This window comes from Trichosurus vulpecula, chromosome 7, assembly GCF_011100635.1.
Source record: "Trichosurus vulpecula isolate mTriVul1 chromosome 7, mTriVul1.pri, whole genome shotgun sequence".
NCBI classification, from domain to species: domain Eukaryota; kingdom Metazoa; phylum Chordata; class Mammalia; order Diprotodontia; family Phalangeridae; genus Trichosurus; species Trichosurus vulpecula.
Window position 1 is genome coordinate 227,656,859 of NC_050579.1, and position 72,089 is coordinate 227,728,947.

The 72,089-nt window shown below is 40.8% G+C and overlaps 1 protein-coding gene across 1 annotated transcript; it reads left to right on the forward strand.

The window, feature by feature from the left end:
- Positions 1–27,685: 27,685 nt before the first annotated feature.
- Positions 27,686–49,538, forward strand: GCM1 (glial cells missing transcription factor 1). The gene is made up of 5 exons (XM_036768626.1): positions 27,686–27,789; positions 39,226–39,478; positions 43,070–43,182; positions 45,492–45,629; positions 48,217–49,538. Exons 1-5 carry the CDS (start codon positions 27,775–27,777, stop codon positions 48,958–48,960), a joined length of 1,263 nt encoding a protein of 420 aa, XP_036624521.1. The 5' UTR covers positions 27,686–27,774; the 3' UTR covers positions 48,961–49,538.
- Positions 49,539–72,089: the final 22,551 nt, after the last annotated feature.

A 72,089-nucleotide genomic window follows, 5' to 3' on the forward strand; every position in this document is an offset into this window, starting at 1 on the left:
CAGGTGGCAGTAGACCAGGAGCAGGCCTCAGGACTGTGAATCATTGAGCTGTGGCAGTTACCAGACTTCTCAAACCACAAACGCCAAAAACAATGGAGCAGGTCAGTGGGGAAACTGCTGAATCTGGGTGAGAGAAGTGTGCGGTCAGGCCCCAGCCCCAGGAGCAGTGGAGGTGGCTATGGTGGCAGCAGCAGGAAGCCCTGGCAGTTGCTTCCAGAGCTCCAGGCCCACAGACGGTGGGAGAAATCAAGCAGCTGATCAGAGTTGGAGTGCAGGGATCTCTTTGCTGGCACAGAGGCAAGGTTCTCTTGCTTCGCTCTGCTTGGATCTTGGTCATGGTCATGGTTGGAGGTTCTTGGAGGAAAAGGATCACTGGTGTGGCAGAGCTTGTGGTTGCTGTGTAGAGTGAGTCCTAGTAGTTACAGGGCAGAAAGGAGTGTCTGCACTCACAGACCAGAGCACAGGCCAGGAGAGGAGTATCATACCACCTCAGAATAGAAGTAATTCTGAAAACAGCAGCGCAAATCCCCTGAAGCTGGGGGGAAAGCACTCTTCACTCTGAAAGCAGTCATACCCTAACAAAAAGCTCAAAAGTCAAGTAACTGAGAAAACAGGAAAATGAGCAAGCAGCATAAAAGAACTCAGGTTATAGAATCTTTCTTGGGTGACAAAGAAGATCAAAACATACAGCCAGAAGAAATCAACAAAGTCAAAGATCCTACATCAAAAGCCTCCAAGGAAAATATGAATTGGTCTCAAGCCAAGGAAGAGCTCAAAAAGGATGTGGAAAAGCAAGTGAGAGAGGTAGAGGAAAAATTAGGAAGAGAAATGAGAATGATGCAAGAAAACCATGAAAAACAAGTCAATGATTTGCTAAAGGAGACCCAAAAAATACTGAAGAAAACAACACCTTAAAAAAATAGACTAACCCAAATGGCAAAAGAGCTCCAAAAAGTCAGTGAGAAGAATGCCTTGAAAAGCAGAATTAGCCAAATGGAAAAGGAGGTCCAAAAGCCACTGAAGAAAATACTACCTTAAAAATTAGATTGGAGCAAGTGGAAGCTAGTGACTTTATGAGAAATCAAGATATTATAAAACAGAACCAAAGGAATGAAAAAATGGAAGACAATGTGAAATATCTCATTGGAAAAACCACTGACCTGGAAAATAGATCCAGGAGAGATAATTTAAAAATTATTGGACTACCTGAAAGCCATGATCAAAAAAAGAGCCTAGACATCATCTTTCAAGAAATTATCAAGGAAAACTACCCCAATATTCTAGAGCCAGAGGGTAAAATAGAAATTGAAAGAATCCGCCAATCACCTCTTGAAAAAGATCCCCCCAAAAAACCTCCTAGGAATATTGTCACCAAATTCCAGAGTTTCCAGATCAAGGAGAAAATATTGCAAGCATTCAGAAAGAAATAATTTGAGTAGTGTGGAAACATAATCAGGATAATACAAGATCTAGCAGCTTCTACATTAAGGGATCGAAGGGCTTGGAATATGATATTCTGGAGGTCAAAGGAGCTAGGATTAAAACCAAGAATCACCTACCCAGCAAAACTGAGTATAATTCTCCAAGGCAAAATATGGATTTTCAATAAACTAGAGGACTTTCAAGTTTTCTCAGTGAAAAGACCAGAGCTGAATAGAACATTTGACTTTCAAACACAAGAATCAAGAGAAACATGAAAAGATAAACAAGAAAGAGAATTCATAAGGGATTTACTAAAGTTGAACTGTTTTGTTTACATTCCTACATGGAAAGATGATGTGTGTAATTCATGAGACCTTTCTCAGTATTAGGGGAGTTGAGGGGAATATACATTTATATAGACAGAGGGCACAGGATGAGTTGAATATGAAGGGATGATATCTAAAAAAATAAAATCAAATTAGAGGGTGAGGGGAGGAATATATTGAGAGAGGGAGAAAGGGAGAGATAGAATGGGGCAAATTATCTCACATAAAAGTGGCAAGAAAAAGCAGTTCTGTTGGAAGGGAAGAGGGGGCAGGTGAGGGGGAATGAATGAATCTTGCTCTTATCAGATTTGACCTAAAGAGGGAATAACATACACACTGAATTGGGTATCTTACCCTACAGGAAAGTAGAGGAGAAGGGGATAAGAGGGGGGAGATGATAGAAGGGAGGACAGATTGGAGGAGGAGGTAGTCAAAAGCAAACGCTTTTGGAAAGGGACAGAGTCAAGGGAGAAAATTGAATAAAGGAGGACAGGATAGGATGGAGGGAAATATAGTTAGTCTTTCACAACATGACTATTTTGGAAATGTTTTGCATAATACATGTGTGGCTTATATTGAATTGTTTGCCTTCCTAAGGAGGGTGAGTGGGGAGAGAAGAAGGGAGAGAATTTGGAACTCAAAGTTCTAAAAACAAATGTTCAAAAAAAAGTTGTTTTGCATGCAATTGGGAAATAAGATATACAGGCAATGAGGTATAGAAATCTATCTTGCCCTACAAGAAAGTAAGGAGAAAGGGGATAAGGGGAGGGGGAGTGGGGTGACACAAGGGAGGGTAGACTGGGGAAAGGAGCAATGGGAATATATGCCATCTTAGGGTGGGGGAGACAGAAATGGGGAGAAAGTTTGTAATTCAAAATCTTGTGGAAATCAATGTTGAAAACTAAAAATATTAAATAATAAAAAAAATTTAAAAAGAAGAAAAAAAAGAAAATCACTTTAGTAGCTGAATGGAGGATGGATTGGAGTAGGGAGAGATGGGAGGCTTGCAGACCCACCAGCAGGCTATTGTAATAATCCAGGCATGAGGTGATAGAGCCTTCACTAGAGCAGTAGCAGTGTCAGAAGAGAGAGGAGGGCATATTTAAGAGACACTGCAAGGTAAAATCGAAAGGCTTTGGCAACAGATTGGGCATGGCAGGTAAGAGATAGTGAGGAATCCAGGATGATGCCTAGATTCAGAGCCTGAGGGACTGGGAGATTGGTGGTGACCTCTGTAGTAATCAGGAGGCTAGAACTGGTTTAAATGTCACTGAGGTCTAAGGTAGCACTTGTCTGTGGGGGTGGAGTAGAAATGAAGGTTATGAGAGTTAAGGAGACTGATAATCTGGAAAACTAGGCTATTTAAGGAGAAGGGGAGGATTTGCAATGGAGAGGAAGACTGTAACTCAAGTTCTAAATGTGACTTGGCTGCTGGTAAATGAGAGCAACAAGGGTCCGGAACAGAATGGTGGCAGAAACAAACACAGCTAGGTCCTGATTAGTGTGAATAAGGAATTCCTGAGTATTTGAATTAGCACTATGTGATGTTAAACTTATGTAAAATAAGGTCATTGGTTCCTTCCCAATGGAAACATTACAGCATGTTGTTTCTGTTTTGGCCAGAAACCCTGAGATCCTTCCCCTCCCAAATTGATTTTTTTAACTAGGTAAAGAAGCTATTTTCTGCCTCATTTCTTACCTAGCCTTAATCACTGAATGGGCTTTGCCTCAGTCAAACTGAGACCAGCTAAAGATCTTAGCTTAAAAAGTCCTAGGTCTCCCATTGCATCAAGGGCCATCTCTAGTTGTCCTAATCTATATCTCACCACTGGATTCAGGTGGCTCTGGAGGAGAAAGTGAAGCTGGTGACTTTGCACAGCCCTCCCTCCCTTAAACCCAATTCACTTGCATGTCATGGCATCACCTCCCCGATGTTACAGTTCTTTTCAAGAACAAGGGACAAATAACAACCACAACAACATGACAGCATGAATTCAAATCATGCAACCACTTTGAAGGTTTCATTATGCACGCTAATGGGACCTAGGTGTACAAAGCTCTGTCCCTTCCTATGGAGTGTTAGTAATCAATCAACAAGCATATATTAAGTGTCTGTTATGTGCACTGTTCTAAGCATAAGGGGTTCAAATACAAAGATAAGATAAATTAAAGATAAATTCAAGGCAGTTAGGGAGAGAGGGCATTAGCTGTTTGGGGGTGGGGAAATCAGGAAAGGCTTTATGTATACAAGGCGATGTTTGAGCTTTATCTTGAAGGAAGAGAGAAGTGGAAGGGAGGGGAGGAAGAGGTAGAGTATTCCAAGCCGGGGAAAGAGCCAATGTAGAGGCACAAGACAATGGAGAAACATCTGTGACAATAGAAAAAGCCAGTTTGACTTCATGACAGTTTGAAAGGGAGGAAGATACACAATGAGAAAGATAGCTTGGGGATAGTTTATAAAGGGCTTTAGAAGTTAAATGGTGGCAGTTGTATTTTATCTCAGAAAGAAAGCCACTGGAAATGTGGAAGTAAGGCCAGACCTAAGCTTAGGAAGCTGTCTGAAGGACAAGCTGGAATGGAGGGAGATTTGAGAATTTAACTAATTCTTTATTAATTAATTTGTTATTATTAATTAATTAATTCCACTAATTAAGAGGCCTGTTGTAATAATCTAGATGAGAGGTGATGAGGGACTGGACTGAGTAGCGGTTATGTAAAAAGAGATAAGATGACAGAAGCCAAGGATATTATGGAAATAGAAAATGTCAAGAAATTAGCAACTGATTGAATGTGGGGTAAGGGAAAGTAAGGAGTCTAGGATGAAGCTCCACTGAGATTTAACTAAGCTTCAAGTCAGTTTTCACGGCCTTGGAGAGGAGTATGACAGGAGTCCAAAGGGCAAGTGAAAAGTGGTATGGGGTGGTGGGGGAGCAGCTAGGTGGCACAGTGAGTAGAGCACCGGCCCTGGAGATGAGAGGACCTGAGCTCAAATCCAGCCTCAGACACTTGACACACTAGCTGTGTGACCTTGGGCAAGTCACTTAATTTCAATTGCCCTGCCACGCCCCCTCAAAAAAAAAAAAAAGAAAAGTGGTACAGATATTTATTCCCAGCCACAGAATTACCAGAAGTTACAGACTGCTAGAGGCACACAGACAGTATTGTAGAATGCGGAAAAGATGAAAGAAATTTATTTGCTCTGATTTAAGTGAGGACCTTGCTCAATACTTGAGGGAGAAATCTTTGGTAAGAGAGCAGCATAAGTAGGTAAGTTCTTGACAACCACCTGAGACCCCTTTGAGTGTCAGTTAAATATGATGTATGTCTTTCTAACCAAAGAGATGAGCATGTGTTGATTGCCCCAGACGCACAAACCCAGGTCAGTCTCACAAAAGAGCAATAACATTCCCCTTTATGCCATCTTCCTCTCCCTCCCCTGCCAGAGCAGATGACAGTTCCAGCAGATGGCAGCATCAGCTCAGCAGAGAACTAGTATGGAAACTTCAGAGGCAGAGGGCAACAATCATAATGGACCATCAGTAGAGTTTCTGGACAACAGTGAGCTCCTCAATTAAGCAGTGTAAGGCGGCTCTTGCTGTCTCCTCAGCAGCCTTAGTCTTTATCATCCCAGGACTTGTGATGAAGCTTGATGGTAAAGTAGATAGAGCACTGGGCCTAAAATTAGGAAGATTTGAGTTCAAATCTGGCCTCAGTCACTATCTGGCTGTGTGATCCTGGGTGAGTCATTTAACCTCTGTCTGCCTCAGTTTCCTCATCTGTAAAATACAGATAATAATAGCACGTACTTTCCAGGGTTGTTGTGAGGACCAAATGAGATAGTTGTAAAGTGTATAGCACAGAGCCTGGCACACAGTAAGCCCTATGTAAATGGTAAAAATTAGGTATTATTATCACTTTGACGATATTAATGGTAGGCCAGGGGAGACATTTGATAATGATAGACCTCTAGCTTCATGCAGATTTCGGTACAGTAAGAGAGGAGTTGAGGAGAACCAATTTTAGGGGTTGCCAAATGCATCTTCCCTCTCTAGTGGCTGGTGGAAAGCTGGTGGAAAGGGTATTTCAATCAGTTGATGAGAGGTTCTGTTAAGATAAAGAATAAAGTGGTACTAATACCTCAAAGAAATCTCTATGGGTTTTTCATGGAGGCAAGAAGTCTCCCACTTCTGTACAACTTGCTTTTTACATGAATCCAAACGAACTCCACACTGACTTATTATGCATCCTAAGAATTCTCTCTCTTCCTTATCAAATTGGTATTTCTTTAACTTGGCAGATAGCTAACAGAGCCATTGGCTCTGGAGGATAACTTACATTAATTTAGTATGCTAGGTAGAATCCCAGGAATAGATGAGGAAGATTATGACTGAGGTTAACAATTGCCCCATGAACAAACAGGTCTTGGAACTTTGAATGCATAAACCTCTGAAACATTGACAAAAATTATAAGTAAAATATTATAGATTTTCATGCACACTTTACCAGGTCTTCTAGTCTTTGCTCCTTCATATCCAGACCGGGTAAAATATCTCCTACAGGTTCATTTTGGTGACTGTTGCCACCCTTGTCAACAGGCCCATCAGGCCTAGATATCAGGGTTGGGATGCTAGTCCTGGTAGATGATGGCACACAAGGTTTTATAATTGTGGCAGAGCTTTAGCTCCCCATTTTTCTTTAATAAATAGTACTGGATACAACAGATGAAGAAGAAATAGAAGACTTTATTAGAAACCATTTTGCCTAGTTATATGCCAATAAAATTGATTACCATGGACATACTTTGTTTTATTGAGCTTCCCCTTATGGCACTTTGCAGATACTGCTTTTTTTTTTAAACAAATTGAAGGTTTGTGGTATCTTGCATCAAGTAAGTATCTTGGGCCACTAATCCATAACAAAAGAAGGCATGAAGTGGATAGAGTGCCAGACTCTGGGTTCTAATCCCAATTTCGATACTATGTGTCCGTGGATAAGCCTCAGTTTTGTCAACTATAAAATGGAATGGAATGGAATCCCTATCTCACTGGGATGTTGGCTCAAATGAGATTATGTGTGTAAAATATTTTGTAAACTTCCATTTTTTTTTGGTCCAATTCTTTGATTTCATTGGCATAGGGAATTCCTCCACAATGAAACTTCCTTTACCAATACAAATTAGAATCTGATCTACAATTTAGTTTTAAGAGAGTTTGTCCAAGGGCACTGAGAGGTTTAAGACAACAGATATACCTCTGGTCATATTGTCAGTATAAGTCAGAAAAAGGATTCAAACCCAGGTCTTCCTTACTCTGAGATCTGGCTTTCCATTATACCACCTTCCAAGCTTCACAGAGCTATGTAAATGTCAATTATTATTAATATTTCAGCTACTACCAGAGCAATGGAGGATTTATAGGATATTTTCTCTATCTGGTCTAGACTCGTAAGTTCAGAGGAACATGGATTTCGAAAGAAAAGGGACTTTACAGATGTAGAAGCAAAGTTCCCTATGTGCTTGGCACATAGTAAACACTTAGTAAGTGCTTGTTGACTGACTGAAAAAGAAATCTTGTTTTTCTCTAATTATCAATTCTGAAACAACGCTCCACTTGGTCCCTTCTCTCCAAACAGCCCATTAAGGAGTTTGCGTGTGGTCTCCTTCATTAGAGTGAGGGTGATGACTGGACAAGGGCACAAGGCTCTTAATTCATCCACCTAATAGTAATAGCTTCTTTCCTCATACCTGAAGAGATTAGGGAAAAGATCCACCGAAGAGCAAGAAGAGTTGTCTTTGATTACTTCATTTAATGGAAATTAGGATTGTATTGACTAGCTGAAATAGAGAAAAAAGCAGTAATCAAAGACAGATCGAATGACTTTAGGAAAATGATTCTTTAAGGATGTGCAGAAAATTAAATGACTATTGTTCTGTTTGATGAAGAAAATTGTTAAACTTTCACCCTGAGTTCTGTAACTATTCTTTGTCATATTGTGAAACTTTGTCTGTTCTGTGGGAATGTCATAAGTGTAACTCCAAAGTGGATTGGGTAACGTCAAATCAACATTTATTAAGTACCTGCTGTGTTCCAGGTACCTCCACGTGGAGGCAGCTAGGTGACGAAGTGGATAGAGTGCTGCACCTGGAGTCAGGAATACCTGAATTCAAATCTGGCCTCAAACATTCACTAGCTCTGTGACCTGGGCAAGTCACTTAACCTCTCTGTTTGTCTCATTTCATTGGAGAAGGAACAGCAAGCCACTCCAGCATCTTTGCCAAGAAAACCCCAAACGGGGTCATGAAGAGTCAGACCTGACTGAATGACTGAGCAACATGTTCCAGGCACTATGTTAAGCACTGAGGATCCAAAGATAGTCAAAAACCAGTCACTATTCTCAAGGAGCTCCCAGTCTAATGGAAGATTGTTGCTGTTCATTCTTTTCAGTTGTGTCCAACTCTTCATGACCCCATTTGGGGTTTTCTTGGCAAAGATACTGGAGTTGTGTGCCATTTCCTTCTCCAGCTCATTTTACAGAAGAAGAAACTGAGGCAAACAGCATTTAGTGTTGCCAAGGGTCACATAGCTAGTGTCTGAGGCCATATTTGAACTCACAAAGATGAATCTTCCTGACTCCAGGCCCTGCACTCTATCCACTGCACCACCCAGATGCCCCTAATGGAAGTGACAACATGCAAACTACAAGCAAGACACGAATCACAAAAGGAAAACACTAGCATCAAGGGGATCGGGGAGGCTTCTTGTAGAAGGTGGGACATTAGCTGGGACTTGAGGGGAGCCGGGGGGCCCGGAGAAGGAGATGAGAAGGGAGGGGATTCCAGGCAGAGGAACAGCTAATGAAAACACAGAGCTGGGAGATGGAGTCTCTTGAGTGAAGAACAGTAAGGTCAGTGTTATGGGATAACAGAATACTAGAAGGCCTAAGGTATAAGAAGCCTGGAAAGGTAAGAAGGGGTCAGTTCATGAAGGGCCTTAAGAGCTAAACAGAAGATTTTATATTTGGTCCAGCAGTGATAGAGAATCACTTGAATTTATTGGATAAAGGGATGACATTGTCAGACCCACCCTTTAGGAAACTCAATTTGATAGCAGAGTAGAAACAGACTGAAATAGGGAGGGATTTGAGGTAGGAATACTTATTGCAGGCTTTTGTAAAGTCCAGAAATGACTTAGGAACGCTAGTTAACATAATGACCAACTATACTTCCAGAGGACTCAAGATCAAATATGCTACCTGCCTTTAGGCAGAAAGGTGATAGACTGAGAGTACAGATTGAGACTTTTTTTGGACCTGGTCAATGTGAGAATTTGTTTTGCTTCATAATACATGCTTATAAAAAGGGGTTTTGTTTTTCCTTGCTTTCTCAGAGAGTGAGGAGGAAGGGAGATAGGAGGGAGACAATATACATCTGATAACTGGGGAATGGGAAAGGTCCATTCTAGGTAAGTATGGGCCAGGGCTATTGACTCCAAGCATTGCCTTCAGTACTGAAAATGCATCTTACAAACATTGCTGGGTCCTAAAGGACCTAGCAGAGTCAAGTTACTATGGGTGTTCTGCAGTATATGGAGACCTCTGCTGGAGTTTTAGAGTAGAGCAAAAAATTCTGCTATTGTCAGCCCCAACCCAATTATTTAGGGCAGAGGTTCTTAACCTCGGGTTCATGAATCCCCAACAGGGCTGTGATCCCACAGATGAGAAAAATTATACCTTTATTTTTCACTAGCCTCTAACTAAACTTTAGCAATTCTTTTAGTTTTTTTAAAAACGTTCAGAGAGGTGGTCTGTAAGCTTCATCAGCCGGTAGAAAGGATCCAGGATAGCCCCCTCCCCCCAAAAAAGGTTAAGAAGCCTCTATCTTAAGAGTAGGGCTTTGTCATATAAAGTCTTAAATTGTTTTATTAAGCAGCAATCATCAAAACTACTTGGTGCTGACTAAGATATAGAGTGGTGGATCATTGGAATAGGTTAGGTTATACAAGATACAGTCAGTAGTCAATGACTATAGTAATCTACTGTTTGATAAACTCAAAGACCCCAGCTTCTGGGATAAGAACTCACTATTTAACAAAAAACTTCTGGGAAAACTGGGAAACAGTATGGCAGAAACTGGGCATAGACCAACATCTTATACTGTATACCAAAATGAAGTCAAAATGGGTACACGATTTAGATATAAAGGCTGATACTGTAAGCAAATTAGGAGAGCAAGGAATAGTTTACCTGTCAGGTTTATGGAAAATGGAGGAATTTATGATCAAACAAGAAATAGGGAACATTATGAAATGCAAAATGGATAATTTTGATTATATTAATTTGAAAAGTTTTTGCACAAAACCAATGCAATCGAGACTAGGAGGGAAGCAGAAATTTGAGAAAGAATTTTTACAACCAATGTCTCTGATAAAGGCCCCATTTCTAAAATATATAGAGAACTCAGTCAGATTTATAAGAACACAAGTCAATTCCCAACTGATAAATGGTCAAAGGATATGAACAGGCAGTTTTCCGAGGAAGAAATGGAAACTATCATAGTCAAATGAAAAAATGTTCTAAATCACTCTATTGATTAGAGAAACGCAAATCAAAACAGCTCTTAGGTCCCCACATCACACCTATCAGATTGGCTAACGTGACAGAACAGGAAAAAATGCTGGAGAAGATGTGGGAAAATTGGAACACTAATTCATTGTTGGTGGTGAACTGATCCAACCATTCTGGAGAGCAATTTGGAACTGTGCCCAAAGGACTATAAAGATGTGCATATCCTTTGACCCACCAATACCACTTCTAGGGCTGTACCTCAAAGAGATTATAGCAATGGGGAAAGGACCCACATGTACAAAAATATTTATAGAAGTTCTTTTTATGGTGGCCAAGAATTGAAATTGAAGGGATGCCCATCAGTTAGGGAATGGTTGAACAAGTTGTGGTATACGAATGTAATGGAATACTATTGTGCTATAAGAAATGGTGAGCAGGCAGACTTCAGAAAAACCTGGAAAGACCTATATGAACTGATGCTGAGTGAGGGGAGCAGAGCCAGGAGAACATTGTACACTGTAACAGCTGCATTATGAGATGACTGACTTTGATAGACTTAACTCTTCTCAGCAATGCAAGGACCGAAAATAACTCCAAATATGTTTAATATGAATGTATATGTAGAGCCTATATCAGATTGCGTGCCATCTTTTGGAGGGGGGTGAGGGAGTTGGAGAAAATTTAAAACTGATGGAAGTTAATGTTGAAAACTAAAAATAAATTAATTTTTAAAAAAAAGAGTACGGCTTTGTGTCTCATGTCCTGTTGATTAAGCAGTCAGGCCAGGTTAATATCAGGGAATATATAGAGCACCTAAATCTAAGGGGCTGAGGTGAATGGAACAACAGAGTAATTGATTGCCCAAGTAGTCAGTCTGAGAGGTCTGAGTTAGACCAAGGGAGAAAAATATCATGGAAATGACCATTCTTCTTTTATATGCCTCAGCATGTCTCCTCAGTCTTGTTTATGGTGGTAGCCAATATTTCCCATCCTTCATCTCCTCATCCAGAATTGGCAACCACACCCATCATGACTTGACTATGTACATTATACGGTAACTATCGCAGCCAGGTGGTACAGCGGACACTCTGTCAGGCCTGGAGCTGGGAAGACTCATCTTCCTGAGTTGAAATCTGGCCTCAAACACCTACTAACTGTGTGACTCTGGGCAAGTAACTTAACTCTGTTTGCCTCAGTTTCCTCATTTGTAAAGTGAGCTGGAGAAAGAAATGACAAACCACTCCAGTATCTTTGCCAAGAAAACCCCCAAATGAGGTTCAGACATGACTGAAAAATGACTGAAAAAAATCCACAGCAAACTTTGTTTGCTGCACTAGGAGCTCCTAACAAAATCTCATCTATAGTAAAATTTTCTTCTCTTTTTGAGTGGTAAGGAGGAAAGTGAGAATAACACTGTTTGCTTACTTGTTCAGTTCATTCTGGTGTCTGATTAACAGATTCCTGCTAAAGACAGAAGTTGTGGCTCAGCTGAGAAGTTCTAAAGTCTTTTGTAGAAATCCATCTCCAGCCACCTCTCACTTCTTCTTTCCCTTCCTCCTCTTTCTCCCTCTTCTCTTTTCACTGTCTCAACGTCTTCTCAGGAGACCTGGGTTGGAAGCTTGGTTCAGCCATGCACTAGCTGGGAAATCTTGGCCAAGTCATCCAATCTCTTTAAGCCTCGAGTTTCTTCACTTACAAAATGGAAATAACCATATTTCTACTGTCCACTTCACAAGATGGTGAACTTTAGACTTCTATATCAAGATGAGTTGCTGCTGCTGCTTTTACCCTGGCATAGCAAGATGAATGGAGTGACTCAAAAGGAGGGTTGGTGTGTGTGTGTGTGTGTGTGTGTGTGTGTGTGTGTGTGTGTGTTTGTGTGTGTGTGGAGGGGGCGGGCAATGTTGTGGGAATATAGTTGGGAAAATCAGACCAATTTTAGAGGGCCCTGGAAACTAATTAGAGGGATTCAATCGTGGACTAAAAACCTGAGAGAGAATTCCTGCTCAACATTGCTCTTGTCCTTTAAAAAGTTCCTAGACAGACTACCTTAGAAGGCTAAAAGTATTGTCAATGACAGAGGGCTTCTGAGGGGAAAAAAGTATTGTTTCTAAGGTTTTAAACATATAACACAGATGTAAGATCACTGTAGAGAGCAGAGGAGTAAGGACTTCGGTGTTCCCTGGTTCAGAGAGGGGAGAGATAAAGAAAGAGAGAGACATACAAAAGAGACAAAGAGACTGAGACAGGAAGAGAAACTGAGGCATGAATAGAGGCAGAGACATAGAAAGAGAAACACAGAGAAACATAGATGGAAAAAAGAGAGACCAAGAAAAGAGGGAGGAAGGGGCAGGAAGTAAAAGATAGGGTGAGAGATGTGAGGGAAAGAAGAAAGAAAATATTATGAAAGTTAGGCTATGCTTTGAACAGTCAGTCTACTATGTGTCTGACCTGTTAAATTTCAGAAACACTCATCAATCTATCCACACAAGACTACTTCATACCTTCACTTTCACTGAAACACACTCTGAACAGGAATCAGGCAAATATTGGGTGACGTATAATTCCCCTTGTTTTGCTGGCATTCTGGAAAGAACTTGAGGGCTCATACATTAGCTCACAAATTTTCCTTACCTATGCCTGCCTCAGAGCATCTAGATTTTGATTGGCTAGATTCCAGATCCTATTAGCATACTGTACCCTGACCTGGAATAGAGTACAGCCACTACTTAGAAAGTGGCCAAAGCTTGCTGTGACCTGAACTAGAAATGAATTTTTTGGATTGATAACATACTATTGTCTGTATCCGCCTAAGGAGTCGAAAAGGTAAGGCAGCCCAGACCAGTCAGAAATCCAAAGGAAAACAACATAAGGGACGCAAATAGTTACCTAATATGTGTGATATTTTATTTCAGCTTATTCTGCAGAAGTGATTTTCAAAAAATTGAGTAAACTCTTACAGCCCAGGTAATGTAAAATGAAACTTTTGAGAATCCAGGAATCCTAATCCCTGGAATCGCGTGCATTACGAGGCAGCTCACTTTTTATTCTCTCGCCTATGCTATGATATAATCCATTCTTCTTTAGTGTACTTATCCTTAGTTTCCGAGAAGTATTGGGAAGTTTTAGAATTAAAGCTGCTTCCCCTATCAGGAAAAGAATATTTGACTTTTCCAGAATAGGATGTTGTATTCTTTCCTCCCTCTCCTTAAAACACCTGTGTTTGTGCTGCTCTGCCGTCATCATTCTGAATTACAGAAGTGGTTTTTATTCTTCTTCAAGCAAAAGTTTTAGCCAGCTCAATGCCATTTGCCAACTGTTGCTCTTCGAATTCTAGGCTGCTCTCATCAATTGCAGATGTATTGGAGTTGAAGGGGTGAGTTTGTCAAAGGGACTACATCTCTGATATGCGTCTTCTACAATTGCTATTTATTTCAGTTCTCTATATTCAGATTGTTTCTTTACACACCATTCCCTGCCGCGCCCCCCCCCCCCCCCCCCCGTCCCGCCCACCATGGCTTGTTTCTTTCCGAAAGGTATTGATGGTTTCCTAAGCGATAGCTACCATTTTGCGGCAAGTAATGTGAGACAGGATACAATCCTTCTTTATTCCAGGACATTATTTCTGGCCTGACTAGGGCAGTTTGTTTGCTTTAAATAAGTTTTGCGTGTTGTCTAACTGCCCACAAGTCTTCATTTGTTTGTTAAAACAAACAGTCTTTTCTATATATGTGAAACAGGTTTTTAAACTTGGAGTCCAAGTCACCGCGGTATCTTTAATCAGTGGATCTCAGTGCATGTTTACATGTCTTCAGATCCCATTGAGAAGTATTTTAGGATTGTAGATTTAGAGCCAGAAGGGACTTTAGAAGTAATTTAGTCCAACACCCTTATTTTACAGGTGGGAAAAATGAAGCCTAGATTGATCAAGAAATTTGCCCAAGGTCACAAAGGTAGCAAATCACAAAGTAAACAGTTACAAATTGAATCCCAGACCTCCTGACACACATCAAGCGCTTAATAAATGCTTCCCCCTCCCTTTGTTCCAAATCCAGTGGTTTTTCTCACTGCCTAGCTGAGCCCATGATTGTTTCTGATAAGGGCCTAAAAGTTCCTCTACCCGAACCCTCTCATCTCAGAACTAAGGGAATTAGGAGTCAGTCTGGCAGAGTAGTCAGAATTCTGGACATGGTGTCAGGGGACCTAAGGTCTACTGCCGCTTCTACCTTTTGTGCACCTGTATGACTTAACAATGTAAAATGAGAGTCCAGCTGGCCTCTGAGGCCCCTTCTGACTCTTAATGAATCTATGATCCTGTACATAATTACATTTTATGCCTTGCCAGCTAGTATATTTTATTTTCGAAAGGCTTTGATTGTTCTCAGTGTAAAGCTTTCAAATGTCTTTTTAAAAAGTCCATCTGAAATCAGATTAGAAGGGTCTGATGCAGGGAAAGTCTGTCTTTATTTTTTGAGTAGCTTCTTTTGCCTTTTAGAAAATGATGATAAAAGAGATAAAGGAGAGAGAGAAAAATATGTATGCATGTATATATATATATGTGTGTATGTATATATATATACTTGTATATGTGTGTATATGTATATACATATGTATGTGTATGTATATACATATATATATATACACACATATAAAATCTGCATTTCTTGATGACTTAGTTTGGTCAGTTTCACCCTACCCATGGGATGGGAGGAAGGGAGGGAATAAGCATTTATATAGCACCTACTACACGCCAGGCAATGTGTAATATTTTACAAATATTATCTCATTTGATCCTTACAACAATCCAAGATTTGTTATTATTGTTCAACTATTTCAGTCATGTCTGACTCTTGTGATCCCATCTGGGGCAAAGATGCTGGAGTTAGGTGCTGCTATTAAACCTATCTTACATTTGTGGAAACTGAGGCAAACAGCGGTTAAGTGACTTGTCCTGGATCCTACAGTTAGTAAATTTCTATGGCCAAATTTGAACTCAGAACTTTCTGATTTTAAACCTGATGCTCTATCCACATCACCCCCCACCTGCTTAGCACAGTCTGTGTTCATTCAACAATCATTTATTAAGCACCTTCTGTAGAATGTTAGGTGTTGAGAATACAAAAAACAATAATAAAAGAAACAGGCATTACCTCCAAAGAGCTTATATTCTTCTTTATAAAGGAGGTCAACCTAGGAAACCTCCTTATGCGAAGTACAGAGTAAAAAATCTGGCCTGTAGCAAGCAGCAAGTGCCGGTGATTCCTACTGAGCTCCACTCTGTCTCCAGCCCTAGAATCAAGAATTCAATTGAAACCCAACAGAGTACTAGAATGGATGGCTAAGCTATTGGTAACGAAGTTGGTTTTTTTTCCCCTCTCCCTGTGAGATTACTTTCGGTCATTAAGTATTTTCCATTGCTTTGGCCATGAGTATGTTAGAGCTTTCAAAACTTTTGATGGAACAAGTTTTTCTGGCAGATGAACACTGATTTTTATCTTTAATGGTTAGCCTCACTATCTTTTTTTTTTCTTCAGTGTCAGGAAACAGCCTCTTGGTCCAAACTGCCTGAGAGTGGAGACAGCTAGCTTTTAACTGAAGCCTCTAGCAGAGAAATCATTGCAGTATTTCAGAAAATATCTGAGCAGACTGGAAGTTGTGGGGATCGATGACCATGGAGCCCGAAGACTTTGTTTCTCGGAATAGAGAAACAGTAAGTTGGGATATCAACGATATGAAACTGCCTCAGGTATGTACTGAGCCCGTATGCTAGGAAGCTGATTTCTAAGAATCTATTTGAAAATGATATCCTTTCAAGACCCTTGGGTGGAGGGACCTTTAAAGCTTAACTCTCTTATCTGGACCAGTCACTATCGTGGTAGGAACTGATAGAAAGCTGGAGAGATCCCAGTCTAGGCCTTTATCTCCAATACTTTAACTGACCTTAGACAGACCAGCTTAGAGGAGAAAATACCCAACCTACCCTATGGTTCTGGTCAGCCAGATTCCCAAATTAATCTTTGGCTGAAGGCAAAAGACAGCATTTCCTTTCTATAATATGGTCAATTAGGATTGTGCCTGCTGATAATGTGTCAGAGGGACAAATATTGTGTTTGCGCTTTCTCTCTTTTAATTGTTTCTTATTTATACTGTACACAGCTTGTTTGTATATGTTTGTATGTTTTTTGTCTCCCCGCCTTAGATTGTAAGCTTCTTGAGGGCAGGGACTATCTTTTGCCTCCTTTTGTATCCCCAGCCCTTGGCACAATGACTGGTACATTTTTGATATTCTTAACTCATTTTTTCAATCGTGTCAGACTCTCTTCGACTTCATTTGGGGTCTTCTCGGCAGAGACACTGGAGTGATTTGCCATTTCTTTCTCCAGCTCATTTTACAGATGAGGAAACTGAGGCAAATAGTGTTAAGTGACCAAGATCACACATGTATAAGTATCCGAGGCCAGATTTGAACTCAGGAAGATGAGGACTTCCTGACTCCAAACCCAGCACCCTATCCACTGAACCACCCAGCTCCCCCCTGGCACATAGAAGGCAGTTAATAAATGTTTAGACTGACTGTCTAGCGAAAGTCACTGTAGTATAGTGGAAAGACCATAGTACTTATGAGTCGGTAGAGATCTGGGTTTAAATCTCACCTTGAACACTAGGTGTGTGACCATGGGGAAGTCACTTTGTCTCAGTCGTTCTGAGCCTCCACTTTCTTCATCTGTAAAATTGGGCAATAATTGTATTCCCCAGTAACATATGCCTTAAAGGCTTATTTCCTGTCCGTACCCACCCCCATTTCCCTGGGACAAGCACTTCCCTGTGAGATGAGGGCACTTCTGTGATTTATAGCCTTAGAAAGTTGCCTGAGTCACTGAAAGAAATTAAGTGATTTGCTCAGGGCCACAGAGACTTAGCACGGTGACTTGTACATGGTAGGCACTCTGTAGATATTTATTTGTATATAGTTAGACATGACTGAAACAACTGAACCACAACAAAAATTTATTTACAATCTGCACTCAGTAGTTGCTTAATAAGCACTTGCTGAATTGAAATGAGTTGCGTATGTAAATGAAACACCGACTGCTATAATAATCATCCTAACTATGTAAAAAGGCAAATACCAATCACACAAGTATCGAGATTTTACTGTACTTGCTTGGAGAAAACTGAGCTGAGGATTTGTTGAACAGAATTCAACTAAATGAAATCGTCCCATGAAAAGAGGCGATCTCTTGTTCTCCGTGACTCCTAATGCGTCAATGAGAAGACACTGCTGTTTCATTGACTCTTTGTCAACTCTTTGTGACCCCATTTGGGATTTTCTTGGCAGAGATACTGGAGTGGCTTGCCATTTCTTTCTCCAGCTTGTTTTACAGTTGAGGAAACTGAGGCAAACAGGGTTAGGTTACTTGCTCAGGGTCAGACAGCTATAAGTGTCTGAGGCCAGATTTGAACTCATGAACATGAGTCTTTCTGATTCCAATCTCAATGTTTCATCCACTGTGCACATAAATATCTATATGTAAACACATACATACATATATATAGTACATAGATAGGCTTATCCATAAGATGTTTATGTATGTGTATTAAGTGTGTATGCAAAAGAAGCCCCACATCTCTGGAATTTTTACATATATACAGCACGTTACGTATTCTTAAAACTGTGGAGTAACTTTGACCTCCCTCTTACTTTAGAAGAATCATCTTTTTAGCTCTCGATTTGGCCCCAAATAAGGACCCAGTCATTTTGGTTCGTTTGGGTTAGGTGGTGACGTTTCCTCACGTGAGGTTTCAGTGTAGCCACATTCCTGGAGGGTTTCACAATTGGTGAAGGGCTTTCTTTCCTCACAAGAACCCTGTACAGTAGTTAGCAGAAGGGGTTACTTACTAGAGATTAAGAAACTGAGACTTAGGGAAATTAACATGACCCCACCATCTCAAGCTCACACCTAAGAGGAAGATTCTAACCCAAGTCTTTGAACTTGGGGTTCAGGGTCATTTCTACTACTCTGCAGTAGAGAACATACATAATTTTACTAATCTCCTTGACTAAGAAACTTTTTCTTTTCTTTTTCAATTATGAATTTAATGAACAACGTAAAAAGGTACACAAAGTAGAACAGGACAAGAGAATTACAAGTGAAACTGTGAATATGTTCGTCTTGCTGACTTTTTTTTTTGGACTCAATATAGTTTTAATGGGAACAAGTCTGTCCAGGAGGACAAGAATGAGAGTCTGGTGACATAGAATGTTATGGAAAAAAACATCAGAAGTCATATAGTCGATCTAGTGGCTGATAAGACTCAATCTAGGGAGAAGGTTCTTAACCTGGGGGCTATTAACCTTTTTAAAAAAATTTATAACTATATTTCAACATAGGGCAGCCAGGGGCCTGAAGTCAGGAAGACCTGAGTTAAATATGGCCTTAGACCCTAGCTATGTGACCCAGGGCAAGTCGCTTAACCCTGTTTGCCTCAGTTCCTCATCTGTAAAATGAGCTGGAGAAGAAAATGGCAAACCACTCCAGTATCTTTGCCAAGAAAATCCCAAATGGGGTAATGAAGAGTCAGACACGACTGAAACGAATGAACAACATTTCAACATAAACCAGTTATTTTGTGATTGTATGCGTTTTATTTTAGAAATTTAAAACTACTGAGTTTTGCATTTGAAATTATGCATTAAAAAGTAATGCATTAAAAATTCTGAGAAAGGGTCTACAGCCCTTACCAGATTGCAAATGGGTCCATAATGCAAAAAAAGGTTAAAAAGCCTTGCTCTGAGACTAGCCTGAGTAGAAGAATGGCTCTTAATTGAAGGAAGAAGATTTTGTGTGGTAGAGTATGAAGCACACTCATTCTAGAGTCCAAGCACCTGGGTTCAAATCCCACCTGTGACACCACCTGTGTGACGTTTAAGCAAGTCATCTCCCAAGGACCTCAGTTTCGTCATCTGTAAAATGGTGTCCGATGGTTCCTTCCAGCTTTAAGAACTATGATCCTCAACAATCCATTTCATTTTATCTGGGGAAGTCACATAACCTCACAGAGTCTCCCTTTCCTTATCTATAAAGTAGGGCTGGTGATCAACAGACTATACTATAGAAATGTAAATTATTACTGGATCATAAGATCATAGATTTAGATGCAGAAGGAACTATTTTGTTGTTCATTCATTTTTCAGTCATATCTGACTCTTCATGACCCCATTTGGGGTTTTCTTGGCAAAGATGCTAGCGTGGTTTGCCACTTTCTTCTCTGGCTCATTTTACAGATGAGAAAACTGAAGCGAACAGGGTTAAGTGACTTGCCCAGGGTCACACAGCTGCTAAGTGTCTGAGACCAGATTTGGATTCAGGAAGATGAGTCTTCCTGACTCTAGACCATGTGATTTATTCACTGCACCCCTTAGCCACCCAGAAGGAACTTTAAAGGTCAATAATAATGATACCATGAGTCACAATATAATTATCTTCTGCCATTTATTGGTCAGATATATGATTTCACTAGTAGAGGGAGTCATGTCAAACTCAAATAGAAACATATCCCTATGGGCTTAGAAAAGCACAAATTAACCTTATCTATGTTATATTATATTTTATTTATTTTATTAAATATTACCAAATACACTTTAATCTGATTAGGGCTATGGAGAAATTCCCATAGGGTTAAGGAGCTTTCCCAGGATCATATAGTCAGCATTTGTCAGAGACAGGACTCGAACCCAGGTCCTCCTAAATTGGGGAGCAGCTCTCTAGCCACTATTCTGTACTAGGCTGCCATTCTTTAACCTTCACATAGAATCTAAACCTCTTCAGCTCTCATTTAAAACAATGTCTCCTTATCGATGCATTAGGAGTAATGGAGAATAAGAGATCACCTCTTTTGACGTGACCGTTTCACAGAGTTGAAGTCAATTTAACAAAACGTCAGCTCAGTTTTCTCCCAGCAAATACAATGAACTCTATATATTTGTGAGATTTGCTGTTATCTTTTATATCATTGGCAGGGTGATTATTATAGCAGTTTCATTTATTCACAACCTAACACGATTCAATTCAACAAATGCTTATTAAGCAACCATTGTGTGTAGACTGTCGGACTGAATGCTGTCAGAAATCAGATGGTCCCTGGCTTCATATAATTGACTCAAGGACCCAAGTCCTTAACCTGTAATCTGGGTCAATTTATTGCCCCAAATTGCAGAGAGAGCAGTGAAAGAGACAGAGACAGAGAGATTTGAAGGATGAAATACATAGAATATGGCAGGAGTGATCAAATGTGAGATTTGCCCTATAGGATACCATTCAGTGTTTAAAAAAAAACACCTGAATTCATATTCCAACATGAGTATACAAAACCTGAAAGTTTTCTCAAATACACAAATTTGCGAAATTTTAAAGTTTCCTTCCGAAATAAAATCTGAGTTTTCCAAACAAATAGTTTGCTGTTTATAGGGAAATTCCAAGCAAGAGTTAAATCCTCTCTAATTTATCAGCGCAGCACAAGAGTACAGAGTACAAGTAAGAAATGAGACCTTCCAAAACAGAGAGAGATGATAACATCCCTCAAACACGTTTAGGTTGGCTGCTGCACTAGACCTATCAACAAGGCCAGGCACCAATGAGTAAGACATGACAAGTATCACAGCCCTGCAGGATTTTGATGTTTTATAAGCGTGTGTATTCTTCATCGTCCAGTTGTTTCAGTCATGTCCAACTCTTCCTGACCCCATTTGGGGTTTTCTTGGCAAAGATATTGGAGTGATTTGCCATTTCCTTCTCCAGCTCATTTTACAGATGAGGAACTGAGGCAAACAGGGTTAAATGGCTTGCCAGGGCCACACAGCTAGTAAGCGTCTGAGGCTGGATTTGAACTGAGTTCTTCCTGACTCTAGGTTGGGCACTCTCTCTACTGGGCCACCTAGCTACCATATGTATTTATTCCCCTAACTATTTTTTCCCATGAGTTTTGACATCCATCTTGAGAATTCTATGTTTCACTGTTCCTGGAAAAGAATCTCCAAGTACGGAGGGATTACTGTCCTCCCAACTGTAAACTCATCCATATGAATTTTATTTTCTAATCTTTTCACATGCTTAGTATTTCTCTTGAAATTCAAACTAGATCCAATAAATTAGTGTTTCTGACTAGTGCAAGGAGGGTATAAAAGAAATATTACTGCGGTTAGTGTCTCTTAGATGTTACTCATCTATTTAGAAGTCAGGGTTACTTTCTTGAAAATAGAGCATCTTTATCTTTTGCTGTTTGATTGTTTCATTTGTGTCAGACTCTTGGTGACCCCATTTGGAGTTTTCTTGGCAACGATATTAGAGTGGTTTGCCATTTTCTTCTCCAGCTCATTTTACAGATGAGGAAACTGAGGCAAACAGGGTTAAGTGACTTGCCCAGGGTAACACAGCTAGTAAGTGTCCAAGGCCAGATTTGAATTCATGAAAATGAGTCTTCTTTTCTCCAGGTCCAGCATTCTATCCACTGTACCACCTAGCTGCTTTCAACATCTTTATCTAATCATGTTAAATTTGTGGCCTTGATCTACCTCAGTGAGACACAATTAATGGTCTATCAATATAAGCGTTTATTAAGTGCCTGCTAGGTTCTGGAGGTACAAAAACGATGAGTTTGTTTTTAATATACATATATACACAAAATTTTCACCAGTTACATGTAAAAACAATTTTTAACATTCATTTTTAAAACTTTGAGTTCCAAATTCTCTCCCTTCCTCCCTCCCCACCCTATATCCATTGAGAAGGCAAGCAGCTTGATATAGGTTATACATGTGTAGTCATGCAAAACATAGCCATAATAGTCATGTTGTGAAAGAAACCACAGACCCCAAAAAACTCCAAAAAATAAGAAAATTTTCAAAATTGCTTCAATCTCTATTCAGACACCATCAGTTCTTTCTCTGGGGACGGATATAGCATTTTTTGTCATAAGTCCTTCCAGGGTGCCTTGGATCATTGTATTGCTGAGAATAGCTAAGTCATTCACAGCTGATCATCTTACAATATTGCTGTCACTTTGTACACAGTACATTTCACTTTGTATCAGCTCATGCAAGTCTTTCCAGGTTTTTCTGAGAGCATCCTGGGCATCATTTCTTATAGTTGAGTTCTATTTTTTTAATCATTTATTTTTTCCCCTGGGCAACTACATCATACACATTCCTATTAAATCCAGTAAGATTCAGTGAAAAGAGTGTTGGGTTTGGAGTCAGAGGACCTTGATTCCAAGGTTTGGCTGTGTTATAATTACTACCTGTGTGATCTTATAAGGCAAGTCACTTACTCTCTTGTGGCCTCACATTTCTCATCTGCAAAATGTGGGTGACCTTTGAACTTCTCCAGCCTAGTTGCTTCTGACCTAGTGTCTAGCATCTCAAGGTCTTTTGGAAGACTAGTTCTCTACTGCTTACCTCCAGAGAGCTGCCACAAAACCCCAGTCCCTTTACTTTTCCAAGTCTATTTTGTACAAAATGCCTCCTATTCCCTAAGCCAATTTAATGTGTCTATTTTGCTTTCCATTTCTAATCTCTTTAAAATACTTTTGCATGTACAAAGTTCAAATGCAATTGCTTCACCGTTTGCCCATCCTTAAGCAGCAAATCTCTATGTTTGGTTTTTCTCTTACCCAAATTACAAACAGGCCTCCAATTAGGCAGGTCATTGCACACTTTCAGATTCTATAACCTTTAAGTGTGGTACTTGGTGGAGTGACTTTGAAGCCCTGACCAACTTTCATTCTCCAAGGTGAAAAACTGGAAAGAAAAACCTTTCTTCTCCTCACCCTTCCCTCCTCCCTCTCTCTCAATCCTTCCCTCTCCCTCTTCCTCTCTCACTCTCTTTTTTCTCTCCCTCCCTCTTTCTCTTCTCTCTTTCTGCCTGTCTTAGTATCTCTGTATCTGTGTCTTTCTTTATCTTTGTCTTTCTCTATTTCGCTTTTTCTCTGTCTCTGTCTCTTCCCACCTCTCTGTATCTCTCTCTCTCTCTCTCTCTCTCTCTCTCTCTCTCTCTCTCTCTCTCTCTCTCTCTCTCCCCCTCTCCCTCTCTCTCTCTCTATCCTTCTCTCTGTCTCTTCTCTTTATGTTTCTATCTTCATCTCTCTCCCCCTCGCTTCTCTCCCTCTCTTTCAACTCTCTCTGCTTCTTTTTCCCTCTCCCCTACCCCTTCTCGCTCACTCTTCCTCTTTCTCTCTCTCTCCCTACCTCCCTCTTTCTCTCCTCTCTTTCTGCCTATCTATTTCAACATCTCTCTGTCTCTTTCCTTCTTTCTGTGTCTCTTTCTCTCTGTATCTCTCTGTCTCAATATCTCTCTCTTTTTCTCTCCCTCTCTCAGTCTCTATCTTCTGTTTCTTTGTCTCTGTGTGTGTGTTTCTAACTCTGTTTCTGTCTTTCTCCCTCCTTCTCTCTCCCCCTTTCCTTTTCCCTGTCTTTCTTTCTCCTTCCTTGTCTTTTTCAACAGAGGTTTAAAAAAAACTACTCCATCCACACCCACGGCCACCTGCTTTAAACAGAAAGGTGGTTGTTGCCATTATGCAGACTCTCAGGGACAAAGCAGGGAGCACATATTCATAAACCAACAGCCTGAAACATTTTGTTCCTAACCCCTAGCCAGTTTTCAAATTAAACACCGACCACAGAGACGCGGAGAACCATTAACTCACAGCATTCCAAGGTCCAAGCAGGTTCTTTGTAACATGATTGGCTAAGTTTGAATTCAGTGTCTACAGAGAGAGACCAAACTGAAACCTGAAAAGCGTGCAAAATAGGGAAAATAATACTCGTACGACCTATAAGAGGCAGTATTGTACAGAGGAGAGAGGCCTGGGCATGGATTGGGAAGACCTAGGTTCAAATCTTACCTCTGAGGTTTATTAGTTTTGTGATCCTGGGTGAGTTACATAGCCTCACGAGGTTTGGGCCTACTCCAGATGGCTTATTTATTAATTTATCGACTACATTGGTGGAGAGAGTTCTGTCACTCACAATCTGCCCCATCTTGCCCCGCCCCCACAGCCCCAGCCAGGAAGCTGATCAAAGGAATTCAGAATTAGGAGGGACCTCAGAGGCCATCTACTCTAATCAGTACCTACAACATTCCCAGTGGATAAAGTCCTAGTCATAATTTTGGCACTCATATTCCATATCTGAAGGGAATATTGCCAAAACGTAAAAGAAAGTGTTGAAATAGATTTTACTGAAATTAGCCCCTCTTAGTGAGAGAGGCCAGTAAGAAAAATGAGGCTTAATTAGCCCCTCCTGTGAAAACCATACTCTGGATATTCAGTGAGTGGTTATGTGACTTAGAGGCAAAGGCAAGTTGACATCCTGATGACTGAGACCCTGATGGCTCTTCACCCTTTGCCCATAACTGCCCTGGGAGTGAGAAGAGAGAGAGGGCTGCCCAGTGTCAACATCAGCATTTCTATTTAAAGCAGGTGGCTATGGATGAAGGTTTTTCTTTTTTTCACCATAGAAAGAGATGGAAAATTCCATGGAGGCCCCCTTAAGTCAAAGAATAACAAAAAAAATAATAATGACTCAAGAGGCAATGTGGTGAAATGGACAGCTAGCCAGCCTCAAAGTCAGGATAGATCTGAATTTGTCTTACCTCCAAAATACAGTATCTGTATGGCAAGGCACTTAACTTCTCAGTAACCCAGGCAACTTACTTATTTTGCAGAGAAAATACTGATCCATATTGGGAGAGGGAATTTTCTTACTGGGAGTACCCTACAATAGACTCATAAGTCAAGACCAAAAAAAAATCACATATAAAAAAACTCCTCAAAACCTAATAACTATTCATATTTGTACAGGCCTTTGCAAAACTTTTCTTACAGGAACTCTGTGAGGTAGGTAGTAAAGATATTATCCTCATTCTACAGACGAAGAAATAGGGTCACCATCATCTGGGGGCATTGTTGTGATTATATGTTTATGTAGGGTTTCCCAAAAGCAAGTCACTTGACCTCTCTGGGTCTTCTCATGATTATGTCTGCAATCAAAGGCCCTGTGACCTGCATGATGTGCACGTAGGGTTAGAGGAGTGAAGGAAGTTGTGCTACTATAAAAGCCCTTGGAACTTCTCCACTTCCTTCCCAAATTCCACTTAGGGTCCCTTGTCTCTCAGGGGTAGTGTGAAGGAGGTAATGAGGTAGGTGACAGGGAGAGGATAGAAGGTGGGCTGTCTTTCTTTGAACTGGTTTTAGCTAAGCAAAATCAGAGGCTTTTCCAGCCTCTTCTTCTTTTCTTACTTCTCCCCACCCCTCCGCTATGTACATACTACCCATGGGAGTGCCAGGCCCTGCATGGTTGGAGCAGTACCAGAATTCATCTACCACTGTCTCCACTAAATTGATATTGGGGAATCATGTGTTTGGAGCCACAGTCCTCCCAAAGATAGTTTGAGGGTGAAATTCCACTGTGTTCTTGGCGTTAGCCAAAAAAAAAAGCATGAAAATCATTTTTGTAGGCTAAAGGAAATTCTATCGTTTATTTTAAAAAAAATCTTTTTACAAGGTCCTGGAAAACAGTAGTGTTTCCAGGGCAAATTGCCTTATTTTTCTGGACCTCAGTTTTCTTATCTCTAAATTGAGGGAATCAGACTAGATGACCCTATGGTATAGGGTACTATGCATTAGTACAGTACCAATAAACCTTGCTTTATAGAACAGAAATGTTCCTGAAAATTCGTTGGGAATTTTAGTTAATTGAATATTTGAAATGCAATGTGAGAACTTTTAAATGATCCTACTGTAAATCAAGCAAATGTCTTGTTGCTATAATTATATTATTAAAATCTGGATTTTTATATATCAGATTTGCTTTAAATAGGACTTATATAGTTTACTTTGAAAGATTATTATCTCCCTCCTTCAAGACCATAAACTACAGAGCAAGTGAGTTTCCTCTCTGTAACTCTTTAGTTAGACTAATTATTAGACTGTGAACTCTTCGTTAGACTGAGTTCCTACAGGTCAAGAATGAGTTTTGGGGTGTTTTTTGCCTTCCTTTGTCTCCCCAGAATTTAGTTCAGTTCCTGGCATGTAACAGGTGCATAATAAATATAATAAATAAATAATAAAAAACATTTATTGATAAAATCACCGATCTGGTTAAAAAAAAAACTCTAAGACATCAGTTAAGAAAAAAAGAGAATACTCGTTCTCTTGCCTTGTCCTGTCAATCTCCACAAAAATAAGGTAATTTTTTAAAAAAGATTCTTTGTTTCTTTTAATTCCTAACTGGAGTTATAGGTAACTCTTTGTTTTTCTTCTCAGTTAAGAAGTTTATTGTTTAAAAGGGAAAATCTCAGGGTTTCCAAACTTCGAATCTGACTCACTTTCAACAATATATAATCAGATGAGTAAAGTCATCTGGGGGTTAATTATAGAGCTGTGACCTCAGTCTAATCTGATTCTCAAGTGATTTAAATCTTCAGTTTAACCCAATTGGCATTTTGGGGGTAATTCTACCAGGGGTGGGGAACCTGCAGCCTTGAGGTCACATATGGCCCTCTAGATCCTCAAGTGTAGCCCTTTGACAGAATACAAACTTTACAGAACAAATCCCTTTAATAAAACGATTTATTCTATAAACCTTGGACTCAGTCAAAAGGCCACACCCAAGGACCTAGAAGGCCACTTGTGGCCTTGAAGCCACAGGTTCCCCACCCCTGCTAGCCTATCTAGCCTAGAAATGAAAAATATCATTTCTTCTTTTCATGCTTCCTTTTGATTAACTTGGGCTACTTCAGTGGTGGGATTCAGCCAGTTCACACCAGTTTCGCAGAACCGATACTTAATTTTATGTTGAGTTCAGCAAACTGGTTGTTAAAATAGCGCTTGTAATCAGGGTTCTCTCTAAGGTGGGAGCCTGGGCAGCCACCCAATGTGGAAATCACAAACTTACATTCCTTACCCTTTTTTAACGTTCATCCGTGCAAAAGCGTCTTCTAAGCACCCATAGTAACGTTCATTCCATCCATAGGAGAAAAAAAAATTTAGGGAACTATGCTTGTAACATTTATTTATTCATTTCTTAAAACTCATTATACCTTTGATGAAATACTACATTTTAATTCCCTTATTTTTGTTACTTCAGTAAACAAACATATAATGTCAAGAGAAAAAGTGCCAAACAACCAGGGGTGACAAGCTGTCATTTGTTTCTGCCTTCTGTTATGCCCAAAATAACCCCCGAGATATTATGAGTGCACTGGTGTTCCCTGAACTATGAAACCAATAGGAAACTGGGACACAATGAACCAATAGAAATATAGATTTCAAGGGTTATCTTATCACCCATTTCGGAAGCCAAGGAAGTAGAAGAAAAAACAAGTTAGAATAGGTAGAATGAGTTTTGGTTCTGCATATTTTCCAACATTGGCTGTTGTGGTCACATGGCTGCTTTCGCTCCATAAGGATGCTTGTTTGTCAGGTATTATTTAATATATTTTCATTAATATTTTAAAACTCTTTCTTATAACATAATCTAGTTTTGTGTAATTCTTTTATTATTCTTATCTGAGTATTAAATGCATGAAATATTAAACTACTTTTTGGTATATCTTTTTGTATACTTAAAATGGTCATTAGGCCAGAGAACTGGTTGCTAATTTATTTGAATCCCACCCCTGCACTACTTAAAGTAGTATCACCCTTTATGTAGATAACTCAGAGAATTATTCATGGAAGAACTGAAGGGGAGAGACAGACAGACAGAGTTTGTCTTAGCAGATGGAGAGCTGGCCTCAGAGTCAGAGTGAGTTCAAGTCCCACTTCTGAGCTAGCTATGGGACCTTTGCCATATTACTTAACCTCCCCAGACAATTTTTTACGAATTGTTGCCCACTCCTTTTCTTTCCGTCTTTGATCACCACAAACTCACTCTCCCCAGAGTGTGCCTTTGTAACGAATAGTCAAAGAAAACTCATCAACACGTCGGCTGTGTCTGAAAATGTGTGTCGTATTCTGTACATCTGTTTATCTGTGGAGAAGGAAATGGCAAACCACTTCAGTATCTTTGCCAAGAAAACCCCAAACGGAGTCATGAAAAGTGGGACACTATTGAAATGACTCAAAAGCAATTCTGTGCCATGTGGGAGACACGCTTAGTCATCCAGTTTTTGAAGTAATGATTGCTCACTGAATTGACGAGAATTCTGTAGTCTTTCAGAGTTGTTTTCCTTTACATTATTATACCATTGCGTGAACCGTTTTCCTGCTTCTTCCCATTTCATTCTGTATCAGCTCATATAAAATTTTTCAAGTTTCTCTGAATTCTCCCTAGTGAAACACTCATAAGATCATAGCTCTCCAATTGAAGGAGACCTCAGAGCTCATCTAGTCCAACTCTCTTATTCTACAGTTGAGAAAACTGAGACCCAGGAAGAGTAAGTGCCTTGCCCAAGGTCACCCAGTAAGCATCAAAGGTCAGATTTGAACCCAGGTCTTCAGACTCCACAGCCAAGGCTTGCCATACCACACTGCTTCTTTCCTGTTATATTGATAAACCACAATTTGGTCAGCTATTCCTCCATTGATGGGTACCCACTTTGTTTGATCTCCAATATTGGGAAATATATCATCTCCTGATGCTAACCACTCAGTTTACGGACAGGTCTAATTATTAGGGAATAGTTCTTCACATTGAACTTAACTCTGCTTTCTGTAAATTCCACATATTAGTCCTATATAGTTTGTATCCTCCTTTGTGTCCTCATTATTTAACATAGTACCGAGCACACAGTAGGTCCTAAATAAATACTAGTTGATTGACTATGCTACTAGCTGCATATTAGCCTTTGGGGTCAAGTAGAACAAATCAAGTATGTCTTTTCAGTAATAATCCTTCAAATATTTGGTGGCAGGAGTTATTTCGCACTTGAGTTTTCTCTTATCTGGGCTGTATTCTTTCATCTCTTCCTCATATGACGTGGTCTTCAGGCCTCTCACTATCCTGGTTACCCTATTCTAGATATAACTCAACTTTTCAAAGATCTCCCCAAAATGCAGGGTCTAAAACCAGATATAATATTCTACGTGGCCCAACCCAGGTCAGAGTACAGTAAGCCTATTGTAGTCCTGCTGGACATTATGTTGGACATTAACATTCTATGAATGGAACACAAAAGAGGCAGCATAGTATTGGCTAAGGTATCTGGCCTGGAATCAGGAAGTTCAAATTTGACCTCAGACACTTACTGGCTGTGTGACCCTGGGCAAGTCACTTAACTTTGTTTGCCTCAGTTTCCTCATCTGTCAAATGAGCTAGAGAAGGAAATGGCAAATCACTTCAGTATGTTTGCCAAGAAAATCCCAAGTGGGGTCATGAAGAGTCAGACATGACTGAAACGACTGAACAAGAGGAAGAAGAAGTATTGACATCTTTGGAGCCTGGAAGACCTGAGTTCAGAGCCCACCCCTGACACGTACTGGCTGTGTGATCCTCTGCAAGTCACTTAACCTCTTAGTGACCCCAGGAGATGAATTAAGAAAGGAGTTCTTTTTTAAAAAATAAAATTTTAATGACAGGTTTTCACTATCGCCTCCAGGCTAGAAGTACAGGGAGAATTCACAGGCCCAACCCTACTCTTTCTAGCAGGGGAGCTGTGACTTGCTACGTTTCTGACCTGGGCTAATTTGCCCCTCCTTAAGCAATAATAATGATAATAAAAAACACTTAAGAGTTATATAGTGCTTTACAAATATACAAATGTTAGTTCATTTTGTCCTCCTGAAAAGAGGCAAGTGTTATTATCATCTCCATTTCACAGACGAAGAAACTGAGGCAGACAAGTTAAGTAACTTGCCTGGGATCATAGAGCTAGTATCTGGGTCTGGATCTGAACTCAGATACTCCTGACTCAAGATCAGCACCCTATCCACCACAACACTCAACTGTCTCTAGGTAACCTGGTGATGTTTCCCATCCTCCCTGCCTCCAGGAGTTCACCATATCAGTGCTGGACTTAGTGTAGATGCGTGGTTGGCGTAGCTCACTGATGTTCAAGAATTCCTGAGCTCAAGAGATCCTCCAGCCTTCACCTCCTTGGTAGCAAGGATTACAAGCATGCTCCGCCTAAGACAGGAACCTCTTGGTTCCCTCCTCAAAGGATCTGTGGAAAGACTTCAGAGCGTCTATGGATTTGAATGGGGTGGGAGGAGGTGAATCATTAGATTTTCCACTAGCCTCTAATTAAAGTTTAGCATTTTCTTCAATAATTTTTTTTTAAAAATATTGTTCTGAGGAGGGATCAATAGGCTTCATTAGACTGCCAGAGGGGTCCTTGACACACTTAACACGGGTTAAGAACCCAGGCTCTAAGAACTGAACAGATAATATTCATAAAGTACTTAGCGCAAATGCCTGGAGTGCAGTAGGTAATAAATACTTATTCCCTCAATCTTCCATCTAAGACGATAAGTTGCAGATCAGTATCGGTGGAGGAAGTTTCACAATCACAGAAGTGAAGAGCTGGAAGGAACTTCCATGGCCATCTGGTCCTACTGAGTTTTCTCAACAGGATTTTACTTCACGGTAAAATCAAAGTCTAGACAAAGACAAGGAGAGACAGACAGACAGTCAGAGACAGAGAGAGAAAGAGGCAGGCACAGAGAAAGAGAGACAGATGGAGGCAAAGAGACAAACCGAGAGACAGACAGAGAAAGAGAGACAGAAAAACAGAAATGAGAGACAGAGAGAGAGACAGAGATGGATAGAGACAGAGATAGACAAAAACAGAAACACATAGAGATGGAGAGATAGAGGCAGACAGAGATACACAGAGACAGTGATAGAGAGAGATATTTCATCAACATTTTTTACTGCTTCACCACATTGTTGACATCTATTTAGTTTGCGGTCCCCTAAAATCACAGTCTTTTTTTCTCACTTTAAATACTCTCTAGTCACTTTTCTTCCAGTCTTTATTTGTGCAATTGATTTCTTAAACTTAGATACAAGACTTTACTTGTACTTCAAATTAAATTTCAGCTTATTCGATTCAGCACATTATCCTAATCTGTTATGATTTCTTCCCCCCCCCCCACCCCAATAAACATTTATTAAGCATGCAGCAAGACAGCATTCTATGCACTGGGAATACAAAGATGAAAAGTGAACGCCTCTGCTCTTGTAATCCTCAAGGTCTTTGTGGGTCCTTGACTCTGTCTCTCCCAACTTTGTATAATCTACAGATCTGATATGTGTGTTTTGCTCTAAGTCTCTGATAGCAATGTCGAACAAATTAAGAACAAGGACAAGTCTCTGGGACATTCTGCTAGAGACCCCCTCCACAGAGGTGTCAATCCATTAATCCCTGGTCCAGCCTCTTTCCTCTAACCTTTTTTCTAACCTTCTCTTTTCTGACTCAGCTGCATTTAATTAGCCATCCTAATATCGGTATGGTAATGATCTTTCCCTAGGTGATTTTAATGTAATTACTGACTTTTGGTGTCTTATTCTGATGATTAAAGAAAACTGTCTCCTTTTATATTTTTAATCTGAATTGTTATTTCTAAAAATAGAATGAATGAAGGTTTCGTATTTACCTTACGAAGGCTTAGAATTTCTGTCACAGAGAAAACTGAGATATAAATTTTAGGTAGGGGGAAAGATTGAAAGGAAGGGGAATAAAGGAGGATAAAATGGAAAAGCATGGGGTGTTCTCGTCGGTGCAATAGACCTTTCCCTCCAACCTTCTAATTTGTCTTGGGCTGGAAAATTTCACCCTGTCCTTTTGTGGGTTCTGCTGCTCCAGAATTCATTTCGAGGCATCATTTAAAGTTGTTTGGAGGGGTTTGGGGAAGAGCTCAGACGAGTCACTGCCTTTTCTCCACCATCTTGGCTCTGCCTCATGAGATGTGCTCCCAAACAATCTGCTTCACTTTGTAAGGAAGAGAGTGGGAATAGCAATTTCTTCCTTGATTCATTGTAGTATCATAGATTTAGAGCTGAAATGAACTTCAGAGGACACTGAGTCCAAACCCTTCATTTTCTAATGAGCATGTTAAGGCGCCAGAAGCAAGGATATGTGCCTGAGGTCACACAAGTAGTGTCGCGAGTAGAATTCAAACCCAGATCTTCTGACTCAAAACCCAGTATTCTTTCCAGTGCACCACAGCTTCACAGACTGAGAGCTGGAAGAGACCTCAGGGCCATCTAGTCAAAACTTTTTATTTTATAGATGAGAACACTCAACCTAAGAGAAGTTAAGGGTGTTACCCAAGGTCACAGAAGGTGCATCAGAGGCAGATTTTTAACCTAGATCCTTTGACTCTAGCGTTAACCCATTCTCTCCTGTATGATGGTGCCTCCATGATGTACTTATCCTATGCACTGGATTTGTTACCCAGTTGTTTGGGGGCATACAGGTAGGGACTGGACCTGTGCTTTCATTTATAGGCAGCTCCCAGATCAGGAAACTCCCAGATGAGGAGGGTCAGCACTTTCTTTGCAATTTATAGTCTTAGAAAGCTGCCTAGGGCCCTCAAATATTAAGTGACTTACCCAGTGCCACGCAACCAGGATGGGTCAAAGGCAGGAAATATAGGCTATTAAACAATAGTGAGTTGGATAAAAGCTCATAATTAAATTTGTTTTTATAATTTAATTCAATTGTTCAATTCAGCATTAATTCAAATATTCAATTTATAATTGAATAGTTGTTTTTCAGTTGTGTTCAACTCTTCATGACTCTGTTTGGGGTTTTCTGGGCAAAGATACTAGAATGGTTTGCCATTTCCTTCTCCAGCTCATTTTACAGATGAGAAAACTGAGGCAAACAGGGTTAAGTGACATGGTCACCTAGCTAGAAAGTGTCCGAGGCAGGATTTGAACTCAAGAAGATAAGCCTTCCTAACTTCAGGCCTGACATTCTATCCACTGTGCCACTCCGATCACCGAATCACAGACTTGTTGGAATTTGGAAGGCGCCTCATTGGACATCTGGTCCAACCCCTACTGAAAGTTCTAATTCCCCTCTTAATACTCCAGCAAGAAACTAGGCAACCTCTGCTGGATGAGTTTCAGGGATAGGGAATTCCCTACCTCCAGAGGCCTCCCAGGCTGCTTTTGGATGGCTTCTCCTCACAGAAGACTCCCTTAGCCCTGCTTCCACTGCCACTCTCTTGGGTAACTTTCCATTGCTGTCACCCAGAGGGAACATTTAGGTCCTTTACTTCATGGTCTTTCCCCATAGTACCTCTCCTCCTTAGTTCCTTCTTCTTTCTGCTGTTCTAATACAAAGGCGGCGGTACTAAGGGAATTTACTTTTTGTTAATTGTAGTGCTAAATAATCTCAGAGTATGGGATATTTATATGTGGTTTAGATATATCACAGAAATGGAATCTGACATCGCACAGTTAACTTGACAGTTTTTAATGGACTCTTCTAGTCTCTTCCTCCTACTTAGCTGCCTCTTTTTCTGTCTTGACTTGGTAGGATCATATATTTAAAGCTGGAAGGGACCCTTACAGCCCCATTATTTTACAAATAAGGAAACTGAGGCTTCAAAGAGGCCTCAGTGACTAGCCCAAGGTCAAACATCAAGTCAATGTCAGAGCTGGGATTCAAACCCACATCCTCTGAATCCAGATTGGACGTTCTTTCCACTATGCCATCCTTCCTCCCTGTTGTTGATTTTGAACCAAAAGGGACCTTAGAAGCCATGTAGTTTAAACTCTTTTATTTTACAGATGGGGAAACTGAGTCCCAAGATGCTAAGAGACTTGTCCTAGGTCACATGGGTTTTAAATAACAACAAAGATTCAAACTAAGGTCCTTCTAACTTCTAACTTCTAACATACTACATCTGTTCACTGCCCTTTCCTTGTTCAGTCATTTTTTGGTCATGTCTGACTCTTCATGTGCTCATTTGAGGTTTTCTTGATAAAGATACTAAAGTGGTTTGCCAATTCCTTCTCCAGCTCATTTTACAGATGAGGAAACTGAGGCAAACAGGGTGAAGTGACTTGGCCAGGGTCACACAACTAATAAGTGTCACAGGCCAGATTTAACTCATGAAGATAAGTCTTCCTGACTCCAGGCCCAGCACCCTATCCACTGTGCCACCTCACTACCCTACTGTCATTTCTACCCCCAAGCATAAGCAGCTCTCTTTCTCATTTTGCTAAGTTCAACATCTTTCTCTGCCTAACACTGCCTTCCTTGCTGACTACCTGAGCCCTGACTCAGATGTAATCCCCTAGACTCTGCTCCTAGCCTTTTCTCCATTGTCCTGCCTTAGGAAGTGGAAATTTTCATTCTTGCTGCGAATTTAAAAAAAGCAAAACAAAACAAAACATCAGGTGGTAATGGACATTCCTCAGACAAAGACCACTTCCTCTGATCCCAAGAATCTCATTTTTATCAGCTTCACCTGGGTTCTGCTTTCTTTCTGATGATGCAGCTTCTCCAAAAGCTCCAACTTGTGTTTTGGTTCGATTTTTTGTGACTTTCCACCAATGCACTTCCCATAGTCCTCCTGCCTGCTAGCCCCAGCCATAGCTCACATATTTAGGAAACTTCCTTTAATTCCTACTTTCAGCTCAGCATTTTTCCACCTCATAGCTTTACAATTCTGAAAACCTCACTTCTACACTCAACACCTGGCATCCCATCAGTACCGAGACCTTTGTTGTTGTTTAAATAAGAGTCTAAAGAGATGATCAGTGAGGCCCGGTTTAGCTCTGAGATTCTGCAGTTCCTCATCTGGTGCTGATGCTGTGACCTTAATCATTTCCTGTCTAACAATGAATGGTGGTAACCAGATGGATAATGGCTTTTGATGCAAAAGGTGATCTGAAGCCTCCACTTGAAACAGTGGAACAAATTCTAATCAGAGCTAGAGATAAGCATAAACCCTAGAAAGATTTTTGTCACCCTCTGACTTTTTCTTTCCACCATCAAGCCCTAGAATTCAGTTTAGAAGCACACCGTATTGTTTTCTGGATGCTGCATTTTCTCTCTCATTTAGATCCCCTCAACCCCTAGCTGGGACTACCAGTGAGGATATTGGTCTCTCCCTCCCTTAGTGCATCTCAGAGGCTTTAGAGGAAAGATATTTTTCCTCAATCTCATGCTTCTCATGCTCAGACTCAGGGGGATGATCAAATGGAGGCCAGTCTTGCCTTGTGGAAAAGCAAATTTCTTGAGTAAGACTTTCTTCATTTCTATTTTTTTAAATGAAAAAAAAAATGGGAAATCTAGTCAACCATCTGTGTGTTTTGTCTACACATTGCCAAACACTCAGATACTTGGTGTAGTGTAGGCACAGCCTAAGATTTCCAGCTGGAGGCATCTGACAGCTTCTCACTAGGCAGAATGGGCCAGATTCTCAGTTCAGTAGCTGTGAAATTCAGCAAACATTTATTAAGGTCCTACTATGTGTGAAGCACTGTGTGAGGTAATAAGAGGTGAATACACACCAATCATAAATGAATATCCCTACCAAAGAGGGTGCTGGGAAAAGGCCTAAGCAGGAGACAGGGGGGTTAGAATAGGAGTGAGAGAAGAAGGGTTAAATGACCCATTCCGACCTGATTTTTAAAAGCAACACCACCAGAAAAATGGCTGTTCATTGGCAAAGAATCGGTGCCAACCTTGTGTAAATAGCTATTTACAGTCAAAATCAGTCCAGCACCTTACACAGAATTACTAAAACATTAGAATGGGAAGCGACCTTTGGAGATCATCAAGTCCACATTTTCATTTTACAGATGAGAAAGATGGAGTCACATAGCTAGTGAGGTTGGCAGAGCCAGGACCCCAGAATTAGGTCTTTCAAATCCAAGTCCTAACCCCTTTATGTCGTGCCTTGATTTTTCATACACCGTGTCTTAGTTTCATCTCTGTTATTTTTGAGTGTGGTGATATTGGCAGGGCAGGGGGAAAGGAAGAAACTGTCTTTGGAAGAATGGAATGGGACTCAGGCCCCTAACGGGCCCCTCTTGTGGATAAACTCACCAAGTTTTTGCCTCCCCAATGAAGGCCCAGTGGTCAGTACTGGCAAGAGAGAGGATTCACTAGAAGGGTGGGGCCGCTCTATATGAGGAACATTTGAACAAAGTGGGATTATTGACCGGAGAGAAATAGAAGAAAGCCAGTGCCAGACACGAGAGCCGTCTCCAGTTAATTGAAGGGCTGTCATGTGGAAGAGCCATTCATTGGCCTCCCCGGGCACAACCAGGGACAATGCGTGGAACTTGCATGGAGACAAATGTGATCTCCACGGAACAATCAGAGCAACCTAACGCACTCCCACAGGAGGTGATGGGCTCCTCCTTCATGCGGTGGTGGAGGGGGAGGGTAGCCCCATTTGGGGATGGGTTAGATGAGGCGAAGTCTGAGGTGCCCCCCGACTCTGAGATTTTGTGAATGTCATCCTGTACTAACAGCTGTTCAAATTCACATCATCAAAGTAGAAGTCACAAGGAATAGGGCCCTGAGTGCTTTGGAGACACATCCATTCTAATAAGCATTATTATTAAGCACCTACTCTGTGTTAGGCATGGTGCTAAGGGCCTCTAGAGATACAAAGAAAGGCAAAAGACAGTGCCCGTTCTCCAGGAGCTCAGGCTGATAGGGGAGATACCGTTCAAACAGCTATGTACAAACAAGATATATATCTGATAAACTGGAGATACTCTGAGGAAAAACACTAGGATTAAGGAGGAAATTTAATCTTCTCTCCCCATCCTTAAGAATAACCTTCCCTCGGATTGTCCATAGTTCCCAAAAACTAGTATTGGGGGCAGCTAGGTGGCACACCAGCCCTGGAGTCAGGAGGATCTGAGTTCAAATTAGGCCTCAGATGCTTACTAACTGGGTGACCCTGGGCAAGTCATATAACCCTATTTGCCTTAGTTCCCTCATCTGTAAAATGGCAGAAGGAAATGGCAAACCTGATTGCCTCCCAAAAGAAAAAGAGAGGAAAGAAAGAAAGGAGGGAGGGAAGGAAGGAGGGAAGGAAGGAAGGAGGGAAGGAAGGAAGGAAGAAGGGAGGAATGGAGGAACAGAAGAAGGGAGGAAGGAAGGGAGGAAGAAAATTACTATTAGGCATCATCCTTGGCCCCCCATTCCCTCCCCCTCTATATCCAATCACTTGCCAGATCTTGCTGTTTCTTCAGCCACCACATCTCTGCACCTGTCTGCTTCTCACAACTCACACAGATACTACATTCTTAGTTCAGGCCCTCATTACCTCTCACCTGAACAATGATGCTCTTTTCCTAATTGGTCCTACCTCCAGTTTCTCCCCTTTCCAATCCAGACTCCACACAACCACCAAAGTGTTCTCAGCAAAAGTTAGACCTGATCATGTCACCCTCGTACCCAACAAATTTTGGTGGATTGCTATTGCCTTAGGATAAAGTATTAACTCCATTTGGTTTTTGAAGCCTTTTACTACTGGCCTAACCTACTTTCCCAGCCTTATCCTATACATTCCTTCCTTTGCTATGCTCTTCAAGCCAGCTAGGTGGTACAGTGGATAGAGGGCTGGGCCTGGAGTCAGGAAAACTCACCTTCCTCAGTTCAAATCTGGCCTCAGACACTTATTAGCTGTGTATCCCTGGGCAAGTCACTTCACCCTGTTTGCCTCGGTTTTCTCATCTGTAAAATGGCTGGAGAAGGAAATGGCAAACTCCTCCAGTACGTTTGCCCCAAAGAGGGGTCATGGAGAGTCAGGTATAAATGAACAGCATGACAATCTGGCCAAGCTGCTCCTTATTCATATTTCCTAATCTCCTATCTCTATTATTGGGGACAGGCTTTCTCCAACAGACTCCCTCTTTTGCCTCATTGACCAATCAAGTCGACAAACACTGATTAAATTTCTACTATGTGTTAGGCACTGTGCTAAGCAACAAGGACACTGGGGACACAAGACAAAAAGTAAAACAAAGGAAAAAAATCTATCCCCTCAAGGAACTGGTAAAATTCCTTTCTCTAAGACTCCTCTTCAGTTCTATCTTTTTTATGAAGCTTTTCCTCATCCTTCCAACTGCTAGTCCTCCCCATCCTCCAAATTACCTTGTATTTATTCTACATGTACTTATAGGTCTAAATATAGTCACACACACACACACACACATATACACACATACACACACACACACACACACACACACAGACACAAGGTATCTCCCCCAAGAGAGAGTGAGCTCAAGGGCAGGGATTATTTCTGTGTTTCTTTTGTTTTCTCCAGTGCTTAACACCATGCCTATCACTTTACTGTAGGTGCTCAACAAATGCTTGTTAATTGTTGATTGACTGAAGGAAAGGATTCCTTTAAATTCTACAACAGGTTCATGGAAGGAAGGCAGACAGGAAGGCAAGCAAGAAGGAAAGGAATGGGGAATAGAGGGAGGAGGAAGGAAGGAAGGATGGAAAGAAGGAAGGAAGGAAGGAAGGAAGGAAGGAAGGAAGGAAGGAAGGAAGGAAGGAAGGAAGGAAGGAAAGGGGAAAAGAAGGAAAGAGAGAGGGAAGGAAAGAGAGAGGGAAGGAAAGAAGGAAGGAAGGAAGAGGGGAAGGAAAGAGGGAGAGAAGGAAGGAGGGAGAGAAGGAAGGAAGAGAAGGAGAGAAAGAGAGAAGGAAGGAAGCAAAGAAAATTTCCTTTATATTCTAAAACAGCTACATGACCCTTAATTCATAGAATCTCTGTAGTTAAAGTAAGACTTTGGTCCAAAGGTCTCTCCCCATCTCCCCCCTCCATCCTCCATTCCTGATTAAAATAACATAAGCTTCAGACTCATTGTCCCTTCTGTGATGGATGATTCTGTTTTCTAGTTTGTATGTGTGCATCTGTGTGTGTGTGTTTGTGTGTGTGTGTTTTCTTTTACTTTAATTAACATTCTTGGAGTTCTTATCAGGATGTGAAAACAACCGACTGGTTTCAGGAATGGCCAGATTCCTATGTGAAGCACATCTACAGTTCAGAGGACAGGAGTGCACAGAGGCACCTGAGCAGCTGGGCCATGCGCAATACCAACAACCACAACTCTCGCATCTTGAAGAAGTCCTGCCTGGGAGTAGTCGTTTGCAGCCAGGACTGTTCTGCTGAGGAGGGAAGGAAGATCTATCTGAGACCAGCCATCTGTGACAAAGCCCGGCAGAAGCAGCAGAGTGAGTCCAAGGGCTTGCCCACACTCACACCCAAGCTGGCATTGGTTCAAATACTGTTGGTCCTGTCCCATTTGGGAGCCCTGCAGTAATACCACCTTTGGGGCTTACACCACCAAATGTTTTCAATATCCATACAGGGCCTGTCCTCTATAAGATAATTATATGGTGAGATTGGTGGGTTTCTGAAAGGCCTTCTCTGTACAGAAACAAAAGAATATAGATTCTGAGCTGATAGGAACCTTATAGGTCATCTAGTCTAAATTCCTTATTTTACAGAGGAAGAAAGCCTGGAAGAAGGCAAGTGACTTACCCAAGGTCATAAAGCAAGCACATAGCAAAGCTAGGATCTTCCCTATCTAGTTTGCTCTATTAGGGTCACTTCTTGGGTTGAGAAATTGTCTCCACATATCCCCTATTAAAACTTGAGTATATTACCTGGAGGATATCATTCATTAATACATTAGCACAGTTTGTACTAATTTAACAAAGTTTGATTTTGTACTTGAAATCTTGGAAAGGTGTTCCTGATGAAATGTTAATGGTAAATTTTTCTCTTTCTTTTTTTAGAAAAAAGTTTTCAATTAACAAAAAAATATATTTTCTTTCTCTCTCATCTCTACCTAATTGGAAGGGGAAAAACCTCTTGTAACAATATGAAAAGTCAAGCAAAATGAATCCCAAGATTGACCATGTTCAAAAATGTATATCTTGTTCTATATCTTTAGTCAATGACCTTTTTGTCATGAGATCTATATCCTATTTTATCATCATTCCTCTGGAACCATGATTGATCATGTTCTTTTGTTTGTCTTTACACTGCTGTTATTGTTTCTTGAATGTATTGTTCTTCTGGTTCTGCTCACTTCTTTCTGCATCAGTTCATATAAGTCTTCCCAGGCTTCTCTGAAATTCTCCCTTTCTTCATATTTTATGACACATCAGTATTTCATTACATTCAAATACCATTTGGCCATTTCCCAATAGTTGGATACCTCCTTAGTTTAGAATTATAATTTTATATTAATCGATACGATATGTGTCATGAGTATACTAATAATTTCATTTTCTCAGTTTCCAAGTCTTTGCCACTACAAAAAGAACTATTTGACAGATAAATTCTGATAGGAGCAGGGACAAGTTTCCCTATCAACCAAAGTCTCTATTTGGTTGAAATCCCCAATATTGGGAGTCATGATAAAGCCAAAAACCAGTATATTTAGCTTTAAAGTTTAGTACTAAACCAGCCAGTTAAATAAAATGTCCATTTAAAAATGCTTAAAATCATTTTAAAACATAGAGGGGCATGGATAAAGAACCTGGCCTCAGAGTGAGGAAGATCTAGTTTCAAGACCAGTGATGGTAGAAAAGTCACTTTACCTCTCTGTGTCCCAGGCTCTTCTATTAGACTATAAATTGCAAAACTGTGGCTGATCTGTGTTGGTAGCAAGGGTTTCCTTGCAGGAAGTTCTCTACACCAATAAAATCAAAGGTATTTTCTAAAATACAAAATGCAAAGACTCATAGCTTGGCTGGACCAAGCCTCAGCAAAGTAGAAAGCTAAAGAAATGTAACCCCTCTGCAAGAAATGCTCTACCTCTTATCACCCACAAACTGCAAATTGATGGTATTCAGTGGTATACTCAAGACAAAGTAAGGACCTTTCTGTGGTTGTTCACCCAATAATATACTGCTCCTACAAGATCCTGAAGTGCCCACATAAATCCTTAGAGCTAGAGGGACCTTCAGAGGTCATCAGGTCAAAAACTACTAATTTTATAGGTGAGGACCTAGGCCCTTAGAGGTTAAGTGACTTGCCCAAATTCAAAAAGGTAATAAGTAACAGCTGAGGTTTGAACTTCAGTTCTCTTTACTATAAATCTATTTATTAGTTTTTCCACTGGACCATATATCTTGACTGTGGTATACTGGGACAAACATTGAACTGAGAGTCAGGCAACTTGGGTTCTTATCTCATCTTTGCCTTGTCCTAGTTGGATGACTTTGGGAAAGTCTCTAGTCCTTGGTTCTATTACCTATAAAATGTGGAGGTTAGACTAAACAAGGAATTCTTAGCCTAAGGTTCAGAGGCCACTTGATAGATTTAATGGAGTCCATGAATTTGGATGGGGAAAAAAACATATACATATGGAGAGAGAGAGAGATCTTTATTTCCACTAACCTCTAATTGAAATTTAGAATTTCCTTCATTAGAAATTTTAGAAAATTTATTCTGAGATGGGAGGAACAGGCTTCACCAGACACAAATAAGGTTAAGAACCCTTGGACTAAATTATGTTCAAAATGACCTCTTCTAGCTCTTATATTCTATAGTTCTGGCCCCTCTTGGGTTAGAGAAGTTTTTGTACTTATATTTATACCTATTTCCTAAGGGCAGCCGTATTGCATTAAACCTTCCCAATAACTTCACTGACTGGCCATGGCTATTGGCAGCAAAGGCCTAGCCCTAGGCAAAACTAAGAAGAAAGGGAAATTGAAGCCCCAAGACTCCCTTTACCTAGCTCCATATAGCCCCTAAGGTGCACTGTTATCCTAAATTCATGCCTGATCCCTATAAAAACCTGCCCTCAAGAAAGGGTCTGAGAACTCATATCTCACTGTGACTTTTAGTCTCTGTATTACTTCTCTAGGGTATTTGCATTCTAAGATACATCTTTTTTTTAACTTTTATTTAATTCTTTAGGATTTCATTTTTCCGCAGTTACATGTGAAAATAATTTTTAACATTTGTTTTTAAAACTTTGAGTTCCAAATTCTCTCCCTTCCTCCCTTCCCACTCACTCCCTCATTGAGAAGGCAAGCAATTCAATATAGGTTGTACGTGTGTAGTCAGGCAAAACATTTCCATAATAGTTATGTTGTGAAAGAAAACAGACAAATAAAACCTCCAGAAAAATAAAGTAGAAAAAAGTATGTTTCAGTCCACATTCAGACACCATCAGTTCTTTCTCTGGGGATGGATAGCATTTTTCATTTTAAGTCCTTCGGAGTTGTAAGACACATCTTTAATTGTGGAATGAAAGGATGTGTTCTCTATTAAGAGAATTTCAAGGATCAAGAAGCAATGAGACGAGTGTTTGGGAATGCTTAGGCATCCTCTGAAATTATACCAGGGAGGTAGCTATGTTCTCTGCTTATATACATATAATTTGAATCTCAATCATGAGAGGCAATGAAAAATTCAATGAATTGGGACTCAGAGGACCTAGGTTCAACACCCAGCTCTGTTACTTACTACCCGTGTGACCTTGGGCAAGTCACTTAAATCTCTCTGAGTCTCAGTTTCCACAACTGTAAAATGAAGTGAGGGGAAAATCAGTTGGCCTCTGTGTCAAGCCCTTCTAGCTCTAAATCTAAACTCCCATGTCGCTATAACATAAATAAAGTATAAGGGAGGGATCTCCAACCTTGAGGGGTAGAAGCTTTCAGATATCTAAAAATATTTTGAAACATTTCCAGCCTTTTGGGGAGGAAAAGTGAAAATATAGGGAGGGGAACAAACCTGACTCAGAATCAAATGTAGGTAAGGTTGTCTTTCTCCTGCTTAGCCACCTCACTTTTCTTTTTTTGCAGGAAAACGATGTCCTAATTGTAACGGGCCTTTGAAACTCATTCCTTGCCGCGGCCACGGGGGCTTCCCGGTCACCAACTTCTGGAGGCATGATGGACGTTTCATCTTTTTTCAGGTTGGGATAAAAATAACCACAACAACCATGGGGAATTTAATACCAACACATCTTTTTTTAAAAAGGAGGGAGTTTTAATTAGATTGTTAAATAAACACAGTTAAGATTATGTCAGGGATGACAATCAAGCAAAGGATGTTACACAGTCAGTCAACAGGCAGTGTGGGATAACGGAACATGAGCCAAGCTTGGCACCATAAAACCTGGGTTTTCATCATTTCCTAATGCCATGACCTTGGGCAGGCCACTTGATTCTCTGGATCTCCTCAGTTTTCTTCTCTGTCAAGTGGATATAATAATTCCTTCCCTTTTAAGCCCCTAAGTTGTTGTCTCAAATGAGATATTGTAAAAAAATTTTATAAAAATTTAAAGGGCTCTCACAATATAAGATATTATTCTTGTGGTGAAAGATAGTAGCCTTTAGGAGACAGCAAGCCAGCCTAGCCTGGATCATACAGAAATATTCTTCTGATGTGTAATCTGCATAGTAATATGTTTGCCGCTATATATGACCATGAGATTTCCAAAACTTGCTCCTAACAACAGCCTTGTGAGGTGGTTAGGAAAAACATAAACCTGTGCCTCAGACACTATGTCATGGAACCTGCTAAAGAAACCTGAAGGGGTTTATTCTGCTATCCCCCATCCCCCAACTATGCAGTCTTCTCTGCAGCATATATTGGCTAAATGCCTCATTATATCCCAGGAAAATCTCTAAGATATAAAACTGCAGATGAGTTGCCAGTCAGCATCAGTATGGGTTGTTTCCATACCAGGAGATGAATTTCTAGGTGAGGACCAAGGAAGAAAAATTCTTGAGTTGGCAGCATACCCCTAGGACAAGCTGCTGGCAAATTGTGCAGTCAGCTTTGAGATGACGAAGCAATAATTAGGTTCAGAAGGCAGTTTACTGAAATGATTCAGGAGAACCAGTAGAAGACTATTGGATGCCTAGGACAGAAAGGCTGCTTGGCTCTTCTCATAGGGGCGAAAAGGAAAAAGGATCAGCTTCTGTCTTGGTACTGGTGGATAATGATATCTAATATTTATATAGGGCAGCTAGGTGGCACAGTGGATAGAGTACCAGTCTTGGAGTCAGGAAGACTTGAGTTCAAATCTGGTGTCAGATACTTAGCTGTGAGATCCTAAGCAAGTGACTTCATCCTGTTTGCCTCAGTTTCCTCATCTGTAAAATGAGAAGGAGAAGGAAATGGCAAACCACTCCAGTATCTTTGTCAAGAAAACCTCGAAATGGGGTCACGAAGAGTCAGACATGACTCAACAGCAACATTTGTGTAGCACTCTGTGAAGGGTTTTTAGATATATTATCTCATTACTCTTCATTTTACAAATGAGGAAACTGAGGCTCAGAGAGGGTAAGAGACTTGCCCAGGGTTATATTGACAACAAGTATTGATGGCAGGATTTTAACTCTGGACTTCCTGATACTAAGTCCAGGGCTTTAACTACTATACAACACTGCCTCTCAGCAGCTGAATTGGTGAATTTTTTTTATTGCAGAAAGACTTATATGTGAATTCTGGCTTATGAGGATAATGCATAGAAGAGGAAAATATCTAAAATTCTGCAATCACATAGGTTTCTCTCTTGGTGTGCCAACCAGCCATATAGACAGGTTACATGAATTAGAAACTTTGGGCATCTGGAAGCTTCACACATTGTTTGTAGGCAAAGGACACTTCTTTTGGTCTTCTGAGCCCCTTCAACCCTACTCTGTGATGCATATTTACCCAACCCCAACACTGATTCTATCCATTCTCAATCCCAAGGCCAACCAATCACCAAACTGTGGTCTCTTGACAGGACAGAGAGACTGTGCATGTAAGATTTAAAATCCCCTTGTCTGGAAGGCAGTCGTTCATATCATTATCACAGAATCACAGAATTTGAGAGTGGGAATGAATCTCAGTGGCAATCTAGTCCAAATCATACACAAAAGGATTCCCCACCATCATGTAGATGGCCAACCAGCTTCTGCTTGGAGACCTTGGAAAACATATCAGCCCATCCCACTTTTGAACAACTCTAATTGTTAGGAAATCTTTCCTGACATCAAGATGAAATTTGTGGGTTTGCAGTTTCTACTTATTATTCTCAGTTCTGTTCCATGGGACCAAATAGAAAAAGTCTAATCCCTCCTCCAGCCACACAATGGCCCTTCAGATACTTCAAGACAGTTACATCTCCCTTGAGTCTTCTACAGGCCAAATATCCCCCATTCCTTCAACCAATTCTCACATAACATGGATACCCAAAGTCCTTCCTTCTGACTTTACCATTTTTTTAAGTCAAAAGGGGCACACGACCATCCAAGGCCAGAAACAAAATTAGAGGCAGAAGCGAGACGGTCAATGCAGAAATCCCACATGGCATCTTCTTCCTCCTCTACTGCCCCTCCAAAGCTGAAGAAGAATCCAGGGACAAAGGTAACTTTTGCCCCCTCCATACATGTTAAAACTATTAGCAACTAGTTCCCCTTTGCCTTAATCCTTTGTCCCAAACCTTCATCTTACAATACACAGAAATATTCCCTTCATGTTTTATCTGAGTAATAGTAGAACAAGCTTGCCTCTATATAGGTCCTGTAAGTTTTCTGAAACTTATTCCTGATCACGGCTCTGTGAAGTAATTAGGAAAACCATAAGCATATTCTTCAGGCTCCTTTATATGTCACCTGCTAAAGAAAGCTGAGGGACTCTGTGCTACGTTTCCCCTTCCTTCAGTTCTGAGTCCCTAAGCTCACTGAGTATAGTGACGTAAGAGCTGGCTTAGGATTTCAGAGTCCTGGGTTCAAATATTAGCTCTACCTCTCCTGGTGTGAGAGCTCTCCTGGGCAAAAGACTGGAAGGGACCGTGGAGATCATCCACTATGACCCCTTCATTTTACAGTCATTGAAATTGAGTCCTAGAGGATTAAAGTGACTGGCCCAAGGTCCCACAGTTAGTCAGTAGCAGAGGTGCTAGGGATTTTAACTGAGACCAGAATTCTTTTCACTCTAATAGCTGCCTGTGAGGTAAATAGCACTCCTATTTTGGTTTTGTTTTAGAATGTGTGTGTGTGTGTGTGTGTGTGTGTCTGTCTGTCTGTCTCTATTTCAGATTTTCTATCGCTCCATGTCTCTGTCTCTCTATCTCTATATCCCTATCTCTTTCTCCATCTCTATCTCTTTTTCTCTCTTTATCTTTCTGCTTCTGTCTCCGTGCATCTGTCTCTCCCATTTTATCTCTCTTTATCTAGGAAGAGAGAGAGAGAGGGAGAGAGAGAAAGACTACAGTCACCAAAGGAATAATTCTTTCTTTCAATGTGCCAGTAATAGTAAAACACTGGGAACTCCCACAGACAGGGTAGCAACAAGGAAATTGAAAGAACCCTGAGAGCTGTCCTCAACTTAGTGAGAATTTCTGGAGCTCTACTTTATTTTTTTTCTCAGATGACTCATCGAGAGGTTAAGGTCAAGATCAGGAGAGAAAAATATCCTGCAATAATAGCTAGCATTTATATACTGCTTTAATGTTTAAGAGATGCTTTACAAGTATTGCCTCATTTGATATTCACAACAGCGCCAAGAGGTAGGTGCTATTATCATCCCCATCTTACAGTTGGGAAAACTGAGGCAGTTCAATGACTCTACCAGATCACACAGCTAGTATGTGTAACACCATATCTGAACTCGGGTCTTCCTGATTCCAGGTCCAGAGCTAGTCTATTCATTGAGTCACCCAGCTATCTCTAGAAGAACATAGATTCATAGAAGTTTCATAGATCTAGAACTGGAAGGCACATCAAAGGCCATCTAGTCTGGCTCCCTTGTTTTACAGCATAAGCTACATCAAAGGGAAAGGGAAACTCAGAAAGATTGGACATAAGTCCGAGGACTTGGGTTCAAAACCTGCTTCTGTAATCTTGGGCAAATTAATTACTTAACTGGGCCTTGGCAGCTTAGACTAAATGGTCTCTAAAGCTCCTTCCAGTTTTAACCTCTTATCCTATGATTTGGAAAGAGTACTGGATGGGTCAGGGTCGTGGCTGACTAGCTATGAGACTAAAGTCTTTTCCTTTTTTGTCTTTCTGTCCTCAACAACTTAGCACATTTTGTTTTGTGCATAGGGCACTTAATAAATATTAGTTGTAACAATCTAATGTATTAAATTGTGAGCTTTTCAAGGGCAGAGACTATATTTTACCTTTCTTTGGACCCCCTTCCACACACATACAAACACTTAACCCAGTGCTTGGCACCTAGGAGGCACTCAATTAATATTTATTAACAATATTTATTAACAAGTTCAGTTTATTGACAAGTTCAATCTATAAAATGAAGGAGATTGAAGATCATTTTCTAAGATCAAAGGATCATAGATTTAATGTTGTGAGCAACCATAGTGGCCATAGAGGCCACCTCTCTCATTTTATAAATGAATAAACCAAGGCCCAAGGAAGCTAAAGGATTTGTCCAAGGTGATATGAGGAGTAAGTAACAGAGCTGGGAGCTGAACAAATGAAATAATACATGGAAAGCTCTTCGTAAACCTCCTAATAGCACCTATCGACCATGGTTGTTGTGAGATAATATTTGTATATATAATATAATAAATGAGATAATATGTGTAAAGCACTAAGCACAGAGCCTGGCACATAGTAAGCATTATATAAATGCTAGCTATTATTATTAATCATCTTCATCATTAAACTCAAGGCCTTCAAGACAGATCCAGAGTTCCTTCCACCGCGTCCCTGACACCACTATAATCTATGAATCTGGCCGGTTCTGAACCAGGACAGTTTCGTATTGAAATGGAAATATCCCAAACCTCTGCTTCTACACCTTGACCAGGCATATCATTGGCATTTTTTTTTTACACGGCTCATGACCTAAGCATGCAAGGAATGAGAACAATCAGAAATAATCCCAAGCCAGTTTGTTTATTGGTACAGAGTAACTCCTCATTGTTTGGGGTGGGTTATGTAAATCTGCTTAACTTATTAACATGGCTGTTTCTTTTCCATTTTAGTCCCTACCAGGTGAAACCCAAAGTCAAGAAAGTTTACCTTTAACTTGGTCTTACCAGGAAGGCTTCCAATTGCCTGGTAATTTTAATGGGCATTTAATCGATAACATACCCCAGAAGAAGTCACTGAATAATTGCCTTTCACTTACCAAGAGTTATTATTTTGAAAGAACACCTCAGCTTGTAGAGCCCTTGGTGGACTCAGGGCCCACTAAAATCTATGAAAAATGCAAACTGACCGCTAGTCGGATTTGCACCAGTGGAGAATTGCTTCAGCCGTCTCTCTCAGGGGTCTACTCGGATTATGGAGATCTTCAGAACTGGAATAGGAATACAGGCCTGGGGGGACCTCCAGATCATGACAGTTGCTGTCCTGGTTATCCTTTCCCTTTAACCAGTTGGCCTTGTGAGCTCTCACCTCCACTGAGCTGTATGGAAGCAGGCAACCAGCAGCTGCCCAGTGAGATGTCAATTGTCAAAGCTAGCTACCACCCATTCAGGCCCACCTCGGCCCTGTCTGGGAGTGACCTGTATGAAGAGAAGCTGCACATGGATTTTAATGGCTATTTCCCCACTGCTAGGTACCACTTCCCTCAGGAAGACCCTTTTCTCCTTAGCTACACCCCTCACCACCAATACTCACTTCCAACCAAGGGGAGCAAATGGGACTTTGATGAAGAAGTGAAATGCATGACTTTGGATCATGACAACAGTGAAACATTTCTAAACATCTATCCTTTAAGATGATGCCAGGGACTGACCTCACTTATCTCCTCCCTACCCCCAAACCTCCCACTAAAACATAACCAAACAAAAACTTGCTTTGGGAAACTTTGACACAGATGTTTCCAGGGAACAGAAGTAACCACAGATAATCTGTACTATGAAAGGGACCTATAGGAAGTTCTTACTTCTCTCTACTAATCTTTTAGGCACATCCCTTATCCCCAGTGGGGTACAGAATCTACTGGGTTGGCCCAAGCCCAGCTCCAGGAATTAAATGACCTCTGGGTTTTGGGGTTTTTTTTGTACATCAAAACTTTAACATCCACCTGTTAGCTCCTCATATCTGGTTACTTCCCATTGTCCTTGACACATCTAATACTTCAGACCCAACACCATTATTCAGTATTTTTGTCAATGTCTGCTTGAAAGAGGCATGGTTGAGAGAAGGAAGGGACAGATGGGGAGGGAATAGAGATTATATTATCCAAAGCTTTTAAAATAGTATCTTATCCTACATTTAGATAGTAAAATATTGTTGTTTGTCCTAGAGATTTGTTGGACAGAATTTTGTTTCACACTCTGCTAAAAATAAATAAATAAATAGCCTCAAAAATATGGTCTTAAATAAAGAATCTGGATTCCAACTCATTGATGGGAACAGGGGATCAAAGAACACAGAGTCTGATGAAGTCGAATCACTAGCTCGTCATTGTGGTCATATTCATCTTGCCATATTTTGAACCTTGCTTTCCTACGTATTGACACGTAACCTCTATGTGGTGTAGAGGAGAGAGTATTGTACTTGGAATCGAGACTTGACTTTGACTCCTGCCTCAGACTAATTAATACTAATTATGTGGACCTGGGCAAACTCCTTCATCTTTCCCAGCCTTGGTTTCCCTACCTGTAGAACAGAGCTAATAGCTGCATGAATTAAATTCTACTCAGTTCAATAAGACTCAAATAACTTCCTGCCAAGTACTTGAGTGGTTTTTATTTTGTAAATCTGGAAGCCACACAGGTGTCAGTGGGTTATTTTTTATTATAATTTTAACAAAATTATAATTATAATCATAAGTTGTATTGTCATATTATAATTATATAAAATCATAAATTGATATATGATTAATACAATAATACATTATCATAGCTATATAATATAATAATAAAATAATAATAATTTTATTAAAATATCACAGTTAGGAATTTTTCAAAGGCTTGTCATGTGTTGGGCACTGTGTTAGGCCCTGAGTAGAGGAGATAAAAAGTCCAACACCCTTCCCCGCCAAAAAAAATGAACTTATGCTCTCAAGGAATTTACATTACAACTCTACTGGCTCACAACAACATCGTGAGAATCATAAATCATTATAAAAGTACCAATTTTATTCTCATTTTCTTGTCCTCAGTCTTGACTCTTCTTTCATCTTGTACCACCACTTTTCACAGCGAGTAGAGTAAAATGGGTTCTCCTCTTCTTATGCTAGACACAGAGGCATTTCTCCTGCTTTCTGCCTGACTATATATACCAAGATAGTCAACAAATATTTATTGAGCGCTTTCTATCTGCTGGGCATTCAACTGACTGGTGGCTATACAAAGAAAGGCAAAAGCAGCCCTGGCATCAGGGAGCTTACATTCTAAAAAGGGAAACACATGAAAATGCATATGTACATAGGAGTCAGTTATTCAACGAATATTTATTAATGACTTACTACATGCCAGGCATTGTGCTAAACACAATACAAATTATAAATACAAATACAAGCAAAAGGAAAGACAGTGCCTACCCTCAAGGAGTTCAGCAATCTTAAGTGGGGAGGACAACACATACAAGAAAAAGAGGAAGGGGGCAAAGAATGAAAAGGGAGGGAGGCATGAAAAATGAAAGTATCCTGAGCAGGCACATAAAAGAGGAGTCCAGATTAAAGACTGGTGAGAGATATAAGATATTTACAGAAACACAAGATATATACAGAGTAGATAATAGGTGATTTCAGAGGGATACGCCTCCTGCAGAAGGAGTGATTTGAGCTGAGTCTGAAAGTATGCCAGGGAAAACTAAGAGACGGAGGTGAAGGGTAGGGCATTCTAGGCATGGAGGACAGTAAGGCTAGGGAGAGGTACATGGAGTGTGATGTGGTAAGAACAGCACATAGGCTATTGTTTTGTTGGGTATTAGGGTGCAAAGTTTATGGAAAGTAGTAAAAGTGTGAGAAGACTGGAAAGGAAGAGAGGGAACAGATTGCGGAAAGTTTTAAATGACAAATATAGGACCTTTTCATTGATCTTGAAGGCAAGAGGGAGTTACCAGACGTTGCTGAGCAGGAGTGGTGACATGGTCAGACCCATGCTTTAGGAAAATCATTTGGCAACTGAGTGGAGGATGATGTGAAGCAGAGAGACTAATTACATGGCAATTTTTTTTGCATAGAAGAATTATAACAAATGGGAGAAACCATGAGAAAGAAAACGAAATAAAAGAAAAAATAGTCTGCTTTGCTCTGCAATCTGACTCGATAGTTCTTTCTCTGGATGTGGATGGCATTTTCTATCATGAGCCCTTTGGAAAAGTTTTAGGTCCTTGCATTGCTGACAAGAGCTACATCTATCAAAATCAGTCCTGACACACTGTGCCTGTTACTGTGTACAACGTTCTCCTGGTTCTGCTCACTTCACTCACCATCAATTCATATAAGTCTTCCCAGGTTTTTCTGAAGTCTGCCTGTTCATCATACAATAGTATTCCATTACATTCATGTACCACAACTTGTTCAGCCATTCCCCAAAGGATGGGCATCCCCTCAATTTCCAGTTCTTGGCCACCACAAGAAGAGCTGCTGCTATAAGTATTAGAGGGCAATTATTGCAATAGTACAGGTGAGGTCTGATGAGATTCTAAAGCAGGGTGGTGACTATGTGAGTACAGAGAAGGGGATATATAGGAGAGATATTGTGAAGATAGAAAAAAAACAAAATTTAGCAAGAAATTTGATTTGTGGAGTGATAGTGGGGAGTTGAGGATGACATTGAATTTGAGAGTCTGGGCGATTAAAAGGATGGATGGTGATACTCTAGAAAATAACAGGAAAGTTCAGAAGAGAGAAGGTTTGGGGGGGTGTTGTATAAAAATAATGAGTTCTGTTTTGGATATGTTGAGTTTAAGGTTCCTGTGGAACATCAGCTCTAGATGTTTGCAAGGTAGCTGGTGATTCAGGACTGATGCTCAGAAAAGAGACTGGGCTTGGATATATTAAAGATGATAATTGAACCCATGAAAGCCGATAAGATCAACAAGTAAGCTACACTAGAGGGAGAAGAGAAGAGGTGCCAAGACAGAGTGTTGGGGAACACTCACATCATGGATAAAGATCCAGGAGAGGAGACTGGGAAGGAGAGGACAGCTAAGAAGGAAATGAACCAGGTGAGAACAGTATCACAAAAACCTAGAGAAGGTGATCCTCAGTGTCAAATGCTACAGAAAGGACAAGAAGGATGAGGACTGAGAAAAGGCTATGAGATTTGGCAATTAAAAGATCATTGGTAACAGTGGAGAAAGCAATTTCAGTTGAATAATGAGGTCAGAAGCCAGATTACAGAGGGTTTGGAATTGAGTGAGTTATGAAAAAGTGTAAGTATCTAGTATAGATGGCTTTCTTGAGTAGTTTAAATGAGAAGAGGAGGACTGATATAAGTTGACAACCATTTGAGGTGGTTAGATCAAATGAGAGTTTTTTAAGATGAGGGAAACTTGGGAATGTCTGTAGGCAGCAAGAAAGGAGCAAGTATATATGGAGGAAAGAGACAGAGAGAGATGGAGAGAGAGACAGAGGGAGAGAGAGAGAGAAGGAGAGAGAGAGGGAGAGAGAGAGGGAGAGAGAGAGAGAGGGAGAGAGAAAGAGAGAAGAGAGAGAGGGAGAGGGAGAGGGAGAGAGAGAGGGAGAGAGAAGAGACAGAGGGAGAGACAGAGAGAGGGGGAGAGAGAGAAGAGGGAGGGGAGAGAGAGAGAGAGAGAGAGAGAGAGAGAGAGAGAGAGAGAGAGAGAATGGTGTGATCATGGAGGCAGTCCACTGGAGATGGGAGAGGATAGGATCAAGGATGTTTGGTAGAAGGGTTGGCGTTGATAAGCAAAAGGATCACCTCTTCATTTGATATAGGAGTTAAGGAGGAGATAATGGGGGAAATTCAATGATACAAGATTTTTTCTGGTGGCAGTTTTTTCATTGAATGATGAAGCTAGATCCTCAGCCTAGAAAGTTGGGGCAAGGGGAGACTTGACAAGTGAAGAGAAGGTTTTGACAGGCCCTGGATCCAAGCTCCTTTGAGATTTCCCAGTCCAGTGGAAGTTATGAATTTGAAAAATAAGTACACTTTGATTTAGCAAGACACAAATTAGAGACAAAGGTCCCAAATGGTGATTGCAAGGAAAATGGTGGCATAAGAATAGTGAGAAGTTAGAGTTAGTTGGATGTAATAAGTCTCTTTTTTCCCCTTAGTCATCATCTCCAAGGTGATTTGGTTGGGTAATGAACACAAGTGGCTAGGAGTAGTATCTAGATCTTAGAGATCATTATAGTCATTCTATCACTCTATCTATTTCAAAACAAAACATACATGCAAAATATATTAAAAATATAAGCATTACATAAATATAATATAAATTCAGTTGAATAAACATTTATTAAACACCTACTATACTCCAAATGGGGCAACTAGATGGCTCAGTAGAGTGCCAGACCTGGAGTCAGGATCTGGTCTCAGACATTTATTACAGCTGTGGGACCCTGGGCAAGTCATTTAACCCCTGTTTGCCTCCGTTTCATCATCTATAAATTGAGCCAGAGAAGAAAATGGCAAACCACTCCAGTATCTTTGCTGAGAAAACCCCAAATGGGGTCACTAAGAGCTTAACACAACTGAAACAACTAAACCACAGCAACAACATACTCTAGACATTTTGCTAGGAGTTGGGGTTACAAAAACAATAAAAGGAAAAAGTCTTTGCCTTCAAGAAGCTTCTAGTCTATCAGAAAAGTAATCAAAGAGAAAACTGCTAGAACATGAACTCTTTTTTTATTATTAAATACTGGGCATCGCTGTGTCCAGGGATCTTTGTCACATACCACAGAGAGGTAGAAGACACAGTACCAAATTCCAAGGAATTTAAATCCAAAGAAGACAAATCTAAACATCAAACAGAAGCCATTAAAAGAGTACCAATATTATACACACACATGTAAATAGGTAGATAGATTATCATCTATTATCAATGGCAAAGTTCTAGAGAGCCTAAGGTTCAAATCCTGGCTTAGCCACTTAGCCACCTGTATGACCTACTTCTATGACTGCATATACATGACTAGTATCAATTTTATGACATGTATGTAGAAATTTGATTTAACAAGTATTTATTAAGCGCTTATTATAAATAAAGCATTTTGTCGTTGAGTCATTTCAGTTGTGTCCTACTCTTTGTGATCTCATTTGGTGTTTTCTCGGCCATTTCCTTCTCTATCTCATTTTACAGATGAGGAAACTGGAGGCAAAGAGGTTGAAGTGACTTGCCCAGAGTCACACAGCTAGTAAGTGTCTGAGGCTGGATTCAAACTCATGAAGAGGAGTCTTCCTGGTTCTAAGCCCAATGCTCACCTAACTCAGGGCATTTACTCTTCTGTCCCTTAAAGAAATTCTTTACCCTTATTCTTTATGGAAGGTCCTATAAAAAGCCTTCTCTAATCTCTTTAACTAGAAGTCCTTCAAACCTGTTATGGTAGTCTGTTATATTCTATTTGTATTCAAGTTATTTGCACACATCTTATTTCCCAGACTAGACTGCAAGCTCTTTGAGGGAGTACATCATGCCCACACTGCGAAAAATCATTGATCCTTGAAGATTAAAAGACTAAGTTTGGGGTGTTCATCATTCTGTAGCATTCCACTGAGATTTTAAGGTTATAACCATCAGTCAATCAATCAACAAATCTTTATTACTAAGGGCCCGGCACTAGTATACAAAGACAAATATGAAACAGTCCTCGCCCTCAAGGAGCTTACACTCTTTCATGGGAGATAGCAAGTATACATATGAGTGGAGACAAAATAAACTCAAGGTTGTGCTGTAAGAAATGATGAGCAGGTTGGTTTTAGAAAAACACAGAAAGACTTGCATGAAATAATGAAAAGTGAAATGAGCAGAACCAAGAGAACATTGTATACAGTAACAGCAATGTTGTTCAAAGAAAAATTGTGAACGATGAAGTTATTCTGGGTATTATAAATACTCAAATCAACTACAGAGGACCTATGAAGAAGGTGCTATCCACTCCCAGAGAAAGAACTGATAGATAGAAGTATGCAAAGGATGGTTTTACATATATTTCTAAGTCTGTGTCAAATGGGGCCCTTCTCTCATGCACAGTGGGATGGGAGGGAGGGAGAGAAGGAGATAGTTCAGAACTTAACAAAAAAATTTTTTTAAATAGAAAAAATAAACTCAAGGCTATTTGAGTGGGGTGGGGTGGAGGAGAAAGGGCACTAGAGAACCAGGAAAAGCTTAATTAAAAGATAAGTTTGGGCTGAATCAAGCTGAGTTTTGAAGAAAACAGGGATTCCATGAGGCAGAGGTGAAGACAGAAGGCATTCCAGACATGGGAGATAACCAGTGGAAACACATGGAAGTGGAAGATGAGCAATCCAGTGTGTAAATAATTGCAAGAACAAAACATATTACTCTACTTAAGTGATTATGTCATAAGATTAAGTTATAAGATTCTTATTCTTTCAACTTTTTTGGAAATACCTCTATTAAGAAAAATAGGCTCTAGATATAAATTTTTGTATTGGTAATTAAGGTGGTACTTTTTTTTACTTCTTTCCCTTTTGAAGCACAGAAGTAATCAAGTGTCTTTGATGAGTCTGGCCTTTGTTTCTTTGATTAAATCCCAGTCTTTGATGACCTGCTTAAGAAACAAGAATGCCTAGTTCACATAGGTTTGAGTCCTATGGTTGTGATGCCTGAAGAAGCATCACATGGTTTTGAATTGCATGGTTGTGACACCCTTTGACCCTGAACAGGGTATATAAACTCAAAGGTCAGAGTTTTGTTTGGGGCTCCCACTCACTGGAAGAGTGCTGTGTGATTTGACCAGATGAGACTCTGGGTAGCCATTGTTAAGGAGCCCCCAGCTTGAAGGTCCAGATGTTGGTGCTTCTCTGGTAACTATGTACTGAGATGTTGGACAGAAAGTTAGAAGCCTATCTAATGGTTTCTGTTATTTGATCTGTTGATATTTTCTGTTTGTAATTTCTGTTTGTATTTGCTCTGAAGTTCAGGTTGCTGGCTTTTCCCCCTGAACTAAGTGAATGATATATGTATGTTTAATTAAAGTGAGATTTTTGACTCCTTAAGGTTGCTTTCCTTAGAAAAGCAGATCAAAGAACCTGTGCTACCCCCTCCTGTGTGCTGGTGTTTTTGGTCTTACATAGCCACAGTAGTGGCAAGCCACGTTGTCATTAGGATATTCTTCACAATCTCTTTTTAGGAAAATTTAAGGCACAGAGACTTGCTCACAGTCACACAGTAAATCAACCACAGGCCTCTGGGCAAGGAGGGCACCCTGAGTCCTAGGCTTAGGTTTCAGCCACTGCACCAACTCAGATACATAACTGGTTTAGAGGATGCTGACCTTCTTTAAAATGCAAGTACCTTTATATGTACTACCTGGGTGATGTTGGACAAGTCATTTAACCACTTTGATCCTCAGCTTCTGCAACCATAAAATGACAGGGTTGAATTTGATGTCTTTTGAGGTCTCTTCAGTTCTAAGTTTATCATACTATGTCTAAACCTGCCGCAAGATTCCAATCTAACTCCTCAACACACAAACCACTTTGATTCTCGACTATACAGTTATTCCTTCCACATCATGACTTCCCCCATCACAGTATCAATAGTTAGCAGGTCAGCATAAGAAATTAAATGGGAATTTTGGGGACAGTTTTGTGGAAGCCGCAGATGACACGCGAAGGTCAGTAGACCACACAGAAAAAGTTTAGAAACTCAGAAATGCATAAAATATATGTATAGTATTGTATATTACAAAACATTTTATTTTTCAATACCATGATAATTCAGACTTGTTCTCTGGTACAAAAGGAAGGCCAAAAATTTTATGCAGACCAGATTTCAGGTATGCCATGCCCCTAACCTCTCTGATGTTGAAGGGATAACTATAATTCTTTTGGAGGGGTGTTTGAACAATCCAGCTAGCAGCTTCTGTGGGAGTATAAGATTCACCCACAGCCAGCACCCAGAAAGCTGCCAACAGCACAGGTTCTTCTGATCTGCTTAATTAAGGAAAGCAAGGTGAGGGGATTGACAAGCTTGCTTTTAATTCAGCATTCAAATATCATTCAGTTAGTTCAGGGGAAAAAGCCAGCATCCTGAACTTCAAAACAAAATGCAAACAAATTACAAACATCAACAGACAGACTTTGTCTGATTCAAATGCCAACACATAGTTACCAGAGTTCATCAAAGTCTCAGCATCCGGGTTTACAAGCTGGAGGGCTCCTTAGCTACAGCTGCCCGGAGTCTCCTCATTAAAACCATCTCCAGAGCCCCGAACAAATGGCTCTGTCCTCCCTTCTTATAGGGCTTCAGACATCATCAAACATCATCTGAATCACCAGAGCTGAGGCTCTGGTGATTGGTTCTTGAGTTGGCCCCTCCCCTTAGGACCCTGGGAGGTTCACATCCACATGGATTAGTTAACACCTAATGGGGTTTGGGCCTGGGGCTTAACACCTAGTAAAGTTCACTGAGATAAATTGAGTCACTCAAAGAAAACAAAGGCCATTCTAGTTACACTCCATGCCTTGTGCTAGGATATATAATCTAATCAGCCATGTATCCTAGAACATACATTGTGATCCAATTACAAAGGAAACTAACACATATCATTCATAATAAAGCCAAACATATCATTCAGTGCCATTCCCAAATATTGGTTTACAATTCAAATGTGACCCACCCCTAGGTCCCAGGAAGATAATTTCTTCAATCAATCATTCCCAAAATAATTGTTAACTATTCAAATGTCCACCCCTAGGTCAAAGCAAGTTAATCTCTTAAGCTCATAAAGTGTTCAAAGAAAGTGCTTCTTCAGCAGCACACTGCCATCGCAGGCTTTTTCCCAGTACCCTGAGGCACGGGCATGCTTTAGTTAGTAAAGTCCTAAAGCAAACAGACAAACAAATTCTCTTGGAGATGTCTCCTCCCCAAACTACCATTGCAGGCTTCCACGTGGCACCCAAAGTCCCAATGTCAAAGAAAGAGTCCAAACAAAGTTCTTTTAGGGTCTGTTCTCCCCATTAAGTTCCAGTCCCCGGTTCCAAGTCCCAATGGTCCACTGGGCAATAAAGCCAACAGGTGGGGTCCCTGGGGGTCCAAGGCACTTCCCCCACCCCAACAAAAACAAATCCATGCCTCCCTCCTGGATCTCAAGCAGCCCAAGCTGAAGGGACCAAAAAGGCAGACTCAGTGCCTTGCTGCGAAGTTTCCATCTTGCCCCAGGGCTGGACTTCAGGCTCCTGGGTTCCAACTCCAGCTGGCCTCACCTGGCTTCTTCTGGAATCCCGATGTAGGTGGTTCCTCATCTTTGTGCTCACCTCACCAAAGTCAGCTGGAAAGCAGCTCACTGCTCTCACCTTTCCAAAGCTCTCATGCAGGCAGTCTCTTGGATCAATATTTTGGCAGCCGCTGTCTGTTTCTTCTTCCTCCTCACCAGCCCCTCCTGCCAAATCTGTAGGAAGGCCATTCTCCAAGTCTCCAAGGCCATTCTCCACTCCTGTTTCAAAACTCCATATATAATATAATCTCAAGACATTCACCCTTTCAGCACAGTCCTCCGGGGCCAGGCTTATCAGCTTAACCCTTGGGAAGAAGGGATTATCTCCTGCTCTGGGCCCCTGGGAAACCACACCCAGCACTTCCATCAGGACTTTGTTGCTCCTGAGGCTGCACAGAACCACAGTCACTCCAAGTACAAAGAGCAATCCAAAAACTGGGAAACATTCAACCAACCCAGTACCCCAACACGCCACGCTTCCTTGTTAAAGCCAGATCCTGCCAACTACGCCATTTGTTTCAACAATCTGGCTAGCAGCTTCTGTGGGGGTATAAGATTCATCCACAGCCAGCACCCAGAAAGCTGCCAACAGCACAGGTTCTTCTGATCTGCTTAATTAAGGAAAGCAAGGTGAAGGGGTTGACAAGCTTACTTTTAATTCAGTATTCAAATATCATTCAGTTAGTTCAGAGGAAAAAGCCAGCACCCTGAACTTCAAAACAAAATGCAAACAAATTACAAACATCAACAGACAGACTTTGTCTGATTCAAATGCCAACACATAGTTACCAGAGTTCATCAAAGTCTCAGCATCCGGGTTTACAAGCTGGAGGGCTCCTTAGCTACAGCTGCCCGGAGTCTCCTCATCAACACCATCCCCAGAGCCCCGCACAAATGGCTCTGTCCTCTCTTCTTACAGGGCCTCAGACATCATCAAACATCATCTGAATCACCAGCCTGAGCTCTGGTGATTGGTTCTTGAGTTGGCCCTTCCCCTTAGGACCCTGAGAGGTTCACATCCACATGGCTTACGTTAACACCTAATGGGGTTTGGGCCTGGGGCTTAGCACTTAGTAAAGCTCACTGAGATAAATTGAGTCACTCAAAGAAAACAAAGGCCATTCTGGTTACAAGGGGAAAGGAGAAATATCTCTTTCACAACTGGAAGGTGATATTGTTAGAGCCATGTCGTCCTTAGCTGGATTCTGCTGGAGAAATCAAGGACTATGAAAGGCCCCCCAAGAAGAATTTCTCTACCATTGGATAATAGCTCATATTGATAAGAGTCCTTTTGGGGTACCCAAAGTACCCCAAAAAGTATGCATTGGCTTTTTCTCAATAATCCTGTAAGACAAGATGATGAGATATAGAACTGGAAAGGACCTCAGAGGTCAGCTACTCTAACATCCTCATTTTATAGGTGAGGACAAGAGAAAGGTCAAGAAAAGTTAAATGAGTTGTGAAAGGTCACACAGGTGAGAAGCAGGAAACCGGCAATTCTCAGGGGCAGAGCCAAGATGGCAGCAGAAAAACAGGGACTCAATTAAGCTCTCCCCCAAATCCCTCCAATTACTTGTGAAAAAAGGCTCTGAACAAATTCTAGAGCTATAGAATCCATGAAATAACGGAGGGAAGCAGGTCTCCAGTCCAATGTGGCCTGGATGGTCACTAAGAAGTGTCTATCGCACTGTGCTGGGAGCAGAGTGCAGCCCAGTGTGGGCCGCATCAGGACAGACCAGGCGCTAAGGAAATAGGGCAGAGCAAGCCGTAGGGCCCTGAATCACTGAGCTGTGGCAGCTACCAGATTTCTTAACCCACAAACGCCAAAGACAAACTTACTCAGGTCCCAGCAGTGGGAAAACTGGATCTAGGCGAGAGGAGGGTGAGGTCTTGGCCCCAGCCCCAGGGGGCAGCAGAGGTGGTGCAGCAGCAGGAAGCTCCTGCAACTGCTTCCAGAGCTCCAGTTGTGGTTGCTTCCGGCCCTAGGCCCACCCAGTAGGAGGAATCAAGTGGCAGATCAGAGTGGGAGTGCAGGGAGCACTTTGCTGGTGCAGAGGCAGGGCTCTCTTGCTTTGCCTTGCTTGGATCTGGATTTCAGTCCTGGTTGGTGGTTCTTGGGGGAGGAAGAGTGCTGGTGTGGCAGAGCTTGCCATGTAGAGGTAGCTCTGAAAACAGCAATGCAATGCCCCAAAGCTTGGGACAAAGCACTTGTCATACTGAAGGCAGTCATACCCTGACAAAAACCTCAAGGGTCAAGTAGTTGGCTGGGAACATGAGCAAGCAGTGTAAAAGGACTCAGATTGTAGAATCCTTTTTTGGTGACAAAGAAGATCAAAACATACAGCCAGAAGAAGTCAACAAAGTCAAAGAGCCCACATCAAAAGCCTCCGAGAAAAATATGGATTGGTCTCAGGTCAAGGAAGAGCTCAAAAAGGATTTGGAAAATCAAGTAAGAGAAGTAAAGGAAAAATTGGGAAGAGAAATCAGTGATGCAAGAAAATCATGAAAAACAAGTCAATGACTTGCTAAAGGAGATCCAAAAAAAATACTGAAGAAAATAATACCTTAAAAAAATAGACTAACCCAAATGGCAAAAGAGCTCCAAAAAGCCAATGAGGAGAAGAATGCCTTAAAAGGCAGAATTAGCCAAAAGGAAAAGGAGGTCCAAAAGACCACTGAAGAAAATACTACCTTAAAAATTAGATTGGAGCAAGTGGAAGCCAGAAATCAAGAAATTATAAAACAGAACCAAAAGAATGAAAAAATGGAAGACAGTGTGAAATATCTCATTGGAGAAACCACTGACCTGGAGAATAGATCCAGAAGAGATAACTTAAAAATTATTGGACTACCTGAAAGCCATGATCAAAAAAAGAGCCTAGACATCATCTTTCAAGAAATTATCAAGGAAAACTGCCCCGATATTCTAGAACCAGAGGGCAAAATAGGAATTGAAAGAATCCACCAATTGCCTCTTGAAAAAGATCACAAGAAGAAAACTCCTAGGAATATTGTTGCCAAATTCCAGAGTTCCCAGGTCAAGGGAAAATATTGCAAGAAGCCAGAAAGAAACACTTCGCGTATTGTGGAAACACAATCAGTATAACACAAGATCTAGCAGCTTCTACATTAAGAGATTGAAGGGCTTGGAATACGATATTCTGGAGGTCAAAGGAGCTAGGATTAAAACCAAGAATCACCTACCCAGCACTGAGAATAATACTCCAGAACAAAATATGGATTTTCCATAAAATAGAGGACTTTCAAGCATTCTTGAAAAAGAAAAGACCAGACCTGAAGAGAAAATCTGACTTTCAAATACAAGAATCAAGAGAAGCATGAAAAGGTAAACAGGAAAGAGAAATCAAAAGGGAGTTACTAAAGTTGAACTGTTTATATTCCTACATGGAAAGATGATATTTGTAACTCATGAAACCTTTCTAAGTATTAAGGTAGTTGAAGGGAATATACACATATATTTAGACAAAGGGCACAGGATGAGTTGAATATGAAAGGATGATATCCAAAAATAAATAAATAAATACAATTAAGGGGTGAGAGAGAAATATATTGGGAGAAGGAGAAAGGGGGAGATAGAATGGGGTAAATTATCTCACATAAAAGTGGCAAGAAAAAGCAGTTATATTGGAAGGGAAGAGGGGGCAGGTGGAAAGAAATTAATGAATCTTGCTCTCATCAGACTTGACTTAAGGAAGGAATAACATACACACTCAATTGGGTATCTTACCCTACAGGAAAGTAGAGAGGAAGAAGATAAGAGAGAGGGAATGATAGAAGGGAGGGTAGAGCAGGGGAAGAGGTAATCAAAAGCAAACACTTTTGAAAAGGTCCAGGGTCAAGGAGATAAAATTGAATAAAGGGGGACAGGATAGGATGGAGGGAAATATAGTTAGTCTTTCACAACATGAGTACTGTGGAAGTGTTTTGCATAATGATACATGTATAACCTATATTGAATTGCTTGCCTTCTCAAGGAGGGTGGGTGGGAAGAGAAGAAGGGAAAGAATTTGGAACTCAAAGGTCTAAAAACAAATGGTCAAAAAAAAGTTGTTTTTTAGATTCAACTGGGAAATAAGATATACAAGCAATGGGGTATAGAAATCTATCTTGCCCTACAAGAAAGTAAGGGGAAAGGGGATGGGGGTGGGGGGAGTGGGGTGACAGAAGGGAGGACAAACTGGGGAAAAGGGCAATCAGAATGTATGCCATCTTGGGGTGGGGGGAAGGTAGATATGGGGTGAAAATTTGTAACTCAAAATCTTGTGGAAATCAACGTTGAAAACTAAAAATATTAAATAAAGAAAGCAAGAAACCTAGGATTAGAACCCATTCTGTCAATTCCAAATCCTGTGCTCTTTCTCCTGAATGTAGAAATTGGAGGGAGGGGAGAGAATGGGAAGTTCAATCATTTCACTACATCTTGATGGATTGACAATATAGAAATCCCCACCCTCTTCCCCGACACTTTGTGACCTAATCAGAGAAAGTCTCCAACCCTCATTCAAGGATGTGGTAAAGCAAATGAAGCATTTACTGTTGTATCAATTTTTTGCCGTCCTTGGATAAAGAGACCCTGCAGTTCTATCTAAAATGACCTTGCTTCTACAATTGTAAAAGTGTTTGGTCTCTTCCCCTTGTTTTCCTGCCCTTGAAGAGGAAATGTTTTCTCAATCTGACAATAAATTCTGTCATTCCTGTTTTCTCCTTTGGTTAGTCTCCCTCTCTCTCTCTCTCTCTCTCTCTCTCTCTCTCTCTCTCTCCCTCTCTCTCTCTCTCTCTCTTTCTCTCTCTCTCTCTCTCTCTCTCTCTCTGCCTTCCCCCTGTCTTTCTCTTTCTATCTCTGTCTCTCTGTCTCATTTTCTCTCTCTTGTTTCTATCTCTGTCTCTGTCTCTCTTTCCCTCTCTCTCAATCTCTCTGTCTCTCCTCTCTCAATCTCTCTGTCTTTGTCTACCACTGTCTCTGCCTCTGTCTTTATCTCTCCCTCCCCTTCCCTCTCCTGTGAAATGCTAAATTGCCACAGCATGCTACTGATTAGCTGTGTACTCTAAGCAGGCCTGAAATGTTATAAAAGCTAAATTTGTACCCCAAGAATATGAATTTGCTCTTAACAAGAGCGGATTTGCTTGTCAGGCTAATCAATCTTTGACCGACAGTCATCTGAATGGGGGCTCACAGGTACGCCACTCCTAAGAGGTCTATATAATTCACCAACAATGCCCAAATATTATTATCCCCGTTATATAGATGAAATAAGTGCGCTTCACAGAGTATAAGCGGCTTATCAAAACACTGAATATCAGAGCTGGGCCTTGAACCTTGAGCTTCTAACTGAATTTAGTGCTCTTTACAGATCCATCACCTTTCTCTGCCATATAACAAAGCATGTAACAACAGCTGTGGCTCAGTGGATTGAGCACTAGATTTGGAGTCAAGAAGACCCCAGTTCAAATCTGCATTCAGACACTTCCTAGCTGTGTGACCCTGGGCAAGTCACTTAATCTCTGTTTGCCTTAATCCACTGCAGAAGGAAATGGCAAACCACTCCAATTTCTTTGTCAAGATACTGTCCATGGGGTCATGAAGAGTTCCCAAACAACAACAGATCATAGATCTGAAGATACTTCAGAGCTCATTCTGATCCAATCCCTTGATTTTAGAGATGAGAAAACTGAGTCCCAGGAAAATTGTGACTTGCCCCAGGTCACAGTGTAGGGGCAGAGATAAGAATTGAACCCACGCCCTCTGACTCTAGTTCCAATACATGCTTTCCCTGGCTACCATGCTAAAATTGGGCTGAGGAAGCAGGTTTGTATCATAAAAGGTCAAAAGGGCACCTGCAAGTGTTGGCTTCCTTACAAATTCTTCACATTTCTCAAAAACTGGTTACTCCCACATCAAAACCTGGCATTGCTTGCGTCAAGGGATAATTGTATTGTAAGCAAAAATGACCCTTTGAACCTACTTCTCACCCTGGCCTTGGGTTTTCCTGGTCTGTCTGATCACTCTGGCAAAAATGAGATGCCTAACTAAAAAGTTAGGGTTTTGGTTGCTTTTTTCAGGAGACAAAAAATTCCCAGCGAGTGGCTACACAACTTTGCCAAAGGCTATTAATGGAGCTCCATATCTCTGGCCCCAATCTCACAAAATAAGCAATGTCTTGAGAGGCAAAGTCAGGCCTTGCTGGAAGCATAGATGAGGATTGAGCAAGGGTGGAGAATTGAGCAATTGGTGTTGGTGGTCAGTAGCCTGATGGAGGAGAAAATGTCAGCAGGCTGGCAAAGTCATGGAGTGGAAGGAGTCCAGGACCAGAGGGTGGAGGGACACCCCTGCCCTGAGGGAGCACACTGACTTATAGAATCACATGACCCCTCTGAGGCTCATTGATTCCACCTGGAAAATGAGGGGGGTTGGCCTAGGTGAACACTAAGGTCCCTTCCAGATCGGACAGTCTGCAAATATATGATCATCATGCAGGGGGTGATTGCGAAGGTCAAATGAGAGAACAACTTTAAACCTGCCATGGTCCACAAATTTGGGGTACAGATCAGATAAAGAAACTTTATTGCTATTACAAACCATGACAGGGAGAGAGCAATTTATTATCATAGAGAAACTCTGAACACAAACAATCTCCTAACGATATGTGAAGTGTATGAAGCAAAGAATGGAAGGCTGTCAGTTTGGAGGAAGGGTAGGGCACCTGAAGCCAGGAGGCCCTGAGTTCAAATCCAGCCTCAGACACTTACTAGCTGTATGAACCCCGGGCAAGTCACTTAGCCTCTGCCTCTATTTCCTCATCTGTAGCATGGAGATAATAATAGCACGTACCTCCTAGGGTTGTTGTGAGGACTAGATGAGATAATATTTGTAAAGTGTTTAGTACAGTGACTGGAACATAGTAAGTGCTATATAAATGTTTATTATTATTATTATTATTCAGAGGGAAGAGAAATTGGCAGAATGTAATATTAATTAAGTAATTAAGTGTAATATTAATTAATTACTGTTTTCTCTTTTAGAATGTTAAAGTAATCAAGTGCCTTTGATTAAGTCTTACTAGGTGCTAAGCCCTAGGCCCACACCCTTTTGCTGATTAGGCGTGAAGCCTTGGGCCCTGAAAAGGAAAAACAAACTCAGGTTAGCGTTTTGTCTGGGGCTCTCACTCACTGGAATAGTGTTGGTATGGAGACTCTGGGTAGCCGTTGTTAAGAGCCCCCACCTCTGCTTTGAAAAAATCCAGATGTTGGTCCTTCTCTTTTTGGTAACTATGTATGTGATGTCTTGATCAGACAAAGCTTGTCTGTTGAATTGTGGTATTTGATCTGTTTATGTTGTCTCTGTTTGTAATTTCTGTTTGTATCTCCTCTCAAGTTCAGGGTGCTGGCTCTTCCCCCTGAACTAAGTGAATTATATATGTATGTTTGATTAAAGTGAGATTCTTAATCCCTTACTTTCCTTAGAAAAAGCAGATCTAAAAAACTTGTTGTTGGTCTTGTTGGATCTTACACCCCCACAGCAGCTGTTAGCCACATTGTTGTTACAAAATGGCATAGTCGTGACAGGATATGTAGATTAAAAGGAAAGTATGGAGTGCAAAAGGGTGTGGGCTTAGGGCTTAGCACCTAGCAAGACTTAATCAAAGGCACTTGATTAGTTTAGCATTCTAAAAGGGAAAACATTAAAAAATAAAAAGTCCCACCTTAATTAATATTTCACAGAGCTGGGGAACAGGGGAAGAACAGCATATATAACCATGGAGAGGTAGATGTGACTGCTCATTTTACATTGAAATGGAGGGTAGTGTTAAGATGGAGTCTCTTATGCCAAGAGAGTGAGGATACAGGGCCCTTCTTTCTTGTCTCCACAAGCCTATATACCATTAACATAAGGTCATTATTAATATAGTTAATAAATAATAAAATTTTTTGTTGCTGTTCAGTTGTGTCTGACTCTGTGACCTCATTTGGGGTTTTCTTGACAGAGAAACTAGAGTATTTGCCATTTCCTTCTCCAATTCATTTTATAGATGAGGAAACCAATAGGGTAAAGTGACTTGCCCAAGGTTCATACAGCTAGTAAGTGTCTGAGGCTGGATTTGAACTCAGAAAAGATGAGTCTTCCTGACTCCAGTCCCAGCCCTCTATCCACTGCACCACTGAGCTGCTCTACATGGTATATAATAATAAATAGCTTACTAAATTCTTGTTGGTTAATTGCTCTTCACACCAAAGGTTACCTCTTAGAAAAATCAAGCCAACCCAAACTGAACCTCTTACAAAGTTTCTGACTGCCTACTTCAGGCACTCACTACATGTTCTAAACCAGGACTAGAGAACTGATTACCCTACTTGTTTGTCAATACATTAAGTAATCTTGGGTTTCATTCATTTATTCATTTATTTATACATTCATTTGGTTTGTTTATTCAGTCAGTCATTCATTTTTCAATTAATTGATTACCTTTGGTCTGGTCTTATGATTTCATTCACTCTCTGTGTGGAGACTGCCTCTATGCATGTTCATCAGTAAACTGTTTTTAGCTTATAGTCTTCAATATCTAAATTACTAAGGGTAAAGACTTCAATAGATTCCCTAACCACTAGACTGCCCATTTTATTGTGAATATTAACCTAATAAAGCTGGCCTGCCTTACTTTCTCTCTGCTAACTCCTGTCTTGTGTTACATTCTGTCTTGTGGTGCTCTGTCCTTCCTTTCACTGAACCTTGGAATCCCAAACTTCAAACTACATTAGGACACTGGGGTATTGAAAGGTTAAACATGTGACCTATGGTCATGTAGCTATTGTATGTCAGGAACCTAGGTGGCTCAGTGGATAGACCACCAGATCTGGAGTGAGGAAGATCTGAGTTCAAATCCTCCTCTGACACTATTAGCTGTGTGACCCTGGGTAAGTCATTTTGCCCTATTTGCCTCAGTTTCTTTTATCTGTAAAATGAGCTCAAGAAGGAAATGGCAAACCCTCCAATACCTTTGTCAAGGAAACCCCAAATGGGGTCACGAAGAGTTGGATATGACTGAACAATATCAGATACAAGTATTTGAATCCAAATCCTTCTTTTTGCCTCCAAGGCTAACTCTCTTTTGACTATGCCTGGCTACCTCTCACTAAATAGCTTTCAGATTAAAACAAATATCAATTAACTACAGCACCCAGAGTGTATATATGTGTGTATCATTCATTGCCTGATGTATATGTGTGTGTGCGTAACTGCCTTCCATTCTCCAAACTAGAAGGCACTTCAGTGAGAAACTACTCCGGTGGCAACTATTTCATGCCAAAAGTTGCATCAGCAAAGACAGGAATGACAAGTCCCATTTTAGCTTAGCAACAAAATGAAGCATTTGAAAAATGTAGCTTTGATATTTTTTGCTTCTGATATTTTGATATCAGAACATTTCAAATGACATTGGCTATCCTGTGGCATAGTAGAAAGATCAAAGGACTGTGAGCCAAAAGACCAGGGCTTGAATTCTGACTTGGTCACTAACTAGTGGTATGAGTTTGGGCAAATCTGGGCCCCAGCTAATTCCTTACCTGCAAAATTAGGAGTTTGGTCTAAATGACCTATGTGTAATGTCCTTTCTAGCTCTAATGTTCAGAAAGACCTGAGTGCCACCTCTGGCACCTACTAGCTATCTGATAACAGGTAAGTCAAGTAACCTTTCAGTGACTCAGTTTCTTCATTTCTAAAGTGAAGATAATACCTATAGTGCTTACCTCACATGGTCATTCTTCGGAGTAAACAAGTTGATAGTGTCTGAAATGTATGAAAGCTAAAACATGATTGTCAGTTAAAATTATTATTTGAATATTTGAATAATCTGAGCCTGGCAAAAGTGTTTTACAACAGCATGAAATTGCTTTCTACAAATGTGTTTACTTCTGAAGAAATAGAATGCATTTTAGGTTTAGAAAAAAAATTGATAAGTAAGTAGCCTCTTCCAAATGTTATTGGGAAAAACAAAGAAGCTTCTCTCACTAGAAGGGTGGTGGACTACAGGTGCAGAAAGCTAAATACTTATCAGATATGGTCAACATTTTGATTAAGAGATTCCTTCTTACAAAGGAGGGAGGTATTGGGAAATGATAGTAGCTAAGCAAAAACAAACAAAAAACAAATTCACCTGAAAAGCATCGATGCAACATTAAAAAGAAAAAAGAAAAAGGCTTTGTTAAAGACCATGGCACTTAATTAGGCCAACATCCTTGTCCATACACTGGACTAGTTTCAGACAGTCAGAACAGCTTGGAAAGTTGCATGTTGAATGTGTTATCTACTTAAAAGGAAAAGCAAGCTGTACATAAGAGATTTGAAGTTTCATATATAATTGTGCTTTTTTCATTCTAAATTTCTTTGGTGTTTAGCTCAGAATCAAAAAATATAAAACTGAATACAATGGACTACTTTATTTCTTTTATTTTAAATTTCCAGGAGGCATAAGTGCTTATGTGATGGCTTCATACAAACTCCTGAAAACACTGACCCCTAAAATAAGCCACTGGGGCTAATTCAAGATCAGGGTTAATCACCCACACATAGGATGTTTCATGCCTGCCTTGACTAGCTTTTTACAAGGAAGTACTCAAGTGAAAAATGTTTCTCTCCAAAATACCTTCGAGGACAATAATTACAGTTAACCAAATCCTAATTTTTTAATTAGCAAGAAGCCCTAGAGCAATTCCAGGTCTCCCTGTGATACTGACACACTGTCTCACTTATACAGATCACTGCACTTATGTAACACCGTTAGCACCTCGGTGGAAATAATAATGGGTTTATATAGTGCATTAAGGTTTACAAAGTGCTCTACATACGTGATCTCATCTGATCCTCGTAACAACCCCGTAAGGCAGGTGTCATTATTAACCCCACATTTTACAGATGAGGAAAATGAGATTAAGCGACTCACCCATGGTCATATAGCTAAGCAAACCTTTGGAGGCAAGATTCCAACTCAGGTCCAGTGTTCCATCTCCTATAGCAACAGGATAAATAAACAGTGCTTGCTCTTCCAGTGTATGGCGATGGGAACACCTTCAACCAGTTCTTGGAACTGTGGCAATGAGTTTTTCTTGAACCAATAAGGGTTTCCGTCCCAGGTCCCCAAAGGCAGAATCAAAGAATCTCAGGGTCAGAAGGGCTGTTAGACATTTTCCATTCTGGCTTGGCTTGAAGACCTTAAGTGAGAGGAGATCCATTACCTCTCCACGCAGCACATTCTACTTTTTCCTAATTCAATGGGGGTGAACTGGCCAATGAGAACCGACGCTTGAAACATTTACAGATATTCTCTGCCTGGTTCTAATCCAAGTGACAATGTGGAAACTTAAGGGAAGTCTGTTTCTGGCCATACATGATGGAGGGGCTGATAATCTGCAATGAAGAGTCTAGTTGGCCAGCGAGCTGGAACTGATGACTCAGCAGTTGCTAAACTTGAACTTAGTACATATACAAAGGTGCTGATTTGTTTACTGTCTCTGCCTGTCCATCTGTCTGTCTCTGTGTGTATCTATCACTCTGTGTCTGTCTCTCTGTTTCTGGTCTGTCTCTGTCTCTGTCTCCTTCTAGTTCTCTGTCTCTTCGATGTTTTTCTGTCTCTCTTTCTCTGTCTTTCTGTCTCTCTCCATCTCTCTTTCTCTGTCTCTCTGTCTTTGTGTCTCTGTCTCTGTCTCTATCTCTGTGCCTCTATGTCTCTGTGTGTTTCTCTCTGTCTCTGTCTCTCTCTGTGTCTGTCTCTCTTTCTGTCTCTGTCTTTCTCTGTATCTCTCTCTCCCACCCTCGGGTCCCACCTTCTCCCTTCCATCCTCTCGAGTTTGAAGCCTGCTTTGATCTGCCTCCCAGATAGCCAGGTGGGGGGAAAAACGGCTGCCCTGTGTCCCACCTAACCAACGGTAGCCATGAGCATATGGCCATCTCTGACTCTTTTATGTTTGTCTCCCCTCAGTAGGTGACCAAGCAACAACCTTAAGGCAGATATTTCCAGATAGCATCTTGTCAGTTAGAGAGACCCAGAGGTCCAATTGATAGTCAGAGCTGAATGGGGGCAGTAGTCAGGGCTACTGGAATTGTAGTGGTCAAAAGTGACCTTGCAAAATCATTGCAAGGCAGCCAAGTAGTTTTAGAAGACCAGGTTAGAGCTATGGAATAAAGGAGAAACCAGCTTTAAATGGAGTCATTTTGACCAAGAACGCTCCTGCCTCCAATACCCACAAAAACTTCTCCCATGAACTTGCTAATGACTAGAGTTCCACTATTAGAAATAAATTCTTTGTATGTAATGCCAGCCCTGGAGCTCACACAATGGTCACCTATCTAGAGTGGACGGAAGGGAAGTGGGGGATAGATTTTGAGGATCCATGACAGCCTGAACACATCCTAAAAGCTACACATTTCTACCTCATGGTCTACATATCTAGCTTCTTCCTCTTGGTGGAAATGAGGCAAAGGAAGCGATCACCAGGTAAAGAGAGAAAATGTATTCCAGGTCACTTAAAGTGGTTGGAAGAGGACAACTGAAAAGTGAGAGCCAATCCTGGATTTTTTGAAAGGGCAGCATTTTGGACAAGTGCTTAGAACAGTCTTGTTGGAGAAAAAGGGTTAAGTTGGAGGTTAAGGAGAAGAAAAGGGCTTGGGGCCCAGGGAATCTTGAAGAATGGGGAGATTCAGGGAAAGTTTTTTTTAATTTTTTTAAATTAATTTCTTTTATTTTAATTTTTTAAAATTAATTTCTTTTTCTTTTAAATACAAAATGCAAAAATTTAAATACACAATAAGAAAAGAAAAAGAAACATAAGCTTAAATATTAAAACTTAAATACATCGGACTTCCGGGGGTGGAGCCAAGATGGCAGCTGGAAAGCAGGGACTTGCGTGAGCTCCCCACTACATCGCTCCAAAAACCTATAAAAAATGGCTCTGAACAAATTCTAGAACTGCAGAACCTACAAAATAGCAGAGGGAGGCAGGGCTCTAGCCCAGGACAGCTTGGATGGTAGCTGGATGAGGTCTATCACACAAGGAGTAGAGGGGAGTGGAGCTCAGCGTGGGAGGCAGCAGGACCAGCCAGACCAGGAGCCGGGCAGAACAGGCCCTGGCACCCTGAATCAGTGAGCTGTGGCAGTTACCAGAATTCTCAACCCACAAACACCAAAGACAACAGAGAAGGTTAGTGGGAAAAGCTGCGGGGGACAGAGTTCCCAATTTGGCCACCGCCCCAGGGGCAGCGGGGGAGGTGCAGCTACAGAACTACAGCTGCAGTTACTTCCGGCCCCAGGCCGACCTAGTGGAAGGAATTAAGTGGCGGATCAGAGCAGGAGTGCACAGCCTGCTTAAGATTTGCGTCAGGTCCGGGTTGGTGGTTCTTGAGGAAGGAGGAGTGCTGGGGTGGCAGAGCTGGCTATATAGAAATAGCTCTGAAATCAACGGCACATCCCCACAAGCTTGGAACAAAGTACTCTTTGCTCTACAAGCAGTCAC

Bases quoted from the DNA above. Each gene is read 5' to 3' on its own strand.
- GCM1 (XM_036768626.1), top strand. The intron at 43,183-45,491 runs GTTGGGATAAAA...CATTTTTTTAAG, and splicing joins GACGTTTCATCTTTTTTCAG to TCAAAAGGGGCACACGACCA. The intron at 45,630-48,216 runs GTAACTTTTGCC...TTTCCATTTTAG, and splicing joins AGAAGAATCCAGGGACAAAG to TCCCTACCAGGTGAAACCCA.